The 72,089-nt window shown below is 42.8% G+C and overlaps 2 long non-coding RNA genes across 2 annotated transcripts; both read left to right on the top strand.

Annotated features, from left to right (window-relative positions):
- The first annotated feature begins 33,238 nt into the window (after window positions 1-33,238).
- On the top strand, window positions 33,239-51,162 carry LOC309368147. The gene is made up of 3 exons (XR_014167572.1): window positions 33,239-33,361; window positions 38,851-38,930; window positions 50,547-51,162. It is a non-coding gene; the product is annotated as an uncharacterized lncRNA (long non-coding RNA).
- A 2,794-nt stretch (window positions 51,163-53,956) lies between these two features.
- On the top strand, window positions 53,957-67,175 carry LOC309368148. The gene is made up of 3 exons (XR_014167573.1): window positions 53,957-53,991; window positions 54,173-54,271; window positions 67,099-67,175. It is a non-coding gene; the product is annotated as an uncharacterized lncRNA (long non-coding RNA).
- Window positions 67,176-72,089: the final 4,914 nt, after the last annotated feature.

Genomic DNA, 72,089 nt, shown 5'->3' with positions numbered 1-72,089 from the left:
CCTAGGCTCTGTGGTTTAACCCACAGCACCACCCGCGTCCCATGGCTAGCACATACCCCAAGCTGCCTCTTCTAAGGGTCATTGTCAGGGACTGGCTGCATGAGAAGGAGTGATGGAAGCTGCCTGACCAAGAGCCCCCAGAGAGGAAGAGAATTTGGATCTTGGATCCTGGTGGTGGAAAACCAGCCACACACCAGAGGAGAGGAGGAGCTGGGAATTACTGAAGGCAAGGAGCTTGAGAGATAGTGAAGAGGTAGAAGCAGTCAGATGCCCCAGCACAGGGCAGGGGCAGAGATTGCAATTCTCCCACAGTGCCACTCTGACAGTGAGGTGTTCATTGCATGTTGCCAAGCAGAGAGGAAGCGAGCCAGCCCAGACAACTGCTTCATTAAGGCAGGAGCAACCTTTAGGAGACTCCGTGTGTTCATTGTTCTGCTTTCCTTAATAAAGAAACTAACTCTAAGTCAGCCAAGTGTTTCTCCCTCTTTCTCTGACCTGCAAATGACCTGCTCGCCCTGTCGGCTCCCTGATAGCCTGTCTGAGCAACATTCATGGAGGCACATGCCAGTGATCAGAGGGGGCAGAATGGAACAGCAATTAATGCAAAATTTATCTTTTGTACACCAGGCTAATTTTTTCACACTCACAGCCCTCTCTATCTACACATGCAGGAAGCATGATTAGATTTTTTTTTAATTGGTTGTACAAAATCAGTTTATACATACAGATACAATCCAAAATACATATGCATATTTATAGAGATTTCTACAAATCACTGGACTTCCCACCTTCCCCTCCATGGGTCCTATTGTTGTTGTTTAGTCGTTTAGTCGTGTCCGACTCTTTGTGACCCCATGGACCAGAGCATGCCAGGCACTTCTGTCTTCCACTGCCTCCCACAGTTTAGTCAAACTCATGCTGGTAGCTTCGAGAACACTGTCCAACCATCTCATCCTCTGTCGTCCCCTTCTCCTTGTGCCCTCAATCTTACCCAACACCAGAATTTTTTCCAGAGAGTCTTCTCTTCTCATGAGGTAGCCAAAGTATTTGAGCCTCAGCTTCAGGATCTGTCCTTCCAGTGAGCACTCAGGGTTAATTTCCTTCAGAATGGATAGGTTTGATCTTTTGGCAGTCCATGGGACTCTCAAGAAACATTATAAAGAAAGTGTGTGCTCCTCCATTCATAATCCCTGTTAAGTCCTTTGTGTGCTTGCTTCCTTCCTTCTTGAAGCCTAGATTTGCTTTTCGTAAACTTGTGCTGCAAAATGATTGATTCCCTGCTCATATTCAGTGGTCATTCTCAAAGGCAAGTGGGGTGGAATCCATGTTCATCAAAGTACCGTAACTATTCTCTCAACAGCAAGGCAAGGACAGTAAATTGGTTTGGTAAAAGCACTTTGAATTGGTATTCTGTGTCCCCCAGTAGATCTGTGACACCTGTCTTTCATAATGTTACCAGCAATTTATGTGGTTTTTTCATGCTTACAGACTCAGTTGGATGTTGCAAACTTTTGGTTAAGAACATAATCCCTGGCTTTCTTAGTAATCTGTTAAAAAGCAAAAGCTGGAGGATACCATCTCCTGGTGTGTCTGAAAATGTGAACAACATGCAAATTTTGGGAATGCATTTATTCTAAGTGGGAGGAAGCTCTGTCTAAAAATTCTAGCTGAAAGAGTACGGAATGCTATAGATTTATGCATGTTGAAAATTGAGGACTGCTGCATTTTCTTTTATATTTTTTTTATAAATAAGGATGTGCAGAATTTCACAGATGAAATTCTGTGAAAAGTAAGTGACATTGCATGTTCAGGGCATTTATGTAAAAAAAAAAGGAAATAAGCAATTTTGTCTTGGGAGGGATATTTCGATAGGAACATTTCATTTGATAGTTCAGGTGCTTGCATTAGTGCAAGCAGGGTGAATGATTTTGAGAGATTGGTTTTGAACTCATGTCAGGGTTCAAAGTTGGATAAGGAATATCCATAGGGGGTGACTCCCATGTTAAATGAATGTATATTCACAGCCTTAAAGCAGTTGAAAATTTCAGGTTTTGGAAGCTGAATGAAGGGTTTTTTAGTGCAAATTTCCAACATTTGTAGAACCTGACAACCTGGCACTATTCTCCTTCTTGGTTTTGTGAGAAAGAAGTTTTCTCTCACCTTTCATTCATCCATGTATGTATGTAGGTATGGTGTGTGTTATGTACTGAAGTTCTCACCCTGGGCCAGCAGGGGGATACTGTAGATAGTTATGCAAATAAGGGATCGAAAGTGACGTTCAGTGATTGGATAGTTTTAGAAAATTGTTACAGTTTCATTGTACTGGAGCGCTATATAATCAGGCTGACTGAACCCTTCAGTTCAGTTCTGTTCTGGCCTGTGAATAAACAAGAGCTGTTTGAAGAATCGCTGTGTCGTCTGATATGTTCACCCACAATTTAACAGTGTGTCTATGTATATATATTTATTTGTAGGATTTACTTCTACACCTTGAAAAATTCCCACGGGTGCCCATACATAATAACATTAGGCAAGGTTCAAAGTTTCTTGAAGAGCTCTGGGGTCAACTTGAAATTGGACACATCTTTTCAAAGAGGGAGAAATTCACATGTTGATATCATCACCCCTCAAACTTGGTCAGCACCACCTCTTTAAAAGCTTCTTCCTGATAGGAAAACAAAGTTGACGGAAGTCTTATATTATGTGCGGGGGCCTTCTGCTCTTTATCTTCTGGCAGTTCCCTTGCTGTGAGAAGCCAAGTTACAGGGAACCAGGCAGAGGGCCTTCTTGGTAGTGGCGCCCATCCTGCGGAACCCCTTCCCATCAGATGTCAAGGAAAAAACTATCTGATTTTTAGAAGTCATCTGAAGGCAGCCCTGTTTAGGGAAGCTTTTAATGTTTAACAGACTATTGTATTTTAATATTTTGTTGGAAGACACCCAGAGTGGCTTGGAAAACCCAGCCAGATGGGAGGGGTATAAATAAATTATTATTATTATTATTATTATTATTATTATTATTATTATTATTATCTGTGCCAAGGATCAAGAACTTGATGCCCTTCACATCTAGACTCTAACTACCTCTGAGGACCACAGCTTCCTCAATCCTGATCTGTAGTTATCTCTCTCATTGCCATTAGGAGTTGAAGGGGAAATAGCTTGTTTTGACGACATCAAGTTCTTCCAGGTTTCTTTGCTTATCCGTAAGGAACTTCCAAATATGGAACAGGTAAAAAGTGACAACAACCCACACAGCATTTTGAGTGTTAAGTGTAATATGTGTCTCTCCTGACATAGTTGGGGTCCCCCCCCCCCCCCGCCGGAATGAGCTGACATTTAACAAACATTAAATAAAATATTATGTTAGGATACAGGATGCTTTTTCTTATTTTATTCTATTTTAAAATGCTCTCATGTGTCATCCTAAGTGAAAACCATGATTTGTTATTCCAGTTTATATCACTATCTCTATATTTCTCTTGGTTTAATTGCCTGATAAAGCATGCCATTGCCTGTGATCTCTGAACTAGAACACCAATATCTGATGGCAGTTGAGCAATATCAGTCTATCACTTAATTTGTACTCATCCCTCCCTGCCTTGACCTAGTTCAGTCAGCATTTCTGAAGACCTTTTACATAAATGGCATTAATGCTCTTTCACACTGAATCATGCCACATTGCACAAGAATCCATCAACATGTTTTTTTCCCCTAACTCCCGTCGAGAACTAGCACAAATTACCCCTGAATATTTTCTATTTCATCATTATGCACAGATGAAAACAAAGCCAACCTCGCCAGCCACACAAAAAAACTTTAGAAGTAAACAGTTTGTTACCGAAAGACAGAGAAATGGTTCCTGCATGCAGGTACATTTATATCTACTTTATATATTGAGGGAAAACATTGTCCGTTTGTTCTCTGTGTGCCTTGTGAGATATCAATGGCAAACTCGGCCCAAGAGTGCCGGAGGAGGGGGCAACAGTTTGGGTCAATGCTTGGACACCTGCCACCATTTTGAATCAGGGTGGAGGTGCAAAATGTGATTTTTGGCATAACTTTGCACATTTTTTGGTTTGATGGGTCCAAATTGTGTCATCAGTACCTACAGAGCAGGTTAAGGAGAAAATCTTCATTTGTCTACTACACATTGGTTTATATAGCAGGACTGGGAGAGAGAGAGTTAACAGATTCACAGTCTCTGGACAGCATTTCTGCCCCATCCCCAAGGACAAGGAGAGCTCAGAAAGTGGCAGAAACAAAAAGCACAGTACAAAATCAGATTACAAAACGTAGAGATTACAAGTGACATAGATTAATAGGGACAGAAGGGGGTGGGATCCTGAACTGGGAGCACTGCCGTTTCTAGGAGATGTTTTCTTTGTTCTCTCACTGTGATTATTAAAGCTTCTAACTGGTAAGAAGACTCTTTTTTCTTTGTTCTGCTTATCTACTGCCAGGGGGAGGAAGCTGATTCCCTCAAGCCTGACAGCCAGCCAGAAGAGTGGGAGCTGATCTTTCCCATCCGATAAACAGTCCACTAGGAAAGGAGGGTGTTTGTCAGTTGTGTCATGATCTTGTTCACCTGATAGCTTAGTTTATATATACCGACCGTCAGCAGGAGATTGCGTCATCGTGGGATAGCAATGTCCAATATGTTTATGTCTCTGTACAGGCAAGGAATGAGACAGAGAGTAAGAAGAATTCATGCTGTGACTCATTGCATTTTACGGTTCCATTCATGTTTATTTCCTCATGTGTTTTAATGTATATGGTTCGCAAAGTTTACCTTGAAGGCTCGCCACATTAGAAGCAACTTGATATTTGGATCTGGGTCATCCACCAAATTAGACGGAGATGAAATATGCTGTGGTCATTTTACGAAAGTCTGTGGTGGTTTTTTGAATGAAGCTTACTCATTCTTCCATGCCTAATGAGCCACAGCCTCATTAAAAAGAAATCACAATAAGCTCCCAAAGCATGGAACGGCTAATGTACAAGCAGACTAGGGAAGGCCCACATTTGTAGCTGGTTGGCAGACAAATCAAGCTGAGGAGGAATGAACTTAAAATTTAGATTTGGATATTTAGTCACTGAACTATTTGAGCAATGGAACTTCCCTCTCCGCTCCCACACTATCTGCTAAACAGCTGATCAGCTAGATTTCATTTTTCTTAAATGCATTTCCAACACATTGCCCTTGTGAGAATGATTTTTATAGGAATTATTGGGTCAGAAACTCTACCTGTTATTATAAGCAAATAAACATATTAATGGGATGTGCAACAAATGTTGCCACATAGAGTGTTTCTGCTCAGGGCTCCAGCAAGCCAATCAGACATGACCTTTTCCAGGGCACTCCATTACATTCTCCTTCACCCAAATCTGCAATTTCCCTCCGTAACTGCCGGTCAACTGAGAAAGCTACCATACGTGGAAACATCACCGGCTACTGCTGGTGGCAGTAGTAACTATGAGTTAAGATATCATATGTCATAGGCAGAATGCTTCTAAGTACTAGTTGCATTCATATCCATCTTGAGGACTTTCCGTAGGCTTGTGGTTGGTCACTGTGAGAACAGGATGTTGGACTAGATGGGCCAATGTTACGATCCATCAGGGCTCATCAAATATTCCACAGACTTATAGAGCTAGGCTGGATGGGAATGACAAAATTGAAACATGCCACTTTCTCTCTGAGTAATTACTTCTTCTAATAGTATGTAAATAGGATGTTTTGATTTCTTCAAGTGTATAGAACAAAGAGCAAAGGAAAAAAGAGAGGCAAATATGGAACTGAATGCAAAAGTGATCACAAGCAAAGGCAACTGTTAACTATGAGAGGTATATGTTTGGCTATATTGATGCACTTAAAAATAAATAAATCAAAGCTAAAACCTTAAAACGTTCAATGGTGCAAGGCTGTTTCCTTCAATGGGAGCTGGACAACAAATTTGGAAATTTGTTTGTTTGAAGTGGCACACACACACACACACACACACACACACACACGTTTTTGCATACAGCAGGATCAGGCAAAATATTAATAGTAATGAATGAATTTCCATTTCAAAAGAGAGGAACTCATTACAGTGTCAGATGCTGAGATTATCTGAGGCTGCAGCTTTGTTTAAGCAGAAGCTGCCTTCTAGACCAGTGTTTCCCAACCTTTTTTGGGCAAAGGCACACTTGTTTCATGAAAAAAATCTCGAGGCACACCACCATTAGAAAATGTTTAAAAAATTAACTCTGTGCCTATATTGACTATATATAAAGTAACTCTCTTTAATAGGAATCAAATAAACACAAAGAAAGTATTTTATACTTACTTTATTATGAAATAGTAAGTAAACAGAAATATGAAAAATTATAAAATACTTTATTCAGTGCGCAACCTGGGCCTGTTTGGCTGAACACAAAGCTGATATTCTGGCTGGAATCGAAGAAAGACACACACGTAGCTCTTCGTCAACAGCTCTCAGTCTCTCTCTGTATTTAGTTTTTATAGCAAATGAAGGAAGAGTAAGCAGGCTGGGGTGGGTTAAGTAAGGGCTGAAAGTGCCTAGATGAAGTGGGGGAAGCTAGAGAGGAGGTACATTCTGACGTTTGAGGATAGACTAGGTTCTTTATGTGAATGATAGGTGAGTTATTTGACAGATTGAACTGAGAGCAAGGTGTGGCTTGTGTAGCTGGGGTGGACATGAATGTTTGGGGTGCAAACCCCAGGCCGGCCAGGTCCGAGGGGGGGCAGGGAGAGATGGGCCTGCCTGCCTCTGCCTGCGCTGTGGTGTGTTTTGCCCCGACCGATGGACAGACTGACCTGCCAGCTGTCTCCGCAGTAGCAGCGCGGACTGGAGCTCCGTCATTCTTCCCGCCGGTGCCTGGGGAGGGGAGTGTGGGGCGGCCGCTGTGGAAGCGACAGCGTGCTCCTCCTCCTCCTCCTCCTCTTGCCGGGCTAGAGCCAGCCGGCTAGCGCTCGCCCCTCCTTGCTCGAGCCGACCCCGCCGCCGGGGGCCTTCCCGTCCTCTCAGCGGTGCCGCCTCGCGTCCCTCGTCCGGGGGTTGGGAGGGGGCTGGGGGGAGGAAGGGGGCGAGGGGGAGCAGCCGCCGCCGCTCCTGAGGAGATTCTGAGGCGGTGGCGGGCGACGCGTGGCGGAAGAGGAGGGGTCCCGCCAGCCCCGCGTTTCTTTCTCTCTCCCTCACGGAAACCTTCCCCTCAGCTTCTGCTGCTTTTTCTCTTCTTTCCCTCTTCCTTTTTTTTTTTTTAAATGAAAAATCTTTCCTTTCTCTCTTTTCCAGCCCCCCCTCCCCTCTTCACGGAATTTCACTGCACTCGGGCGTCGCGGCGCGCAGGCGCACTGCTCGCTCCTCTTTCCGCGCAGGCGCCTTCTCTCGCTCTTTCGCCTCCTTTTCTTTCTCTCTCGATGGTCCGCCTACAAAGGAGCGAGGGAGGCGCCCACCATGTTTGGATTTGCATCCAGCAGGAGATGCCGCCGCCGCCCCGCCTCTCGCCGCCCGACTCGCCCGCCTCCCTCCCACGGCACACCAGGCAACATCTCGCGGCACACTAGTGTGCCGCGGAACACCAGTTGGGAAACACTGTTCTAGACAGATCAGAGGCTAGAAAGCAGATGTCTTCAGTTAAATGCTTTCTGACTGGATAAGCATTTTCAAATGTGATGGCTTGCAAACTCTGCACTTGTCAGCTGAACATGGAAGGTGGGAATTTAAGGTCTCCTGTTAGAGCAGTCACTTTCTGGGGAACCTGCAGGGTTCCTTAGAAACTTACCAGAAGCTCCTTAAATTAGCAGAGGGGTAATTGTAGATAAGCTTCTCTGAAAGGCAGCTTGCCTACCCGTTCTGAACTTCTACTACAATGCTGAGGACTATTATATGTGCACCAGCCTTCCCCAAGAAGATGTCCTCTAGATGTTTTGGCCTACATGCCCAAACATGGCTTCTGTGGCTTTTCTTATACTCGCGTCTTGAGGCCCCAAGCCAGCCCCTATGAAATAACTACACACGGACACAGAATTAAGGTTGATGGGTAACATTAAGGCCACAACTTTATCGATTGCAAATTAAATGTGGTCCTGAATGTGGTAACTGTGCCCCTGAAGGACCAGGTGCGCAGCCTGGGAGTCATTCTGGACTCACAGCTGTCCATGGAGGCACAGGTCAATTCTGTGTCCAAGGAGGCTGTCTACCAGCTCCACCTGGTACGCAGGCTAAGACTCTACCTGCCCGCGGACTGTCTCGCCAGAGTGGTGCATACTCTAGTTATCTCCCACTTGGACTACTGCAATGCGCTCTATGTGGTGCTACCTTTGAAGGTGACCCAGAAACTACAATTAATCCAGAATGTGGCAGCTAGACTGGGACTGGCCGCTGGGACCACATAACACCGGTCCTGAGAGATCTGCATTGGCTCTCAGTACGTTTCCAAGCACAATTCAAAGTGTTGGTGCTGACCTTTAAAGCCCTAAACAGCCTCGGTCCTGTATACCTGAAGGAGCGTCTCCACCCCCATCGTTCAGCCCAGACACTGAGATCCAGCTCCGTGGGCCTTCTGGCGGTTCCCTCATTGCAAGAAGTGAGGTTACAGGGAACTAGACAGAGGGCCTTCTCGGTAGTGGCGCCTGCCCTGTGGAACACCCTCCCTTCAGATGTGAAGGAAATAAGCAGCTATCCTATCTTTAAAAGACATCTGAAGGGAGCCCTGTTCAGGGAAGTTTTTAATATTTATTGCTGTACTGTTTTTAACATTTGATTGGGAGCCGCCCAGAGTGTCTGGGGAAACTCAGCCAGATGGGCGAGGTATAAATAATAGATTATTATTATTATTATTATTATTATTATTATTATTATTATTTTGACTTGAAAGATAAGAAGAAGGAGAGAAGGAACCATTGAAACTGTGATTTCTAGGCTCATCTGGAGTTTAAAAAAATTCAAAAAAGGAATTACAGAACTCCACATAATATGAAGCATCGGGAAGTGCCCTTTGTGTGCTTGCACCTAAAGAGATGACAAATAGCACTTTCTGTTCGCCCCCACCCCCATGAAACTGTTAGAATTCTGCCCGGTCAGAGGGATGTGCCAGTCTTCCAGGCACCGGCAGATATTCCTTGTGACCTCCCGGCTGCGCCACTCTGCTGATAAGCAGCCGAGGTCTCGGCGATTCTTCCCAGACTGTGAGAAAAACACACCGTTCTTCTCTCTCCCCTTTGGCTCCCCCAGGGAGGGGAAAGAAGCAGACAGAAATCTATTTACATCTTTTATTCCTGTCTTTTACTTCAGTACAGAGAAAACATGTCTGCACTCATCAGCAGTTAGAATAAACTCCTCCCATGTACTTCCAGTACAGGTCATATGACAAACCCACTGAGCTAACATCCGGTGCTCAGTACAGAATGGACTGCCCCTTTGTTCCCATGGCAACAGTCACAAACTTCCTGTTTGGCTTTCCAGCCACAAGCAGCAGACTTGGCTGCTATAGCCTTTGCTTGCTGCTGCATTGCTGCTTTAGAATAACATACTCCCCCTAAAGTATCAATGCGTGCAGCGAGCAAAGCGTCATCCAGAGAAGAAAACAAACAGTTGTTATACTTATAACATTCCCCTGTTGTTTCAGTTCCACCCTTGGAACTACCCGCCACTGGTTTTACCAATGTACCTCTCTGGTTGTGTGACTTCCAAGGAATGAGTGCTTCTGCATTACCTTGGTTAACAACTCTCTGTTGTGCCTTTGTCTCTGACTCAGACACAGCTTCAATCTGACCTTGGTCGTTTACAACAGCAACACATAAGTTAGCAAACTCTTGTGAATACCTCTTGGGTGGTACACCATTCGTTGCTCTCTCAGACCTACGTAAGAGGTGCTGCTCTCCTTTGCTTTCTGGTTCAGCCTGTGAACTCTCTGGAGAACCAATACTAAGCTTAATCAGTGGTTCATCCTCCTCTTCTGAGGGTCTAGTCATTATCTGAGATTTCCTCTCAATGACCGTGACAACTGAGCTGTCTGAGCTATCGCTGTCATCATCAGTACTACTGAACTCAATAAGATCAAACTCATCATCATCATCATCAGAATCATCATCTCCTGTGGGAATTGTGTGAACAATCACTCTCTCTCGTTCAGGAGCACTCTCTAGAAATTTTGTGAGAATCACCTTTCCAGATTCAGACAAAATTACTCTGTAGAGACCCTTTTCATAACCCACAAAAATGCCTCTGGCATTCTTTACCCCACCTGGAGCTTCTGTTCTTACATGAGACCCAAAAACCTTGAAATGGGCAACAGAAGGTTTTCTGTGGAACAGTTTCTCAAAAGGAGAACTTCCCAACTCTTTTGAAAACTTTCTCAACCACGTGTAACAGAATGACATTAGCGATTCAGCCCAGTACTCATGTGGCAGATGTGAACTAAGCAATTGCGCTTCCATTCCCTTTTGCAATTCTTTGTTCACCCTAACACAAACACATCTGTTCCAAGCTTCTTCGGAACTAGCAATTTTGTGTCTTATCCCTTTCTTCTTCAGGAACCTCTGGAAAACCTGTAAGAGAAAAATTGGCTTCTCATCTGTGCAAAGACAACCTATGTCAGCATCATGCATATTTTTAACCTTGTCACAAAACTCTTTAAACCTTTCTAAGGCTTCTTTCAGTCTCTCCAAAAGATAAATCCAGACAAAACCTGTAAAAGAATCAACACATATTAGGTAATACTTTGCATTGCCTCTAGATGGTGCTAAAGGACCAATCACATCAGCATACACCCGCTGAAATGCCTTGTTGACCCTCGAGGTGACCTGCTTGGCGTTTTTCTCAGCTACACCTGCAAAAGAGATCATGTTAGAATCACAAGAATTACATTCCATGTAATCACTTTGATCAAAAGTCAACAAATACAGTCCATCTTTCTCTTTGGCAGAAAGATACAACTCTCCATCTTTGTAGATCTCGCAGTTCTGATCATCATAGGACAGTTTTAGTCCCTTCTTGGCAATCTGCGAAACGCTGGGCAGATTAAACTTCAACTCTGGAACCAAATAAACATTGTTTATAGTCAAGTTCAGACTTTCAAGATACACAGTTCCAATCCTGGTGGCTTCCAGCTCTTGACCGTTGGCTTGTTGTACAGCGAAGCTTTGCTTCTTAAACGTAGAAAATAGTCCTCTGTGTCGACACATATGCTGCGTACATCCGGTGTCTAGGACAAAGAAGTTTCCCGCTTCTAGTGTGGCCTTTAGCGACATCAAAACCTTTGCAGTCTTTGCCTTTGGCTTGGTGTGACCTTTGTCTGACGCCTCAGACTTTGTGGAGCTCGCCTTGGCTCCTCTGTTCTGACGTGGCTTCTTACAGTTCCGCTGAAGATGCCCAGTCCGGTCACAATCGTAGCATCGGACAACGTTCAAAGCTACAGCATTTTCTCCGGTAGCTACAGCAGTGGGGGTGTCAGAACTCCGTTCTTGTCTCCCCCTGTCCTTGACTTCCAGGGCGGCAAGTCTTTCATGTTCATTAAGAACCACGGCAAAGACCCTGTCCGACGTGAGATCATTCGCTGGGAGAGACCCCAGCTGACTGGCAACCGTTTTGTAAGTCCGATTCAGACTGTTGATCACCATGAAGCAAAACACTTCCTCCTGCAGACGGAAGTTACGTTCCACCATCTGTTGACGCAGAAATTTCATTTCCGTCAGGTGCGCTTGAACATCTCCATCAGGCGCAAGCCTCAGGTTGGTCAGCTTCTCAAAATACAGCAACGCTGAAGAACCTGCATCTCTCTGATGTGTCCTTCTCAGCGTGTCCCAAACATCTTTCGCGTGGTCTAAAGCCTGTATATGAATCAGCTGCGAATCTGACACGCACAGAATTATAGCCGTTCTGGCCTTCACATTCTGTGACTCCCAAGCACGCGTTGGTGCTGCTGGAATGGGGTTCTCAATCACCCCAAACAGTCTCTGATTCTGCAGCAGGGCCTTCATCTTAATAGACCAAGATGCATAATTGTCACTGGTCAAAAGGGGCGGAGAAGGCAAACCTCCCCCCTTTTCGGCATCCATTTTGAGTCCTTGCATTGACTCTCAAACACAAGCCTCTAAAATCCAATAGCTGGCTTGTTTACACTCTTGCCACCTGGCAGCTCTCAACGCTGGCTGCGTTGGAAATTTCCAAGAGCTCTTCAGACTGTGTAGTCAAAACATTCCATTTTAACTTTCACTTCTCCTCTCTGAGGCTTAGCCTTCACTGAAGGGCGTCGCTTAGCAACAGTGCATTCCATCCCCTTGGACAAGAAACCACAAGAATGTCTGGAATGCGGTTTCTCTTCTAACTCGGAGCTGTTTTCCCAAACACTGCTCCCCGTAAAGCAGAGAATAACTCAATCTGCGTTCACTCTTTTAAGCCCGAAAATCTCATACCTGGGCTCCGTAGCTTGACTTTCAGCTTCCTCTGGTCAGCTTCTGGCTGCAGAGAATCAGCTTTCTCACCTCAGGCCTCCATGGAGTGATGAAAACAGCAGTTCTGCCACTCTTTGATGCAGAGTCCCATGGATCGATGAAACCAGCAAGTCTGCTACCACTGTTAGAATTCTCTGCCCTGTCAGAGGGATGTGCCAGTCTTCCAGGCACCGGCAGATATTCCTTGTGACCTCCCGGCTGCGCCACTCTGCTGATAAGCAGCCGAGGTCTCGGCGATTCTTCCCAGACTGTGAGAAAAACACACCGTTCTTCTCCCTCCCCTTTGGCTCCCCCAGGGAGGGGAAAGAAGCAGACAGAAATCTATTTACATCTTTTATTCCTGTCTTTTACTTCAGTACAGAGAAAACATGTCTGCACTCATCAGCAGTTAGAATAAACTCCTCCCATGTACTTCCAGTACAGGTCATATGACAAACCCACTGAGCTAACATCCGGTGCTCAGTACAGAATGGACTGCCCCTTTGTTCCCATGGCAACAGTCACAAACTTCCTGTTTGGCTTTCCAGCCACAAGCAGCAGACTTGGCTGCTATAGCCTTTGCTTGCTGCTGCATTGCTGCTTTAGAATAACAGAAACACCAGTGCAGCTGCACTGTTGATGCCTGAACATCAAGCGCTGAGGAGGACATAATGGAGGACAGCACAGAATTTATTGGCTGTGTCTCTAGCACCATCTGGGAGAGATCAACAGGCAAAAACTAATGATGAGATTGAATTCTGCATTGATTCCCAGCATGCACCAGGAAGGAATTGCAAAAAGAAAAAGAAAAAGAGGACTTATCAATCTTTTCTCATAGCCACATAACCCAAGTGGGATTTTGTGACATCTTTTTCATCCGTATGTGTTCTACAAAGCTTCCTAGAACAGGCGTGATGGCATCTCCTCCTTCTCATATCTACACATTTCTTCTCTCTGCCATACCCATAGGCCTCATGTTCCTGGTTTTGTTGTTGTTTGCAACTCAGGGTTAAGATCCAAGGCTCTTCAGCCACCAGCTATCTTCTTCACCCATTTCAGGTGCTGTAACTTTCTCACCATTGTTTCCTTTGTCAATTCAGATTTTGAAAATGGGTAAAGAATGCAAAAGAAGAAGAAGGCTATATTAGGAGAAAGTTGCACTAAAATGCTCATGAATTTTCACGAGGGCTTAAAGAAAATCATAAACAGATGTGGAAATGTGGACAATTGAATTTAGTATTGGAAAAATGAGAGACAGAGGTAAATAGAATGATTTGTTCATTCCTACTAGGCACCTCTATTCGCTGTGCTTCACTCCTAACTTATAAAACAATGTCCTTTTGTTTGCTTTGTTCTTGAGTCTCAGGGCCTGAGCCCTATGAGAGTTATGTCAGTTAAAGTGGCCTCAAAACAATACAAGTTTGTACATTGGCAGGACCAAAACAGAGTTAAGCTTGAGCCCCAAATGTATTCAGATCTTCAGTGCAGGAAAATATCTTTCCAGGAAGTGCTACATTTGCATTACCTTAGAATATGCATAATTGGAATCTGTAACTTCACTGGACTTCAGTGTGCTTGAGGGAGAATACAAATGAATGTTTGTATGAAGAAGAATACAAATTTCTAATTGTGTGTTTCCCTCCCCCCCCATTAAAATATGAAAAATGCAGTAGCAGTTAGGACATTTGTATAAGTGTTGAATGAGCATTTACACAGAGCTTTTACAGTTTTTCTTTTAAAAAAAATAAAATAGCATTTTAAATCATTTAATGCTTTTTCTAAACAAGAAAACACTACTGCCATAAATTAATGATTCACATTAATCTCCATAATTTATTAGATTTTTGGAAGTTACTACAAGGGGCATTTTGTTCTGTAACCATGTTTCTGTGGATTATTAATGAGCATGTTAAACGAAAACCAGGAAAATTAATTATATCCTAAAACTATTAATGGTTTAAATATGTGTCTTGAAATCTGCCATTTTGTCAGGTTTTCCACTTGAAAAAAATATATTTGTGGAATGAGTTTTTTCTCTCTCTTAACCTTTTCATACATGGTGTGTGAGTGCATTATCATATTTATAAAGTGTTTGTGTATTTATTGAGTTCAGTTAAGACATGCCTTGCTCATTTGAACAGATCAAACTGCCAAGTGAATGGAACACAATGTGATGACAGAACACTAGCTTAGCTAGCTTTGAAAATGGATACCATGAATTCGCAGGGGATAAGTCTATCCTCGGCTCGCAGCCATGATAAATAAATGAAACATCCATTAACCGGGTGATGGGGACCAACAAAAAACAATGGCTGTGCTCCCATGCCTCCTTGTGAACTTAGAGAGAGATATTTCTCAGGATTGATACTGGAAACAAAATGCTGGACTAATGGGCATTGTGGTAACATTGTGGTACCAATGTTTTAAAGTTATTCTGTACTGTGGTGATCCACGACTGAAGTTATGCCTACCTTGATACAGTGGTACCTCTGGCTGTGAAGAGGATCCGTTCCGGAGGCCTGTTTGCAACATGAAAAGAGCACTTCTGTGCATGCACATGACATCATTCTGCGCTTCTGCGCACGCATGAGCGGCGAAACCTGGAAGTAACCCTTTCTGGTACTTCCGGGTCACCGTGGGATGTAACCTGAAAGAACGTAACATGAAGCGGACGTAACATGAGATATGACTGTACATCCAACTCGGTTCACTTAGCTACAATGTACACTCAAAGTTGCGTTTTAAAAAGTCAAGGCAGTTGAGAACTTAGTTGCCAAATATCATGAGGTCAAGTGTGATAGTTGGTTTCCAAGATGGCGGCGCGTGCAAACACTGCGGCTGAGAGCTCCCAGGAGGGGAGACAGGGTTTGTTAGGACAAATTATTTATAGTTGATAGGAAATGCTGTTGTACAGAGACAGAAGTAGCAGCAGATACAGATGTAGAAACTGTGCTGTGTGGGAGCAGCTACGGGCGTGCGAGATTCCAGAAATCATAAATTATCGGGGTTGGAGGAGGAGGAGAGAGCGGAAGCAGAAGAGAGGCTGCAGAGGACAAGGTCAAATGAAAGAGAGAATAAAGATAAGGAAGATAAGGAAACAACGATGCAAACTACCTCTTCCAAGTATCTTTTACGCTAAAGCCACTTCCGGCTTGCCCCAGGAGGTGGGGTTGCGGGCTTCACACCCACCCCACATGAGCGGGAGCTGGTCCCAGCCCCCGCGAGACCAAGGGAATCCCGGCTGGGGCGCTCCCCCCCCAGCCAGCCAATCAGCTGGCTGGCTGGGGGGCGTGGTTTGCCCTATTTAGAGCTGGCGCGGAGGGGGCTCGCCCTCTTTTCGCCGGCTCCCCCTCACGTTTTCCCACCCTCCCTCCCTTTAGGTAGACTAGGTAGGTCTTTGACTTTGCTATGGACTTCGGTCTGTCGCCGCAAGGGGCATGGTAGGAATTTTTCCCAATCGGCAATTTGCGGCCTTTTGGTTTTTCACCTACCTCGTAGCAACTCGTCACAACTTCTCGGCATTTGGCGGTAGGCATTGGTAAGAAGGGGTTAAGAGGATGTGGGGGGGAGGAACGCCATCACCTCCCCCCAGCGAGTGAAGGGTGGTCCGTTAAAGGACTCCGGGGGGCGTGGCCCTGTCCGAAGCCAATGGAGGTGTGGGCCAAAGGCACGCCCCAAAGCGGTGACCCAGGGGAGCTCCTAGTCGACGTGCCTTGGCAGGAGACTCCCCCGATCTAAGGTTAACCCTTCCCCGTGTCTCCAGCAAATGGGCTGGAGCCGGATAGTCGTTAGGACCAATGCCTAAGCCAATGCCTCTCATTCCTGAATTCAATAAAGTTGTGGCCTAATTCGCCCAATTAACTTCAATTTATGTTGTCTCGTGTCTTTATTTATCCTGGTGGGGGGCGGGAACTCGCCACGCAATGTGAGATCATTGGCAAATAAACTTGACGAATGGAGGCTTCGTGTTGGAGTGGAGGAAGACCTCCAGGATTGTTGTGTGCTGATACTCACAGAGACATGGTTAAATTCAGCTATTCCAGACACAGCTGTTGAATTACAAGGTTTTACAACGTACCGGTGGGACAGGACGCAGGATTCTGGCAAGAAACAAGGTGTGTGTGTGTATTTTTGTAAATCAAAACTGGTGCACGGACTCTGTCAAGTTGGATACCTACTGTTCTCCAGATGTGGAATTTCTGACAATTAAATGCAGACCTTTCTATCTTCCCCGGGAATTTACAACAGTGGTGTTAACAGTGGTGTACATAGCACCAACTGCAAATGCATGCAGGGCCATGAGCAGTATGCATGAAAACATCCGCGCTAAATTGAGCAGATACCCGGAGGCTGTGTACATTATTGCGGGGGACATCAATCACACAGATGTGAGGGCAGTACTCCCAAATTTCCATCAGCACATTGAGTGTGCAATAAGGGGAGAAAATATTCTTGACAAGGTGTATACGAACATTAGACGGGCATATAAGGGCAAGACCTTGGCGCACCTCGGTGGTTCAGATCATGTGTCCCTGCTTCTGACACCAGTATACACACCCCTCAGGAAACAAGGCCAGATACAAACACGGATAGTTACGGTGTGGCCTGATTTGCGCAAAAGCGGCGGCCGCCGCCTACACATGTGCAGAAGTGGGTTGCCACCAAATGCACCTGTGCACAACGGCGCTTCTACCAGCAACCCGTTTCGCCATAAGGACGGGCCTCTGGAACAGATTGTGGTTGTGAGTAGAGGTTCCACTGTACTTCATTGGATGCATGAAATGTAATTATAAATAGGTAGGCTTATATCCATCTGGTTGGGGGATGGATGGAGAGGTGTGAGGTCAGAGGGAAACAAAGTGCAGAAAAGTGAGACAGTGAAAATTATGGGAAAGCAAATCAGTCCCAGTGACTATTAAAAAGATGGCATTGGTCATAATGCCAGCATCCTGGCTTTAGCAAGCTAAAAGGAAAGGGAAAGGGATGCAGGTGGCACTGCGGTCTAAACCACTAAGCCTCTTGGGATTGCCAATTGGAAGGTTGGCAGTTCAAATCTGTACTACAGTGGTGAGCTCCCATTGCTCTGTCCCAGCTTTAGCCAACCTAAAAGTTCAAAAGCACACCAGTGCAAGTAGATAAATAGGTACCACTGTGGCAGGAAGGTAAATGGTGTTTCCATCATGGTGTTCCGTTACGCCAGAAGCAGTTTAGTCATGCTGGCCACATGACCTGGAAAGCTGTCTGTGGACAAACGGCGACTCCCTTGGCCTGAAAGCGAGATGAGCACCGCAAACCCATAGTCACCTTTGACTGGACGTAACCATCCAGGGGTCCTTTACCTTTTATTAGCAAGCTAAGCAAAATACATTGTGAGAGAAAAGCCTGTAATTTTTATTCAAGCTGCAGGCGATAGAACTGAAAATCCCCTTCTCCTTCTAGTTTAGAATCAGGTATCCCATTAGCAGAATGTTTTGATCAGAGGAGACATAGTACTTTCCTACCTTTTCGCTTAAAACATTTTTGGCTGGGTCCATAAATACACTTGGCTTGTGTCTGCCGGCAGTCGCCTGGCAGAGATAATGGGCACAACCAGAGGGGACGCAGCTTTGCCATCTGCTGCAACTAAAGCAGTGTGCCTCTGCTTTGCCACAATCTCCCACAACACCTGGGAGGGGGTAACAGCAGGTCTTGCGCTCATGCGTTCCACACCACTGACACACACCTGGTATCCCTGAAGCAACGCTGCCAAGTTTCTGGCGACTCACTCCAAAGGCTCCCCGGATAACAGTCTTCTCTAATCAGTGCCTCGGAGACACACATCCCAAAACAATTAGCGTGAATATCGGAACACAGAAATACAGACTCAGGCGCAGTGCTCTACGTTTCATGGCATCGCTTAACAAGCAGACATCTGTGTCTTTGCAATAGCTTAACACGAGCATCTGAACAGGTGACAATGAGGACAACCCACCAGTTCTAGGCCCATGAGTTTGCCTCTCCAGGAGCCAACCAGCCCGTTCTGCGTTTGGCTAGCGTTACAGAAAAAGGACGATGGAGAAAGTGGTCCTGGCAGTGATTTGGCTGCTAAATGAACCTGTAAGCAACACATCTGCTCTAACTATTCGTGAACAGTCCATGAGATCCCCTTGAAAATATTACGGCCTTCTAAGCAATCAAGGATTGAGGCGAAACAGGGGCCCAGCTGTCATTTTATTCATGGAGCCACTGGTATGTGGTACACAGGTAATCTAAGGTCAGCCATGTGGGGACATCATTATTAATGTAATAAAAATACAGCTGCTCCAATTAAACTTTATTGGGAGCCAGTTGTTCATGAAAACATAATGGATTTTTCAAAGCTCCCTTTCATTACGCTCCCTGCGAGATAAACTGTTCAAATTCATTTGGAAAATGGGAGGTATTGATTAGATTCAGTGATTAACTGAACGTTGACAAGAACATTTATCATATTAAGATATTTCTCAGTAACAAGGACTTGATGGATCTTTATTCTGTGGTGTTAAAGGTGATGCATTATGTGATAGGCATTTTTCTCACGTAAAGACAAATGCAAAGTCAAGCTGGCTTCAGTTATTCCGAGAGCCCATTCGCTTCCATGGACTGTGGCTTCTTATTAATCAGCATGTTTCCAATTTTTTCTCTTGTAAAGGCTCTTTAAGCTGAAAACTGGTTAATTAAATAAGGGCAAAGTATCATCTCATGCAGATGGGTGTTTAATCTATTATTATTTGTACCTATTAAAGATTAATTTTGAAGGCCTGCATCCCAAACAATAGCTTAAGTGATTCAATCCAGCATTATGAACTACCGTATTTTTCGCACCATAGGACGCACTTTTTCCCCTCCAAAAATGAAGGGGAAATGTGTGTGCGTCCTATGGTGCGAATGCAGGCTTTCGCTGAAGCCTGGAGAGTGAGAGGGGTCGGTGCGCACCGACCCCTCACGCTCTCCAGGCTTCGCGGACCTCTTCGCAAGGAGCGGGAGCACTCCGGCTCCTTGCGGAGAGTTGCCAGCATGCCGAAGCCTGCGCGCGCTGAGCTCAGCGCGCCCAGGCTTCACGGACCTCTCCGCAAGGAGCCGGAGCGCTCCGGCTCCTTGCGGAGAGTTGCCAGCATGCCGAAGCCTGCGCGCGCTGAGCTCAGCGCACCCAGGCTTCGCGGACCTCTCCGCAAGGAGCCGGAGCGCTCCGGCTCCTTGCGGGGAGTTGCCAGCATGCCGAAGCCCATATGGCTCTATCACTTACCACTCTACAGAAAATCTAAGCTTGCCCATGCAGCAGAAATCTGTGCCTATTCCTGATTGTGTGCTAAGTGCAGATGTGTGATACATTTTTTTTTAAAAAAATTAAATACATTCATACATTATACTTTTAATTGTATTTTTTTTTTAAAAAAAATATTCAGGCTAAATTCAGACAGTACTTAATCCCGTTTTCCTGACTGTACCTGGTTATTTCCATGTTTTTTTTGCGATCTTTCACATCCAGGGGATTTTTTTTAATAGGAACTTGGAGGAACTGATTAATTAAATAATAATAATTATTATTTTGTCGGTGTGGGGCTGGAACAGATATACACCTATTGCTTAAGCCAAAGATCCACCTATCTCTGTAATCAATAAAGTTGAGGCCATTTTTAATGCAGATCATTGTTTGCTTAAGTTTATTAATCACATCTTACATTTAGCCACTGCCCAGGGTTGCCACTGCAACTGGGCCAGCAATAAACAAACAAATAAACTAACTCTGGGGTGAGTTCCCCCACCTTTTTTTCCAGGAAAAAAAAGCACTGCATGTGACATAAAAGCCACTTCTGGTACACTAGCAGAATCCAACAGAAGTTTAGTTCAGATTTCCATCATAATGGCTTCCGGGATGGGTGGGGTGAATCAATTTACAAGCCTGTTAAGATGGAAAAACATTTGGGTTTTGTTCTGCAATTACCTTGCCATTTTCATGGATTACTCCATGTGATGAAATTTGGAGCAGTAAGGTGGCATACATTTGTTTCCTGTTGTTTTCAGGTGTGAATCAGGGGAAACAGAAGCACACATATGCACAAAGGGTGCTGTCATGTTCTATCATCTATCTATCTATCTATCTATCTATCTATCTATCTATCTATCTATCTATCATCTATCTATTATGGTACTGGAGGAGACTCTTGAGAGTCCCTTGGACTGGAAGAAGATCAAACCTATCCATTCTTAAGGAAATCAGCCCTGAGTGCTCACTGGAAGGACAGATCCTGAAGCTGAGGCTCCAATACTTTGGCCACCTCATGAGAAGAAAAGACTGCCTGGAAAAGACCCTGGCGTTGGGAAAGATGGAGGGCACAAGGAGAAGGGGACGACAGAGGACGAGATGGTTGGACAGTGTTCTCAAAGGTACCAGCATGAGTTTGACCAAACTGCGGGAGGCAGTGAAAGACAGAAGTGCCTGGCGTGCTCTGGTCCATGGGGTCACAAAGAGTTGGACACAACTAAATGACTAAACAACAACAAATCTATCTATCATCTATCTAGCTATCTAGCTATCTACCTACCATGTTGGCTGGGGACACAGGTGGCGCTGTGGGTTAAAGCCTCAGCGCCTAGGACTTGCCGATCGAAAGGTTGGCGGTTCGAATCCCTGCTGCGGGGTGCGCTCCTGCTGCTCGGTCCCAGCGCCTGCCAACCTAGCAGTTTGAAAGCACCTCTGGGTGCAAGTAGATAAATAGGGACCGCTTTCTAGCGGGAAGGTAAACAGCGTTTCCGTGTGCAGCTCTGGCTCGCCAGAGCAGCGATGTCACGCTGGCCACGTGACCCGGAAGTGTCTCCGGACAGCGCTGGCCCCTGGCCTCTTGAGTGAGATGGGCGCACAACCCCAGAGTCTGGCAAGACTGGCCCATACGGGCAGGGGTACCTTTACCTTTACCTTTACCTTTCCCCCCAATTCCGATCCAGAAAAGTTAAAGTGGGGCTTATATTCATCACCTTATGGTATCACTGCTGAAACAATTGCCCAGGACAATGGTGTGTTGCCCACCCACGACTCCCAAGCCTTCCCCAAGCTGTCAAAGAAGGGGGAGAAGCCACTGGCAAAGCGGTGCGGCTCCCCCCAGGAAGCAGCCTGGGAGCGTGGAGCAACAGCGTGCAGCCTGCCTGCCACTCCCAAGCCTCCCCCAGTCCCAGCTTGGAGAGGTAGTAGTGCCGGGAGGTGGGCCGCAGCCACAAATAAGCCTTGAATTTTAAAGGCGTGGCTTATTTGTGGGTGTGTCTTATATTCGGGCCAATACGGTATCTATTTAAGCACCCTATACCTGAAGGTCTCAAGGCGGTTCAATGGTGTCTTCTGTTGTGTCACACCATGTCCACTGGTGTGAATGAAATTTAATGCAGCATAGCAGTACATTGACGAAAAAGCCACAGTTCCTCAATGCAACAAGTACTGGAGTGTAACAAGTACTGGGATGCAGGTGGCACTGTGGGTTAAACCACAGAGCCTAGGAGTTGCCAATCAGAAGGTCGGCGGTTCGAATCCCCGCAATGGGGTGAGCTCCCGTTGCTCGGTTCCTGCTCCTGCCAACCTAGCAGTTCGAAAGCATGTCAAAACACAAGTAGATAAATAGGTACCACTCCAGCGGGAAGGTAAACGGCATTTCCGTGTGCTGCTCTGGTTTGCCAGAAGCGGCTTATTCATGCTGGCCACATGACCCGGAAGCTGAACGCCAGCTCCCTTGACCAATAAAGTGAGATGAGCATCACAACCCCAGAGTCGGCCACGACTCAACCTAATGGTCGGGGTCCCTTTACCTTTACCTTTTTACTGCAGTGTAAAAGGAATGTTCAAAACACAGACAGATTAATGGAAACAGGAAAGTGAATGCAATAATCCCTAGATCTGAATGCACCCAATAGGAAGCAAAATCTGTGAAGTGACCTTAGGAATTTATTCACCATAACATTTCATCTTCATTTCATCAATAAAGCTACAATTCTAATACCACTTTCCTGGGAGTAAGCTTTGCTGAATTCAGTAGAAGTAACATCAAAGTCGGGACGCAGGTGGCGCTGTGGGTTAAAGCCTCAGCGCCTAGGAGTTGCCGATTGAAAGGTCGGCGGTTCGAATCCCTGCGGCGGGGTGCGCTCCCGCTGCTCGGTCCCAGCGCCTGCCAACCTAGCAGTTCGAAAGCACCTCTGGGTGCAAGTAGATAAATAGAGACCGCTTACCAGCGGGAAGGTAAACGGCGTTTCCGTGTGCGGCTCTGGCTCGCCAGAGCAGCGATGTCACGCTGGCCACGTGACCCGGAAGTGTCTTTGGACAGCGCTGGCCTCTGGCCTCTTAAGTGAGATGGGCGCACAACCCCAGAGTCTGTCAAGACTGGCCCGTACGGGCAGGGGTACCTTTACCTTTACCTTTAACATCAAAGTAGAGTGGGTTAGAATTCTGCTGAATGAAAAGCCACCACTCTATATATCTGATTGTTGACCTGTTGCCTGGTCAAAATATTCTTATGACATAATTAGGGACTGATGGATATTGCATTCAGGAGTCATGTGTATCAATGGATGGGGATTATTTGTTGTTGTTGCTGTTGCTGCTGCTACTGCTGCTTGTATATCCTATTTAAGCATTTTTGTTATTTCTGTTTCTATTGCAGAAATTGCTTTGAGACACTTAAATGCAAAAATGTGACTAAGAAATCAATTGAAACAACAATCACAAATGCTTATTTACCTTATTATTTAGCAGAGGTTTCATTTTTTCATTATATAATACAGACACTGACTCAATTACACCACAAATCAGGTCTGCCACAAAAGAAAAACATATTTTTACTGAAGAAAGCATTTATTCTGCATGTAGCAAATTTTCAGGAAGAGCGTGGCACATATTCCCATAGAGATACCGTATATAGTTCCCCACCCAACATTTTTTTGGAGCAATGGTCTTTGAGGACAAGTTCACGTTTGTAGGTTTACCATCTGATGATTGCACCATCACTGATGATTTACATCTATGGATGGAGCATTGCACTGATGTCACTGGCAGAATTTTCATATCACACCATATGCAATGAATGGCATATTTTTTAAAAAACAAAAACCAGAGGTCATTCTGCATGCCTTCCCATGCAACCAAAGTCAGATTATCTGTTTGTAGGAATTTATAGAACACCCAGTCAGGTGGGCGGGATATAAACAATAAAATTATTATTATTATTTTAATTATTATTACTGTAAAGATGGCCCATTTACATGTGCAAGTGCCTCTAGATTTGAAATGGGTTAGAAGAACCGTGTTTATTGGTTTTAGATCATCCTGGTACACCCTCAACCATCATTAGTCTTTAGGTAGATTTTGTGGTAAAGTTAAACCATGGTTGCAGCAGACTATGAAAATGAAGGAATATTTGTACATGTAAGGGAAAGATTATGGGTTCAATAGGGCTGTTCACAGCTCATCCCCAATGCAGGCCAACCTGGGAAGTAGGAAGTTCAATCCTGCTGGGGTCTGCTTCCCAAGCACATTGTCTATGTGTGTTCCTTTGTTGGAAACAGATGTACAGATACAAACCTGCATCTTCTCACCTGATGGTCCCATATCACTCCCAACCCAGGACAATCCAGGGCTGTCTCCATCTTGACCATAGCTGTCAAGTGTCCCTTATTTGAAGGGACAGTCCCTTATTCCAGTGCCATGTCCCGCTGCTGTCCCTTATTTATGGGTGTCCCTTAAATGTCCCTTAAATGAGGTCCCTTAAATTTCAAAGGAAGCAGCTCCTCTCGCTTCCTCCCTGCCGGCCAGGGAGGAGGGAGGCTCCAACTGTGTTGCTTGGCTGTGTTGCTCACCCAATAAGAAGTCTAAGAACGACTGGGGGGTGGAGCTTGCATGCCTTCTGTGTGGCTAGTTAATGTAAGCTGAGGGGTTTTTTGAATGCTGGACACCATTTTGTGGCACGTGCTGCTGCAAACTTTGCAGTGCAAAGCCAGGCCGGGGAGCCATCTTAAGTTGAGGCTGCATAGGCCTTGTGGTGCATGTGATTCAGATTCTCTTCAGTTGAACCTCTGGTTACAAAGTTGGTTGGACAGTGTTCTCGAAGCTACCAGCATGAGTTTGACCAGACTGCAGGAGAACAGGAAGGCTGGAGTGCCTGGAACAGGTGAGGCTGCAGGTCCCTTATTTTCAAGGCGGCTGATCCCTTATTTTCAAATCTGTAAGTTGACAGCTATGATCTTGACTCAGCCAAAACCCAGATCCATCACAAATCAGGCCAGTTCGGTTTAGGATTTAGTATTCAGCAAAATCCAATGTAGAGACTCGTTGTGTCTGTTGCTAGCACACTTTCCTCTTGCTTTTGATGTTCAAAACAGACTTGGCCATTGGGAAAGATGTAGCCACAGAACCGAGCCCCTGAGTTACACCACTCCAAACAGGAAGGCAAAGAGGAAGAATGGTAGAAAGTGACCTTTCTAGGAAGAGGTCTTTCCAGTACTTAATCCTGATGACTGACTGGGTGAGAGCTGAGCTATAAAGCTCACCCACCGCCCTGTTTTGCCAAGATATGAGCAGCAGAGTGTAATCAGTCCTAAAAATAAATTAACATCACTGTCAAATGCCATTGTAAACCTATTGTTTTGTGTCCCGTAGTCAGGATGAATTTGTACTGTGGGTTATATTCAGAGGTTTATTAAAGAAGGACGTTTTAGTCATTTTGATTTAATCTTTGCCGGGACTTATGTTACATATTTTGGCTTGCCTGGAGAAGCTGTCAGGAGACATAATTTATGGGAAGACCTAGAGGGCAAGCTATGCAACGAGCCACCCCCTCCCCTGTCTTTTGCCCTTTTATCTCCAGACAAGGACTTTTCCTTCACACAAGAAGATCAAGTTAGACTAAGGAAGTCATGGGCTTCATTCCCTGCTTTTATTATTTTGGATTGTTCCAAGTCTTCAATAACTACCCCCCAAATCAACATCGTGCCTCTCATTCTAATGAAATAACATTAGAATTCCCTTTCATCTGTGCACTTCATTAGAAATCTTTGCAATTAAAATCCCTTTCTCAAAAGCTACATTTGCATATAACATGCCCTCATTTAGTGGAATGGTTTGAAAAACACTTTTAAAAATTGTTTAGATAAATGACAGTCCTATACCTTGTTTACACATAGGTACGCACCTTGTATGGTTCATCTCCTCTTCATTTTCAAAGACATGTTGTGTTATGAAAGCTCTCTGTGTGGTTCTAAGAGCTGTGGTGGTCCATAGTTTTCACTTGGGGAGGGGCCCAAATGTGGGAATTAGATTCTAGTTCACATTTACAGAGCTATACGGAAGGAAGAGACCAGGTTGTTTAACTCTTTAATTAGCTGCCTTTCCCTCCTATAAAAATTGGGGACGCTGGTGGCACTGTGGTCTAAACCACTGAACCTCTTGGGCTTACTGATCGGAAGGTCGCTGGTTCGAATTTGCACCACAGTGGTGAGCTCCCATTGCTCTGTCCCGGCCTCGGCCAACCTACAAGTTCAAGAGCATACCAATGTGAGTAGATAAATAGGTACCACTGCGGCAGGAAGGTAAACAGCGTTTCCATGCGCTCTGGCACTTATTTATTCACAGTGTTCCATCACCCCAGAAGCAGTTTTGTCATACTGGCCACATGACACAGAAAGTTGTCTGCGGACAAATGCCGGTTCTCTCAACCTGAAAAGTGAGATGAGTGCTGCAGCCCATAGTCGCCTTTGATTGGTCTTAACTGTCCAGGGGTCATTTACATTTTTACCTATAAAAACTATGCAAGACACTCACTATTAAAGTTTAAATAACCAGATAACATTTACTCAGTGTGTTTGCACTTGTTAGATAAAATAAACAAGACAGGCAGGGGTTACCGGTACTTTAGTTACTAATGCGTATTCAATAGATTTGTACCTAAGACAAAAACTGTTACAGACTGAATAACTCTTAGGCAAATAGCAGCACAACTGCTCAGCACTTTGGATGCTTTCATATTTTAAAGGTTTAACAGCCTATATTTTCATGCTTCGCTTTGCTGCATATTTTGTGGTTTTAATTCTCTGCTGGGATTCTATCACCCAAAAGTACTTGCACAAAACCTGGATCTGTCTCTAGGAAATGCTCCTTTCTCGCCACCAATATTTCAAAGCCCTGCTAAATCATTTGTGAAGCTTGCAGCTGACGATGGGAGGATCTGCCAGTTTTGGTTCTCTTGATTCCTCATTTTCCCATTCTTAAATTCAGTTCTCCACATTTTGCTGCAAACTGCATTTTAAAAAAATAAAAATAAAAAACCCCACCATCTGCATTTTAGGGCAAATTTCTCCTAATAGACACATTTTCCTATGTATTTTAGACTAATGTATACTCATATATATATTTTTGCAAGCAATTTCGCCAAATATAATGGATTTTTGTATGCTATTTTCACTACCTTCATTTTTATAATCACTTATAGAAACTTCCTAGTTCACAGCCAGGGATCAGGAGGAAATTCATTTCAGTTTGCATTTTCAGTTTGCATGATTAAGTTGCTGTGTAAACTTAATCATTTCCCACTTTCCAAAACAATACACAAACAGAAACACAATGTGGCCCTTATCCAAATTGCCCAGATGCCTTTCTTCAAAAAGGAAAAGGTGTCAGGTCTTCCTACATCATGTCTATTATATTTGATCCTTCACATTTGCATGGAAATTGTTTGATTTTTAAATATATATATATTTATTAAAATTGAAATTGTTTTAATATTTGAGAATGGGAATTGTTTGATTTGAAGCAGATACTTCTTAGTTCACAACCCGATTTTAACAGTGAAACTATGCCAACTCCGTTATGATTTCCTTTTGCCCACCAATGATTCAATTTGGCATCAACATTTTTTTTTTTTTAACACTGTGATATCTGTTATAAAGTGCTGCACTTGGGACTAATTTGAAATTGCAGTTTGTTTCTATGTGCAGATTGCCTGCTGCATGGAATCAAAGTTACAAAAGTGCCTATTCGTGTCTGTTTCCCTTGGGTACACTTAAGATGCTTAAAGATGTCTCACATTTCCTTAAGTTTGATTTGACCTCCAGTTTCATCCTCCGAGAGGTGTTATGTCAGGAATGTGTTTACACTCTACATCAAACACAGAATGAGTTGCATTATTGTACCAGTTCAAATCACTTGTCATGTTCTATTCTTGTCACTGGTCATATTTTGTTACAGTGGGTTTTAGGGACAGTCATAGCCTTTTGGTGGTATAAAGTGCAGAAGAACATGTGAGACATACTGCAGTTTACTTTTTTAAAAATTTCAGACTTATGTATCAACTTTCAACCATATTTTACCACGTAATGCTCACATTTTTTGGTGCCGATTTTGTCAATTTGCATTTCTTAGTGCAGAAAGTTTTGATCTGATGTGTGGAGATCTTTCCTATTCTGATGAATACAAGAGGATTCTAGAAGCTACTAGAAGCTTCTGTGTGTGAGAGAAGCAGGCAGAAGGGTCATGATTGTTTGGGTTATACCTTCTGGGAAGCTGGTCTGAACTAGTTTTCTTATCTCTTCCAATTAAGATCATGCTGACTATAAATATAGGCCAGGAGGAGCCTGGGTTTTACTTTCTTTTACTATCTCTCTTCCTTCGGGTGTGGTGTTCCATACATAGTATGCTTAGTGTTAAGTTTTAGGCTTGTTATAAGTTTGTAAATTTTTGTAAGTGCTGCAACTGCAGCTTTTAATGTTTAATAGGTTATTATATTTTAGTGTTTTGTTGGAAGCCACCCAGAGTGGCTTGGGGGACCCAGCCAGATGGGCGGGGTATAAATAAATTATTATTATTATTATTATTATTATTATTATTATTATTATTATTATTATTATTATTATTATTATTTCTTATGGACCGTGCCAAGCCTGAATGTACTTGGATTTGTGACCATTATGCTCATTTGCCTTCAGCGCAAGTAAAGTTCTGTTGGATGAAGTACTATTGCCTCTGGTCTATTTTTGGGAACTCTGCTACATGTTTAAGGTTTTCCTCCACACGTATGACAGATTTTTCCTTTCCAAAAAGGGGGATACAACTATTATGCAGTGAATTACGGAGTGGAGGGGAGGAAGGGGTCACAGGCAGGTGGTGGAGGTGGTTGCTTGTCTGCTACTTCCCCTTTTTGGCTGAGTCCTGGAGCAGAAGCCCAATTGGCAGCAGCAGCAATGACAGCCTTGCCTTGCCTCTCCTCCTCCAGCTACTTCTGCTCAAGAGGGCAGGTGTGAGCAGGGCTTCTCAGCTGGGTCCAAGCCAATGAGGGCCTGGACTCCCGCCCTCACCACCTCAAGAGCCATCAGGAGCCCACGTGCCGACCCCCAGCTCACCTCAGCATTACCCTTGACACTGTTATGCAGGGAATACTCTGGGGCCAATTTTAGGGTCTGAAAAAATGGGGATATGACCATTATGCAGTGGTGACCAGTATGCAGTTGTCAGGGACTGTTGCTGAGGAGGGCTGCACTGAGGTGGAATGGTGGGAGCCTCTCCCTCCCCCTGCTCCTGTTCCTGAATCTTCCCAGGAGCAGGAGGACAGTATAGATTTGGAACAGTGGTTTGCAGAGGGGCATAGTTCAGAAGGCAGAAGCTGGGAAATACTTGATGGGGAACAGCTAGCAGAAGAAACACTGGAAGAGAGAGTTAACAGATTCATAGTCTCTGGATAGTATCCACACACACCCCTTCTTCAGTCCCAGAGAGCTCAGAAAGTGTCAGAACAGCAAGCACAGAGGCTACAAATTCAGATTACAAAATGTAGGAGTGACGTAGATTAAAAGGGACGGAGGTGAGGAGTGACCCTTAATTGGGAGCACCGCCATTCTAGGAGACGTGTTCTTTGTTATCTCACTATGATTATTAAAGAAAATAACTGGTAAGAATCCCTTTCATTTGATCTGCTTATTTACGGCCATGGGGAAGGAAGCCGATTCCCTGAAGCCGAACAGAGGTGAAATATGGTGAGATACAATCATAAAAACCATAATGTGTGTTTCCAAAGGCTTATTTGTGATCTTGCGCACATGTGGTTTATAAATTTAACGAATCACCATCATCTTAACTCATTTTACCAAAACCAAGGAGTTTGCCCCTTGCACTCTCTGAAACGGTGACCCGAAAGTAGATGGTTCTCCCTGGTGTCACCCCTTTATAAATGCTCCCTTGTGATTGGAAGCCTCAGTCCTTCCAGATATTATTGGACAACAAGTCCCATCACCCCTGGGTGGATGGAAGTTGGGCTTCAGCAACATTTGTAGGCCAGTGTTAGCTGCGCCTGCCCTATGAAAACCAAATGAACATAATGCATGCAGTGCCCCTAAATAGCAACTTGAAGAGGCACTAACCACAAACACCTCTTTCTGCTGCCTACTTTCCATTAGTCTGCATCAGCTAAATTTAGGCTTCACTAATATCTCCCCTCCCTCACAGAACCGTTTATTGGATTTCTCCTGGCAGTACTGCCTGTGTAAATCACACATATTGCTGACTCGAAACTGAGTGTATGCCGATTGAATCCTCTAGTTCACAGAAGGACTGTACATTCCGCACACTACCGGGATTTAGCCTATGGTTCCATCTACTGATTAATGCTACCCGTACAAATATAAGTGAGGAAATTGTCAACCGTGGCTTGTGAATTTTATTGTGAAACCTACTGGTATCATTCATTTTTAGAGTTTTAATCATGCCTTTGTCATTGATGGATTGATCATATCAGATTTCAGCTGCAGGTAATCTCCGTGATTGCCTGGCTATGATGTTATGTCGCTGATAAAATTCTCCAAGAGATGGTTTGGCCTTGCTGAATGCATGCAGCTTGGTGCTTGAATTTGTTCCAGAATGGTGCACAACAAACTGCAAATTTCATGCCTTCATAGCAAGTGACCTCTTATACACATGGAATTAGACTAATGATAGCCACACATGTGCTTCTTTGAACATTGACATTTTGGTCCTTAGAGATTAGAAAGAAGCTTTCCATCTCATTTCTACAGCCCAAATGTGTCCTTCCTCAGCTCTCAGTGTGGCCTTGGTGACTCTCTGCTGCCGGCACAGTCTCCCAAGTCACTCCCATTCTTGCTTTAGCACAAGCTGTTGTGTTTTTAACCATGCTTCTTCATTTTGTATATGTCCCAAACTTCTGTCATTTTATTTGGTGCCTTAATCGATGATTAATTCCTGTATTCAAATATTTCTGGCTACAATTAAAGTGGAATGCAAAATGTCATTGAATTTATTATCTCCCCATGTGACATTCACATATTATTCTTATTTTTCTCTTTGTCAAAAACATTTAATTGCCCGTCAATTTTCATGGGATGCATTGTTGAGTTGTGATCTTTCATGCACTGGAGCTACCAAGCAGATTCTTTTTAGAACTTATTATCATAAGTACAATGAGGAACATCTCACCTATCATACGAACGCACAGAGAATAATTTTTAGGAGAAGAGAAGGTATACAGCATGTGATTGTGAAACGTGATCATGTCTTTCATCTGACAGTCTTCTCCAGTCAGATGGCTTTTGGAGCACCTTTAAAAGCCTGCAACACCACCAGGCATGGAACATGGGATGAGCTAAGAGGGTTCTTGCAAATCATGTTCAAGAGAAAATGAAAATGGAAAGGAGAAGTTTCAGCCATAGATGTGTAAATCTCAGGTCTAAGCTCCATTTACTTGATGGAAGAAGTTAACTTCAAATAATTATTTGTTTTCAAGAGTTGATCCCATGTTAAAATGCCTATGTTTTCAATATTTGCAGCTCCAAATTTTATGTGGAAGAGGCAGAATATGTTAGGATTTTTGCTCCGTGTTTGCAGTCATGGGATTGTTTACTATCACATGATGGTGTATGTTTTCATTCCACAGCGTAGGAAGTGACGGAGACAGGATATTTGTATTACTGTGTTCCGTGAAGTGGGACTATTGTCTTTTGTTGTTTTTTTTCTTTGCTGTCTGATGAGAAAGAGGAAGGAGCTAAGACAGAGAGCTCCGAGTGTATTATATGTAAATAAAGTAGATTAGCCAAAATGCTGTGCTATTGAGTCTGTTACACATACTGCAAATACTCTGCAGGATCCCTAAGCATGCTAATGTCTTTTGGTATCAGTCACTGTGATGTTCAGGGAGAAGAAAGCTTTTTGAAGCTGCTGAATGACTGACCAGGAGGGAGAGAACATGCCAGTCGGGTCCTACATGCAAGTAGGACAATCCTAATAGAATACTGTGTAAATTTGCCAGAATTGTGTAGAACCTGGAGTCAGCCCTGTTCAATCTAAGGAACAAGTTGGGTGCACAGGTAGGGAGTGCAGAACCTTCCATTCTGCACTGCTTTTCAGCCCCATTGCCCAAATATTTTTTCTCCTAGCCAGACACATTATTGCTAATGAGCCAGTCTTAGTAATAAACAACCCTGAGAAACATAATGTGTCCATCTGTGTCTGATCCAGTGTGTGGTTTGCAATTGTGCCCTAAATTACCTTTTTGCTTCTCGGATGTGAGGGCGATCTGGCTGCGACATCTGTCACCCCATTGATCGCCAGGGTTGATTCGGCTGATCTGGCTGGCTAGGCGGGTGTCCCCTTCCTCCCTCACCGCTCCATGTGCGTCCCTCCCGAAGCTGCGCGCTCGGTGGAAGAGGACGACCATCCCAGATAGAAGGAGTGTACCGTTCTTCGGTCAAGGGTATACGATAGCTGCGCTCCCCTGCTAGAACCTCCAAACAAGCTCAAGGTCCATTTGTAGGAGAACGTAGGGTAGTAAAGCTTCCAAGACTCCAGACACATCCAAGTAAGGCGCTGCATGTGGCAGTTTGCCATTCTTAAAAAAAAAAAAATTACCTTTTTGCTTCTCAGCATCAAAAGGCTCTCTGCCCACCACATACTTTTGATGTGAATATAGACTTATGTGAATGTGGCTGCCATTGTGCCTAGTTTAGCTTTTGGTTTCCAGAGCTGCTGGGTGGCGCTTTGGTCTAAACCACTGAGGCTCTTGGGCTTGTTGATCAGAAGGTTGGCGGTTCGCATCCCTGCGACGGGGTGAGCTCCTGTTGCTCTGTCCCAGCTTCTGCCAACCTAGCAGTTTGAAATCTTATCAGTGCAAGTAGATAAATAGGTACCGCTGTGGCAGGAAGGTAAACGGCATTTCCATGCTCTCTGACTTCCATCACGGTGTCCTGTTGCACCAGAAGCAGTTTAGTCATGCTGGCCACAAGACCCGGAAAGCTGTCTGTGGACAAATGCCATCTCCCCCAGCCTGAAAGTGAGATAAGCGTCACAACCCCATAGTCACCTTTGACTGGATTTAACCACCCAGGGGTCCTTTACCTTTAACTTTTACTCTTTTCAGGTGGGATTCAATGAGGGCACATTCAGGTCACACAACTAAAGCTGATTTGGAACTCTTGTGAAACACAACTGGCTACCCCCACCTGCAAATTGGACTATCTGTGAAAAGGACAATGATGGAGAAACACTGGAAAGTGTGATACAACCTTTGCTTGATGCAACACGGAATAATCAAGGCAAGTCAGGAGGAATGATCAATAAACTGGTTGTAATTAGGCCGTTTCCAGGTAACCTAACTAGATAATCTCCTGTGAGAAATTTAAGAGTCGCACATGTTAAAGGTTATCTGAATTTTCCATAATCAAATCTTTGTCTGGTCAATAAATTTCTGCCCCTTTAAATAAAAACCAAGTAGAACTCTGAGAAAGAAAAAACTTCTGAGGCAGTTAAGGAGGAGTTTTGGGTGGCAAAATTGTTTTTAAAGGCTTCTGTTAAACCACAGGAGTAGTTCTGAAAGAAAAGAGAAATTAATTTGTTCATATCATCCTTGACTCAAGTGTAACACATATACAGAAGGTAATAACCATTTCTAATTATTCAACAATAAGCTCAGGAATGAAGGATTTGTGTAGTGTAAATTCCTACCTTAAAACAGCTCGGAGACTGACTTAAGAGAGAAACTGAAGAAGCCTGGTTGTCATGCAGGAAATTTAAATTTTTACATGAAAAATGAATGTGTATTTAGATGTCTATTGATATGTTAATGCTCTTGACAGCCCTTCAGTCTCTTAATTGGAGATTATGAAGACTTGCTGCAAATGCATATTTACAACCAAGATAGTGTTTTATTCAAGGATCAGGTTAATTTTAGAGTATGTTTTTCACTTTGAATAATCCTTGCTCCTTTACAGATTTTTCTTTTTAAATAAAAATCTTTTCCTCTTCAGAGACCAAAGCAAAATTCCCAGGCAAGTAGAATCCTATTTATATTGTGGGATATTTATTCTTCCAAGGGATGTTAGTGATGTTAGAAGAGGGGCAGTGCAACCGGTTTGGGGACAGATCATGCTCCTTCTGGGATAGTTTGTCTACCTTTGGTCCCCATCCTGCACTCAGCTTTCATCTGTGGGACCCTAGAAGCTGTCATACCCCAGGAAATGGATTTGACTGGCCAGCTAAACCAGGTGAGGGTAGCCAATGGGCCTTAAACCCTCAGTGAGTTAGGGACTTGTCTATCCCCTGCAAAGGCAGACTTTGGTGGATTGAGTTCACAAGACCAATGGTCTTGGAGGTGGTTTCTGCACATGCTGTTGAGTGAAATGAGAAGTAGATGGGGCTTGTTAACCTGGGATGGTAACCCTTATGGCTATAGTAATTTGTGATACCATGATGAAATCTAGCTGTCTGCAAACAAATGCCAGCTCCCTTGGCCTGAAAGCAGACATGAGCATCACACCCCATAGTTGAATTTGAGCTCACTCCGTCACAAGGATTCAAACCACTGACCTTCCGATTGGCAAGCGCCACCCGTGTCCTGTTGCTCTGTCCCAGCTCCTGCCAACCTAGCAGTTCGAAAGCATGCCAGTGCAAGTAGATAAATAGGTACTGCTGTGGAGGGAAGGTAAACGGTGTTTCTTTGTGCTCTGGTTTCCTTCACAGTGTTCTGTTGTGCCAGAAGCTGTTTAGTCATGCTGGCCACATGACCAGGAAAGCTGGCTGTGGACAAATGCTGGCTCCCTTGCCTGAAAGTGAGATAAGTGCTGCAACCCCAAAGTCACTTTTGACTGGACTTAACCGTCCAGGGGTCCTTTACCTTACCTTTTACCTTACTCATTTGTGAGCAAGGCATCAGGAGTAAACCCTAAGGAATAATCCATATCTGCTGTCTTGTGGAATGTCTTGAGGAGAAGAATAGGCCAATGAATAAATTCTAATAATAATAATAATATTTATACCCCGCCCATCTGGCTGAGACTGGATAAATTTGTGGAGAATAATACCTTTTACTAGCTGTTTGTCATGAAAATGTAATGGTTCGTTCATGTCTAGGGATAGTATGCCTCCTCAGGTCAATTTTTGTGGATTCAAACCGGTGGTGGGATTTCAGAAGGCCCCTGTCTTGCCACTTTGGCAAAGAAGATGCTCTGCTAGATGTAATCTTGGTGAGATCCACTAGGGCTTTTTCGGCCTTTTGCAGGTTCATTTGCAGATTGTTTCTTGGTGCGCAACAACTCTTTTATAAAGGGTAACCAGTTTGTTTACAATTTTCAGGCATGAAAGATGAAAATTGTCTAGGGATTTTTTTTTAAATGACTGAAATTGCATTTACAGTATAGATAAACAATACCTGAAGGAACAGATAAATATCATTTTTTTCGGAAGAATATAGGAAACTCAAACTATTGCTTGTGACCAATCATCTGTGTAGGCCTAAGTGATATTACTGTAAAGAGCACTTAACATATGAACCCATCTTGACTGTACCAATATCTTTAAAGGTAAAGAAAATCAAGTAAAGAAAATCCTCCTATGTTTTAAGACATACTGTCACACAAAGTTGAGTTCTATCACGGAGCTGCAGCCTTGAGGATAGCAGCACACTTAAGTACAAAACATACCTTGGGTATATGAATTACTCAGAAATGGAAAGCTCAAAATATTACTTCAGAGTAGTGACTGGATAAATGTACCTTGGGAATTATCCCTGTTGCCAACATAACCTGGAAGAAGATTCAGGAGACAGATAAAAGGCGGAAAGGTCATATTTATTAAACATAACAAACAGAAGATCTGCAAAACAATAGACAAATGATATGTGTGGACCATTCAGATTGAATTAATGTGTATGAGGGATGCACCCTCCACTCTCCTGGTCATATAAACAGTTGTATCCCATGGCTCCCCAACCAAGGATTGGGTCAATGTTCTCCCTCCATGCTAAGTTCTCCAGCTACCATGTCTTACAATCAAGGGTGGTGGCATTGTAGTCACATGGTGACATCACACAGCAAAGATTTATAGAAACCAATGAGTAGAGGGAATACTTTTCTCCAAACCAATTCTTGATGTGTTTAGAATATAGCATTTTTCCCCTTAGACGAAAAACTCCAATTTTTTTTTCCGATGAAAATTGGGACATCCCATTCTATAATGATATTTTTACTATTTATACCTTACAAATCTTACTGGGTTGCTCCAGCCACTCTGGGCAGCTGCTAAAATATATAAAAACATAATAAAACATTTAAAAACTTCCCTATACAGAATTGCCTTCAGATGGCTTGGGGGGGGGGGTCAGATAACTCCATACCCTCCAACATTTCTCCAATGAAAATAGGGACATCCTAAGGAAAAGCGGGGCATTCCAGAATCAAATCTGAAACTGGGACAGCTTCTTTGAATCAGGGATGTCCCTGGAAAATAGGGACACTTGGAGGGTCTGAAAGCAGCTTCACTATAAACTAGAAGCCAGAAGAGAAAAAACGATTTCATTCATTCATTCATTCTGTTACAAAATAAGTCTTTCTTTCTTTCTCTTTCTTTCTTTCTTTCTTTCTTTCTTATTCTGTACAAGTGAGGTATCACTTCTTACTGAGTGATGGGGCAAAAGAACACAGCCCCCAATTTTTCTTTATCTTTCCTGACCAAATTTCCCTTTTCCTTGTGAAGAAATGGAACTTTGAAAAGTGTGCCTTTCAAATGGATATGAAGAAATCCTGACTCTAATATTATGGGGTGGGCCAGGTGGCTGGGGAGGGCTGGTTGGTGAACTCACACCAACTTGGGTATACCTTATTGGCTCTAACATTGCTTATGGGTCCCTGAGGCAAAAAGAGTTCTACTGTCAAGTGAAAGCAACAATGTGAGCCTGACTCTTGGCTTATCTATGAAAGCTAACCAGTCATCAGCCCTTTTGTCACAAATGTGTGTCCCCATAGTGTAGCAGAAAGAGCAGTCTCAGGAAGTGAACTAGAGACTGAATCTGTAGATGAGGGAGAAGGGTTAGTTTCCAGGCGAAGCAGCCCACGGCCCCTCCTACCCAGTGAAGAAGAAGAACTGTTTAGTTTTCAAGAAGAGAAGGACTTCGACGTCAGCCAAAGAGTGGCTAGGAAACTATCAGATAAGACTGGGACAGAAAGCTCTTGGAATGAGACAGGCCACGTTTTTAGTCCCCGTAGTAGGAGATGGGGAAAACTCTGAGCCTTGCGGAAAGGCAGGGGTCGGAAGAAAGGGTTCTGGCATCATTCCTGTTGGAACTGGAATTCTGATTCAGACTAGGGCAACTAGTGTAAATGAAAGGAAGAGGGAAGCCCCGCTCTGGATGTGTTTTCTTGTAACTATCATGGAACTAACAAAGTCTCTCACTGCTCATCAGGATGGCTACTTGCCAAGGATCATTGTACCTTTATCCTCCCAGATATGTTTCTCATACTTTGCCGTGTGCCATTCTATTATTTTCTACCAAATAAATGCAAAATATACAAATTCATATTAAATCTTGCAAGCATTGGGTTAAATGCTAGGCTGAAGTCTTATATAATGAATTGAAGAAAATGTTTAAAATGACATATGTAAAAAAAAACCAGAAGCATTTTTGTTAGGGATTGTAGGACAAGACCTGCCAAGGAAAATAAGGAACTTATTTATGTATGCTACAACAGCGGCAAGAGTCTTGATAGTACAAGGATGGAAGAATGAGGAAACCCCAACAAAAGAACAGTGGCAAGAAAAATTGATGAGTTATGCAGAGTTGGCTAAATTGACGTACAAACTGCGAGACAAGGACAACTGTGACTTCAAGGAGGAATGAGAACTTTACACAAATTACTTAAAAACACAACAAAATGAACTAGACTCCTTGGCAGGTTTTAAATAAACATACACAGATTTATTGTTGATAACATGATGGATAGATATGTAAGGATATATACAATTTTATAATATGCAGAGAAAATATGTGCAGCGAAATCAGGGAGAGAAACTGAAGGAAGTCCTTGGTGGGGGTGGGAGGGTGGGGGGAATTTTAAAAAGGGGGGAATTATGTAGGTGATTATATGGTTTGATAATTTGTTATGTGGAAATTGAGCAATAAAAATATTTTTTTTAAAAAAATGCTAGGCTGAGGTCTGTTTGGGCCTTATCCTGAGGCAGCATAGTTTGGATAGCTCAGTTGGTTAGAGCATGGTGCTGATAACGCCATGTTGCACGTTCAGTCCCCATATAGGGCAGCTGCATGTTCATGCTTTGCAGGGGTTTGGACAAGTTGATTCTCAGGCTCCCTTCCAACTCTATGATTCCATGATTCTATGATCAAGGAAAAAGCTGATGACATCACACTGTCTCTTCATGATACAATTCTCTTATATGATGCAGACCCTCCAAGTTTCCCATTTGAAGGCAATCCTGTATATAGAAATGTTTTTATATGTTTTTATATACATTGGAAGCTGCCCAGAGTGGCTGGGGCAACCCACTAAGATGGGGGGGCATATAAATAGTAAAATTATCATTATGGAATGGGACGGCCCTATTTTCACTGGAGAATTGTTGGAGGGTAAAACTACAGGGCTTTATCATGCCTTTGGCCCTGTTGTGGCTCACAGCCATCCCCTAGCGGTTTGCATGAAGGTTCAGTTCCATTTAGAACAGGCTTCCCCAACCTCGGCCCTCCAGATGTTTTGAGACTACAATTCCCATCATCCCTGACCACTGGTCCTGCTAGCTAGGGATCATGGGAGTTGTAGGCCAAAAACATCTGGAGGGCCGAGGTTGAAGAAGCCTGATTTAGAAGAATGCATGCATGCACCCCAATTCATTCTCCAGCCTTTCATTGGGAATGAAATGGATTTAGCTATGAATAAATGTATACTGATTCTAAATTCAGTTTGAAAGCAAATGTAGGCAGACTGTGTCTGCTTCCTGTGTATGACTCAGATGCCTCCCTTTTATTGTATTTATTTTCCAGTAAACTTTCAGGGAAGGCAATGCTATATATATGTCTCCTTTCTTTCTAATTGCATACTGGCTAGAGACAACACTGGTATTTTTTTTCTATGTGTGCCTAGAATTTCCAGAGAAAAGAAGTCTCAACTCGGATGTCGCTGAAGCTCATCACAAGAGTCACTGGAACTGATTCTAGTCTCAGGTAAATGACTGCAAACCCAAAGTCATGGGGGGGGGGAGGAGAGAGAGACACACACAGAGCAGCTTAAATGGATTACTTACAGTGCAATCCTGTTCATGTCTACTAAGAACTAAACGCCATAGAAATCAATGGTGCTTATTCTCAAAAACACATTTTATTTATTAAATTTATACGCTACCCTTCAACTGAAGATTGCAGGGTACTTTACGATATAAACACACAAAAATACATACCATAATAACAAACAAAAAGTACCGCTCCCCAATTTAAAGGGCCTGGGGAAAGTGGGACCTAAAGATATATAAGGAAGGCACCAGGTGAGCAATATGCTCCAGCATTTCACTGATGAAAATAGGGACGTCCTTTAAAAAATAAAAAGATTTATGCATCTGCTCTAATCTTGCTCCTTTCTAAAATTTATTTATTGCTGTGTATTTCTTTTCTTTTTGTAAATGTACCAAAGAATAAAATAAATGAGGGATTAAGAGGTTTTCTCAGGATGGTGGAGAGTATGTGTGTCCCATTGGTGAAGCGGTGGCGGCACTTGGCCTTCTCCTGATGTTATATGTTCTGGTGGGAGGGACACAAAAAATGGGAGGGTCAGTTGGACATAACATTATGTTTGCTGACTGGGAACAGTTGTGGACCACAGGTATGAAATTTACGGCATGTAATGCCTTAAGAGAGAATAGTATGAAAATGATTTACAGGTGGTACATGACCCCAGTCAAGCTAGCAAAAATCTATCATCTGACCGATAATAAATGTTGGAAATGTAAAGAAACTGAAGGTACATTCTTTCACCTTTGGTGGACGTGATTAAGGCTTTCTGGGAAATGATCTATAATGAAATGAAAAAGGTATTTAAATATACCTTCCTGAAGAAACCAGAGGCCTTCCTCCTGGGCATGGTCAGCCAATTGGTGCCAAAGAAGGACAGAACTTTTTTTATGTATGCAACAACAGCAGCAAGAATACTTATCGCGTAGTATTGGAAGACACAAGATCTACCCACTCTGGAAGAATGGCAGACGAAGGTGATAGACTATATGGGATTGGCAGAAATGACCAGCAGAATCTGAGACCAGGGAAAAGAGCTGGCAGAAGAAGATTGGAAGAAGTTTAAAGATTATCTTCAGAAATATTGTAAAATTAAGGAATGCTAGCATGATGCTGGATTGAAATTAAGTAGTTTCCAGCTGTAATATAAGAAAGGGAAGCATGAGGAGGTCTGGAAAACAAGTTAAAAGAAAATAAGTAAATGGAAATTTTATGTGTTTTTATTTTTTCTGTTTTTGTATTTTTTGCGTATTTTGTATTTTTGCTGTTTTTCTTTTTCTTTTTAATGTATTTCTTTTGAAAAAGTTTAATAAATATTTATTTAAAAAAATGGGAGGGTCAGTTTGGGCGGGGGAGTGAGCCATGTCCCTATTTTCATCTGAGGAATGTTGCAGGGTATGAATTCAGGGAAGACAAGGTTTTCAATTGGGATGTTCTACATCCACTGTTTGAGGCAGTAGTGTCAGGCTTCGGGGGAATCAGATCCCTCTCCTGGTGACAGTAAATAATCAGATCAAACAAATGGAGCATTCTTACCAGTTAGTTTCTTTAGTAATCACAACAAGAGACAAAGGAATGCATATCTCTCTAGAAATGTTCACCCGCTCCGTCCCCATTAATCTGTTAGAATTCCTGCTCCATGACTGCAGTCATGGGATTGTTGTCTTTCACATGATGGTGTATGTTTTGACTCCACAGAGTGGGAAGTCACAGAGACAGGATGTTTGTGTTACTGTGTTCCGTGAAGTGGGACTATTGTCCTTTGTTTTTTATCTTTGCTGCCTGATGCTAGAGAGAGAGGGAGCCATGTTGCAGTGCTCCGTGTGTTTATATGTAAAGAAAGTAGATTAGCCAAAATGCAGAGTTGCTGAGGTCTGTTACGCAAGGTGCAAAGACTGCAGATCCCTAAGTGTGCCTGTTGGCATTGGTCACTGTCATGCTTGGGCTGAATAAAGCTTTTGAAGCTCCCGGACGATTGACCAGGAAGGAGAGAACATACCAGTTGGGCATTTGTCTCTGCCAAGGTCCTACCTGAGTGTAGGACAAGCTCCTAACATAATCTACATCACTGCTACGTTAGGTAATCTGAGCTTGTTGTCATTGTGCTTTCTGTTCTATCACTTTCCAAGCCCCTCTAGTCATAGGTAAGGGGGAGGGGCAGGAATGCTGTCCAAGGACACTGAATCTGCCAGTTGTCTCTCTCCTGGTGTTTCCTCTTCTAGCTGTTCCTCACCCAGTATTTCCCAGCTTTTCCCCTCTGGACTATGCCCCTCTGCAAACCACTGTTCTAAATCAATACTGTCCTCCTGCCCTTGGAAAGGTTCAGAAAAAGGGGGGGCGGCTCCCATCATTCCTCCTCAATCCAGCTCCTGACAGGTAAACTCACTGGGAATCTTAGGTGAAGAAAGTTCAGGCTTTCAGGTTTTCAGGCTTCCCACGGGCATTGGTGGACCAAACACTGTGCGAGCAGAGTATTGACTTAGATGGACCTTTGGCCTCCTCCATCAGGGTTTTTCTTATGCTTTTACCTCCATCTTAAAGTATCAAAATACACCTTTAAATATGCATTTTGAGAAAAGATGCACATTTTTAAAAACAAATCTCAAAAAATATTTTGAGAAGGTTTTTCAAAGGATTATTAGAAAGATGGAACCAGATGGAGTTGTGGGTAATAATATGTGAAAGTTGCAAGGACCAGAAATCAATAAGTCATCCAAGCTTAATTTTAATCCTGTGTATCCAAATATAAGACACAGGGTTGTAGTCAGCTCACTTTTACACAGAGTATACCCATTGAAATCAATGGGCCCAAGTTAGTCATGACTACTCTGAGTAAATGTGGATTGAAAACAACTCATGTTTTATATTTATACTCTCTCACACAAATATATATAATTCCATGGCATAGCATATCCATTTGGAAAAAGCATTTATTTGGAATAAATCAGTCATGTTGACCTAGATGGGTCAGTGTTGGGAATCAGAAGCACAAGGGACCCAGCTAGTCAGAATACATTTTAAATAAATTATATTAAGATGAAAACCATTTTCCCCGATTATAGTTATTCCCTCCTTATTCTTATGCAGATTCAAATCCACATTTGCAAGCTCCTAATATGTGAAGTGTCTACTCACAAGACAGGGCCAAATCCCCAAGGCAGCAATAAAGCATTTGTTTGGAATTTTAAACAGCTGCCCAAAATATGAATAGAAGTATTTTTCAGTGAAAGTATGCAGTGAAAGTTCCAAAGAGTCTGTTAACTAGAATTCAACATGTTTCAGCTTCCTGCAACACTTCAACACAAATTGATATAATTGTAACCGCTGAAGGATACCTGCCTTCTAAGATCTTCAAACGTTCTTCAGCAAATGATCTCTTTGGGATTCTGTAATGATCTTATATTAAACCTGGATGGAATCAGTCAAAACATTATGGGATTCCTATTCTAAAATACCTTCCTAATTTGTTTTTCAAGCACTAATAAAATGCTCTTTTATTCTCTTGGCATTTATTCACAGTATTTTGGAATGATAAATTACATGACAACATAAGGCCATTTGCAGTTTTCTCTTTTGCAATTTGTGCAATTTTTCACCTTTGTGAAATAAAATTATATATTAAAAAAATAGATAAGTGGGCCAACACAACATCTAAACTATCATGCTGTTATATTGTACTTCCTAACTGCTCTTTGGTTCATCAAAAGGAACCTATAATCATAACATCAAAAAGGTTCATTCTTGTCCAGGCTTTGATCCTGGTTAATGTGAATTTTTTTCTGGCCAGTCCTAATAAAGACTGAGTTTTTTAAAAAAAAATATATTGTGGCTGCAGTTCTGCACTGCAGTGCTTTTATTATTTGTGTGAAAAATTTAACTCCATGTTTTATGTTTCTATATAGTGTGTCTTTGTAAAAAACAACAACGATGCAGCATAATAAATTAATATCTATACATTGATAAAATAAGAATAGAAAATAATTGTTTAGACATGCTGATCTATTTTTCTTCACTTGAAAATATTATTTTCTTCACTAATAACAGCCAAATACTAGCCATGCTTACTTGAAAGTCAGTGCCAATGTGGTTTGGCTTTGTAAAAGTGTGCTGGATGGCTATCTAAGTAAATTACATGTACATTGAATTACAGTCCAATTCTGTTCAGGTTTAGAAATGACATCTGACTGATTTCAGTGCAGCTCACGTCCCCAAGTAGGTTGATATAGAATTGTAGCCTTAATCCCATTCACTCCAATTTTGTGATTTCTGAAGAGACTGGGGAATTCTAGTGGAGATTCTGCTATGGGCGCCTGGTAATTCAGTTGTGTGTATGGATAAATTCCCTTGAAATGAATGAAGGCTCCAGTATTCACAGAAGCGAAGCATCAGAGGGACATGGGATTGATGATTATGGACATCAATTAACTTTAATGGTATCAATTATGCATTATCAGAAATTGTCATGAAAGTGACTGCAATGACAATCTAAAACTTGTTGATTTAGATTCCTTGCTCAGCTAGCCACTAAACTTATAGATTAACCTAGATTAACCATTCTACCACTCATTGTACTTGTTGTACTCAATCCTTGGCATGTCCGGTTGGGCAGGGATTGCAGATAATGCTGAGTTGAATGGACAAATCATCTGACTTGGTCTAAGACAGCTTCCTGTCTCCTGGTTATAAAACGCAACTGCTGTTTTTAAGAGACATGAGAGCAATAGCAAACTCTTGGTGGTAATAATAATAATAATAATAATAATAATAATAATAATAATAATAATAATAATTTATTTGTACCCCGCCCATCTGGCTGGGTTTCCCCAGCCACTCTGGGCGGCTTCCATAGAAACCAAAAACACACTAAAATATCACAGATTAAAAACTTCCCTGAACAGGGCTGCCTTAAGATGTCTTCTGAATGTCAGGTAGTTACTTATCGCTTTGACATCTGGTGGGAGGGCGTTCCACAGGGCAGGCGCCACTACCGAGAAGGCCCTCTGCCTGGTACCCTGTAGCTTTGCTTCTCGCAATGAGGGAACCGCCAGAAGGCCCTCGGCGCTGAACCTCAGCGTCCGGGCAGAATGATGGGGGTGGAGACGCTCCTTCAGGTAACTGGGCCAAGGCCGTTTAGGGCTTTAAAGGTCAACACCAGCACTTTGAATTGTGCTCGGAAACGTACAGTCACCAGTCTAGCTGCCGCATTCTGGATTAGTTGTAGTTTCCGAGTCACCTTCAAAGGTAGCCCCACGTAGAGCGCATTGTAGTAGTCCAAGCGGGAGATAACCAGAGCTTGCACCACTCTGGCGAGACAGTCCGCGGGCAGGTAGGGTCTTAGCCTGCAGGCCAGATGGAGTTGGTAGACAGCTTCCCTGGATACAGAATTGACCTGCGCCTCCATGGACAGCTGTGAGTCCAAAATGACTCCCAGGCTGCGCACCTGGTCCTTCAGGGGTACAGTTACCCTATTCAGGACCAGGGAGTCCTCCACACCAGCCTGTCCCCCCAAAACAGTACTTCTGTCTTGTCAGGATTCAACCTCAATCCATTAGCCGCCATCCATCCTCCAACTGCCTCCAGGCACAATAGAAAGTCTAGCTGTTTTAAGCAGGGATACATACATATCAGGTTCTCATGTGGAGCAAATTTTATCTGTATACTGCAGGCTTCTTTCATGTCAATCTCTGGCTTAAGGCTATGACTTCAGGGGTGGCGGCAGAGTGCAACTACCTTATCTGGTATAAGATCTGAATTTCTCCCATCTGACTGCACCCCGCCCCCACAAGCAACAATTTTGCTTATAATAAAATGAAAACATGTCACACTATAAGCTCTGGTATATGAGCATTGTGGTAAATAGTTTCTGAACTGGGGGCCAGAATTCCACGCACATCATTTGCAGCCTTGCAAAATTTGAGACAATAGCTTCCAAAAGTATTGGAGCTACCAGCTAAGAAGGACAAAAGAAAATCTTTCTTTTTCCTAATACAAGGCGGGAGGGGAGAGAGAGAGAGAGAGAGAGCGCACAGATTCAGGAATGATGAGCTAAATGAGTGCCTGACCTGACAGATGAGGTGGAAGTGAATTACAGCTGAGATCATTATGTTTCCAGTGTTTCTGAATCTAAATCAGATCTGCAAGTTGATCTTCATGTAGAAAGGGCCAACTTTATTTTATAGCTGCAGGTAGCTCATTCTTCTTCTTCTTCTTCTTCTTCTTCTTCTTCTTCTTCTTCTTCTTCTTCTTCTTCTTCTTCTATCACTCATAGCCGAGGAAGATTGTCTTCCATAAACATGGTTTTAACAATGACAAGACAGGGTTGAGCATATTCTTAGATTGAAGATAATTCAAGGTTTGCATTTACAACTTTCATCCAAATGCTTTCATCCAAATGCAAATATAAAGTCTATCTTTAAATCACCCAAAGTTTGGAGGAGCACTTTAAGAATGAGTTAAGGGGTAGCAGGCCAGTGACTTACCTGTGACACAATCACCTTCCTCTGCACACTCATCTTCAATATTGTACTGGCAACATTTGACTAGGAAAGAGCTTTGGGATCCTGAAGGAGAGATATATAGATTTTTGTAAACCACTACTGGTAAAGTTTATTACCTGATCTTCAACCCATGGTCTCAGGGCAGGTAACAACAATCAAAGCACAGTATTAAAAGCAGTTTAAAAGAACTTAAAATCACAGAAGGTGGGTCCCAATGAAAAACATCTCAAGCATCCAAAGCCAGGATAAAAAGGTGTGTCTTCTGCATTCATCAAAAGCTGTATAATGAAGGTGCCAGACATACATCTGTGACAAGGGAGTTCCACAACTTAGGGGCTGCCCCAGAGAATGCTCTCTCCAGGGCCACAGCCTCCTGAGGGTGGTGGAACAACCAGGAGGGTCACTTATGCCAATCTTAGCAACTGTAGGGAAGGTGGTGCTCTTTCTTTCTTTTTCTTTTTTTTAAAAATAGAAACAATTAAAAACCAAATCAAACCTTCCATAACTTATCTTTCATTTACTTGTTTCTTTGACCTCCTCGCACCTCCCTTTTTTGTATTCTAGTTCAGTTAGCTAGTTCAGCAAATCCTTTCATCTTTATTTTTGTCCTATTAAATTATCTTAATATAATGTGACTTAACATTCTCACCAATTGACAATCTATTTTTACTTGATCCTTTATAACATATCTGCTAAAACCACATAACTTCATTCCAACATCCTTCTAACATTCCTTAATTTTACAATGTTTCTGTAAATAAACTTTAAATTTCTTCCAATCTTCTTCCACGACTCTTCTCCCTGGTCTCGGATTCTGCCAGTCATTTCCGCCAGTTCCATGTAGTCCATCACCTTCATCTGCCATTCTTCCCTGGTGGGTAGATCTTGTGTCTTCCAATACTTTGCAATAAGTATTCTTGCTGTTGTTGTGGCATACATAAAGAAAGTTCTATCCTTCTTTGACACCAATTGGCTGACCATGCCCAGGAGAAAGGCCTCTGGTTTCTTCAGAAAGGTATATTTAAATACCTTTTTCATTTCATTATAGATCATCTCCCAGAAAGTCTTAATCCTTGGGCATGTCCACCAAAGGTGAAAGAATGTACCTTCAGTCTCTTTACATTTCCAACATTTATTATCAGGCAAATGATATATTTTTGCAAGCTTGACTGGTGTCATGTACCACCTGTAAATCATTTTCATTATATTCTCTCTTAGGGCATTACATGCCGTAAACTTCATACCAGTGGTCCATAACTGTTCCCAGTCAGCCATCATAATATTATGTCCAACAGGTGGTGTTCTTTCAAGTATTTGAGGGCTGATTTATTAAGGGTCTTAAACACTCATGTAAGCAGAAACAAGTTGGCAGCCACTGTTTTAAAATGGGTTATACGAAATGTAAATGCAACTCCAGCCTGCAATCAATTAGCCTTTGGGACGAATTGAAATGCCCAAGTCATCTTCAAGGGCAGCCCCATGTAGAGCACATTGTAATAATGCAATCTGGAAGCTACCAGAGCATGGAGTACAGTGGCACAATCATGTCTGCCAAAAAGAGGGCATAGCTGGCAAACTATCAAAAACTGAGGATGGCACTCCTAGCTACCAAGGTCACCTGACAGTGTTGAATCCAGCAGTACCTCCAAGCAGTGGACCTCCTCCTTCAAAGGGAATGCAATCCTTCCCAGGGCAGGCCATCTCTCCACCTCCCAGCCACCTAGGCCCCATAACACCTCAGGATTTAGCTTCAGTTGAATGGCCCACATCCAACCCATCACTGCCTCTAAGAACTGGTCTGCCTCTTTTAATTCACTTGGAATTGACAAATAGAGCTGGGTGTCAACACGTCGGCTAGATGAGGACCAGCCCAAGACATTTTGCTGCCTGAGGTATACAAGTTTGTACACACACATAGCTCTGCCCATATCCCTGATTAGCCTTCTGCATCTGTTGTTTAATAGTAGGACCGGCCCCAACTAGGATGTAAATCTTAGAGTGAAACTCATTTCAAACACATTTCACAATATTTCCTGCCAGGATAAATACTTACATGGGTGGTGGTGTGCATGGAAGAAGAGAATCATTGTTTTTGTGTGTTAATTCACACAAGTTGAAATGCATCCTGCCCCACCCTGTTCAGAGATGAGTTTCTCAAAACCATAGGGAGCATGCTAAAATCTCCAAAGCTATAGTGTAGATGTAGAAAACAGTGGTGGCCCTTAGGGCCTCAATGCTATGCCGTGTCAAAACTCAGCACCATCCTGCCTCTTGTCTTCCAGTGCCACTGAAAAAGTTGCACTCTTCTAGATCTGCCTCTGCGGGGAACCTGTGACCCTTGAGATGTTGTTGGACTTCTCATCAACCCCAACCAAGGATGATGGGAACTGTAGTCTATCAACATCTGGAGGGCCATAGGCTCTCAATCCTTCCCCTTGTGCATGCACTCCTGTTAACAAAACTCTTTAAAGGTTCTTACAAATTCCTCCCTAAATACCAAACAGAAACAGCAGTTTACTAGGGATAGCTCCCCAAAACAGGGGCAGTTGGAGTGTATAATAATTTGGTTGTGTTCCATTACGACTGGAAGGATTTGATCATTTATATGGGGGTCCAAGGTTCATAAATAAGAGCTACCAGGAAACTACTTGGGATGTTTGGCTGTATAAATCAGTTTTCTCTATATCATGTTATTTGTTGCACATTGTACGGTGTTATACTGCAAGGCCAATATTGCTAGCTGCTTCTACGTCCCTGTATACATAAATCAAGAGGCAGTGTGTGAACAGTACATATTAAATACAATATTGATTCTACTTGCCTTCCCAAGAATGGACGAGGGAAGCAATTGGGTCACAGCTATGCTGGAATTGTTTTGACCTGACTTGGCACTGCTTGAAGAAACTCATAATGCAAGCAAGAGGGAAAGCAAGGGAGGAAATGAGAATATGGGCTGGAGAATTAATGGTCTGAAGAGAGAGAGAAAGAGGAAACAAGAGGGGTTGAAACACAGCCATCCATACAGCAGGGTACTTCATGGATCCACGTTAATGTTCTCCTGAGATTACTTTGTTTTATTAATGAAGAGACGGGCCGAACAAAAAAGAGAGGAAGATGTGCCATAAAACAAAGTCCAGAACACAATGAGGGCATACAGAAGAGAATACACAGAATTACCAACCGATATGAAAAGAAACCAGCAAACTCTCTTTTTAACCTCTAGGCGTGATGCCAGATTTTTGCAGCTAAAAGACAGCAGTGACTTGATTGCCAGAATGTCTGAGTAAATATGAACAGCATCCTGCTATGTTTGCATACGTGCTTCAAGGGTGCATCCAAGCATGTGTGCCAGGTTGTTAAGTTGGTCCCACACTGCCATGTTTTGCATGTTTCTGCACAGGAGATCACACAGCGCTCAGGGAATGTTTGTCCAGAGCTGCCCTTCTACGCAGGCTCTTCTGAGTCAAAGGGAGGAGCACAGTGGGTGAGGGCAGAGCAACATAGCAATGTCAGTTGTGAGGACCGGTTTTGTACCTGGTGTGGCGATCACACAGGGACCCCGGACATTTCACTGTCTATTGATCCCTGTGCCACCACTTTATTTCTCGCTGCCACCACCCAGGCCCTACCTAGTACAATACTGAGTCCAGTCAGGGTTAAATTGGAACATAAACTTCTGTTTATTTATTGCAGTTTAACAAGCGTGTGGTTTCATAAACGGTATCGGTCCATTACAATCATGGGGTGCCTATCCAGACCTATAACTTCCGCTACCTGCTCTCACTCACTAAACCACGTCTCAGATATTTATTTGTCTTCCTAGCTCCTAACTTTTCCTGATCCAGTTATTTCACTACACTAACTCAACCTACCCACAGACTCTATCCCAACTCACTCCCACTCCAACCAACCACCCAACTCCCAATCAACTCCCCCCTTTGCCCCTCCCAGAGCTGGTTTTATAGTCCCTCTGACTCCATCCCCTGGGTTCTGATTGGGCAACCTGTTTAACTATTTCATCTCCAGCACTCTCATATGTTAACGTCACACCTAGCTCCTTTTGTGGCCCTGCCTCCTTTGTGCTCCGAGCTCCCACTGCCTGCTCCAGGTCCCAGATTTTTTCACATCAAAAAGTTGAGCGCAATCGAAATCTGCAATCTGGGTTTACAGGCTTTTGCAATGAGTATTGAGATAGTGTATGCAAAGGTGTTTGAATACCTGACCTGCCTTTGCTAAACTCATTTAGTGATCCATGCGACGGTCATCTCCAGGCTTGACTACTGTAATTCGCTCTACACGGGGCTGCCCTTGAAGCTATCCCAGAAACTCCAGCGGGTGCAGAATGCTGCAGCGAGACTCCTCACGGGGACTCTGCCATGGGAGCATATTCACCCAGTGCTTTTCAAGCTGCGCTGGCTCCCGGTGGAGTACAGGATCAGATTTAAGGTGCTGCTTTTGACCTTTAAAGCCCTTCATGGCCTAGGACACTCATACCTACGGGACCGCCTCTCCTGGTATGCCCCACAGAGAGCCTCAAGGTCCATAAATAGCAACACCCTTGTGGTCCCGGGCCCTAAGGAAGTTAGATTGGCTTCAACCAGAGCCAGGGCCTTTTCAACTCTGGCTCCGGTCTGGTGGAACGCTCTGCCTCACGAGACCAGGGCCCTGCAGGATCTGATTTCTTTCCGCAGGGCCTGTAAGACAGAGTTGTTCCGCCTGGCCTTTGGCTTGGAGCCAATTTGATTCCCTCCCTCTCTTTCTTTTTTCATTTCCTTCTCCTTCTGCGATGAGGCTACATTTTAATATTTTAATGTTTCAATATTTTAATGTTGTATTTTTTTTAATCTTGTTTTTAAGTTGTAATCATTTAACTTGTTTTTATTATTGCTTGTAAGCCGCTCTGAGCCCGGCCTTGGCTGGGGAGAGCGGGGTATAAATAAAAATTATTATTATTATTATTATTATTATTATTATTATTATTATTATTATTATTAAAAATCATCCTCATCATTTATAAATATACTGATCTCTCCATCTGTTTCTTATTTTGTTTCTGTAGCTCTCTCTGTTTAAATTCCTGGCCACTTTCCCCATCAGTCTCTCCTCTTTCACCTAAGTACCTCTTTCTCTCTCTCCCAACTTCCCTTCCCCAAATTTTGCTTGTTACCAGTCTTCCTTTTCACACTCTCCAGTATTTCAGCAGCTCTAGAGATGGGCATGCTTTGTAATTGTTTTTCACTCTCCTAATCATTGACAAATGTCATTTTTATTCTCTCCTGGTTAACTAAGGCTGCAATCCAGCAAAGATTTACCTGGGAATAAATTTAGCTGATCTCACCGGGATTGACTTCTGAGTAAATGTGTGTAGTAGGATCGATGCTTTATTTATTTAAAGTGCAATCACTAGTACAGATTATATCACCTCTCTTGAATCCCTTCCCACATACTCCCTCCTCTTCTCTATGCTCTGTGCAAGCTCAGTCACTATCAAATCTACCTTGCTCCTGTCAATCACAATCGCACCTTTACACCCTCTGCCATGCTGGGCCCTGGTGTTTAAAATAGCCTTGTCTCTTTGTTTGCTAAATGGCTTCTCTTTCCCTTGTTCAAATTTTACTTCTGCCATAAACTCAATATAGGTAAACCCTATCTTAATATAGATAAACCCTTTGGCACTATGGAGACCATAATATTTATATATCTGTGTTGAGGTTTACTGAGATAATTGCAGTAATTCAGGTCATTTGTCACAGAGCAAGCCAGTTAGTAAATCACACTGTTCAAATCTGGAGTTAACTCTTTATTAGCGAAGCATGATCTTCCCACACTTGGCTGAGTTTGAGTCCTAATGAGCACAGCAGCTCCTGCCCTGTAGGTCCTACTACATGAAATCAGTTGCTCACACTAAAAGTCCCCAACTCTCCACAGCCATCTATGTCTCCTCTTCAGGGCTTATTGCAAGGAATCAGAGACTGCGCCTTCATGAAGCCTGTCTTTGCTCTTCTCATTTCATACCTCTCCTGGTCCTAGAAGTCAATGGAGCAGGGGAGGTTGTCACAGCAGGAGGGGAAGGAACTCATGACTCTTCACTAGCCTGACTCATCTCTGCCTCTTGACCTCCCTCTTCCCATTAAGCTGCTTCAGCTTCAGCTTCTGATTCTTGACTTCTCTCTTCCACAAACTTCCCCCACTCACTGAGCCCTGTTACTCCTACAGCTTCTGACACCTCCTCTTCCTAGTCTTTCCCCTCTTCTCCCTGTGACTACTCATCATTGACCCATCACCATTCTCCAGGTTCTGAGCCGTCTTTCCTTGGTAGTTCCCCAGCCAGTTCCTCTGTGTTCAACCAGTCCATGACAGCATGCGCTTGGGTAGCTCAGCTGATTAGAGTGTGGTGCTGAGAATGCCAGAGTTGCAGGTGAAATCCCCACATGGGACAGCTGCATATTCCTGCACTGCAGGGGGGAGAGGGTCCCTTCCAACTCTACAATTCTATGATTCTATTATCGTTGCTATGTCTAGGTTCTTTTATTTCAGGACTACAGCTCCCATCATCACTGACCATGTTGCCTGGTGCTGATTTCTCTCTCTTTAATACTTTCCCACACTTCATGTGTTTAAATCACTTGACACTTCAGCTGGAAAAAAAACCTGAATGTATTCAGGGCCACAGGAAGGTGGTATGGTGTGGGGGACAGGAAAACTGAAATCCCCAGCAATTTTCAGGGTATTCAAGATTTGCAGGTATTCAGGAATTCACTGGCTTCAGAGGAAATCCTCTACTTGTGGTCAAAAGCTGGTGGCTACCATTTTGCTCTCAAAGGCCCCCCAAGTGATGCTCTGTGATGATGCAGGATTGCTTTTAAGGAGGTTTCTAGGAAGAAAAATTGTGGCCCATACTATTTTCCACTATATTTTCACCAGAAGTCCATCTTAGCATATAGTGTCACTCTGATGGCTCTGATGGTCTAGTGGTTGCCAAGAGAGGAGCTCCCATGGTGGCAATCGGTTGGGTTCAGTGTAGTGCTGTGGTTAACATTCTGTCAGTGCAATCATTTCTTTTTGTGCTATTAAACTCCCCCCCCCATCTGTTTTGTAGTTCCCCCACCCAGCTTTCTGGAGCAAATTGGGGAATGATACAGGTTACATGTTGTGGAGTGAACAGGGGAAGTCCTCTTGTGCAAGCAGAAATAATTGTGTGAGCACAATTATTTAGTCAAATACTGTCTAGTGAGGTTGCCTCTGAATGTCACCTCCCTCAAAATCAGAAAATGGGGTGGCAAAATTGATTAGCATTTTGCCTTGTTGTCAGACTGCTCCCACTGGTGACCCCTTATCTGCATATTCCCACCCCTTCATTTGCACATCTACAGTCTGGGCACCTTTAAGTGGTACAGTGCAGGAATGTGATCCTAGCGTGACAGAACTCAAAGAAATGACTATATAAATCTGATATTTTAGTTCAAAATGGGTGTGAGGAATCTCTGGCCCTCTAAATGTTGTTGGATTCCAGTTACCATCAACCCTAGCTGGTGGTCAAGGGGGATAGGAAAGCCCTCTAGAAGTCATTAGATTACAAGTTGTGTAGGGCATATTTGCCTTTGACCGGAGTTAACCATCCAGGGGTCCTTTACCTTTTTACCTTATACCACTGCTGACAGAGGAATGAAAGTTTTAAGAGTATATAATGCAATTACTGCAAGGTTTGCCAGAGGCAGTATAGCATACAATAGTTTGTTACCTGCTCTCCTTCTGACTTCCATGGCAGTCAACAGAATTCAAGTTCATTGCAATCCTTCAATGGATATTGACTACCTAATACGTTAATATTAGTGAGGCTGAAAGAGTCATATGGTGCTGAAGAGTTGACATATTCCCCAGCGATACTGAGATAATATACTGTATCTTTCAGTAAGTTGCCATAAATATCATTTGGTTCGGGGGCAGAAGAAGAGATTGATTAAGCCAGCCAGGAGAAAAGAAGAAATCAATCAATTTGGAATTAATTATGTCAAAGCTTTAAGTGCTGTTTTTTCACCAAAAAAACATATGGAGAATGGACAGGTGAGCTAATGATTATGAAGCACTCCAAATAGAGTTGTGAACAATTACTTGAGTAGACATTGAACTTGGGAATCCATTTAGATATGATTGATTCCACCGTTGCAATTGAACTGATGAATTGATTCTATAGTTGTTTTGGTCCTTGAGGTTCACTAAAGATTAAATACTAGATATATAACAGCTGAAGGTAAGTATCTGCTCTTTTCTTCGATAACTCACTTTTAAAATGGCATCAAATTCCCATCAGCCACAGCAGTGTAAAATGCATTGATTTGTAAAGTGCATGCAATAGGTAAAGCCCATCTGCTCTCTAGTGGTAGGAGCACTGCAAATACCTTGCCTGGTTCTTCTTCTTCATGATCTGTAACATTAATGCATGGTTTGCTTCTGTTATTTCACATCATGGGATTGTATCTGGACTGGGCCAACCTGTGATTCTGGTAAGTTGTTTTTTTTCTTTAATAGCAACATAAATATGAAAACATGAGACAAAATAGAACTTTGTCAGTTGAGCACATTTTCTCTGTTAGCCGATACATGGCAGAAGTCTTTTCAATGACATAACAGAGAAAAAGAAGAGTTAGTTGGCCAGCTGCGAAAATATAGCTTTTATTTTCTCAGATATAATCTTTGTGAATCTGTATCATGGCAGCATAAGGGGAAAGAAGGGAAGAATTGGTATAAGAAAGGGCATCATGCAAGGTGTGGCTACAGAGGAAGGTAGGTAGCCCTGTTTGGATGGAGTCTGTCCTTATTCACTGTGAGTGATTACTTAATCATAAGTTTATCATCAGGACTCCAACCTCCAGCCCTGATCTGGACCAGGACACAGACAAGTCAGGCTTGAGTTGCAGGACTATGGACAGCTCCTGTTTGACGCTTTGTTCTAACATGGTCTGGCGCAAAGCTGTTCCTTCCAGGCTCTACCATCTTCTTGAACAGCCTTAAAGGGATAGCCCTACAGCCTGCAGCCTGCATGGGTAAGCATTCAGTCAGAAGCATAATGTTTCTAGTTTGGATGGGGCCAGTCACTTAGTGGAATCCAGCACAGGGTGTGTGTGCTTACTCTGGGGATCATAGAGACTTCTGGCTGAGGGCAGCTAATGCTTGTTGCAGTGGCCAGGATGAGGAAGTAGCCCTTCTGTGACTTGTGCCACTAGGCCTCCCAATCTGGCTGGCCCCACTGCCTCTGGGTCAGAATTCTTATTGCAACTTGAGGTTGGGGTTGTGGCAAAGTTCCTTATGAAAGAATGTTTCTTGTTGCAAAGTCTAGAGCTATATTATTGCTCCTTTGACATGAAACTCTCTGCATCCCATGCTTTTCTTGCTCTCCATCTTGAATAGCAGTGATCCGTACAGGGATACCCATTTAACTTATGGGTGGCGATCTCATCTAGCATATTTGCAAAATTTTGCCATGTGGAAAATTACCCAATTTTGTCATTTTGAAAGTCAGATTGGGTTGTTGGGGCTGCGTCCTTGTACTGGAAACTTGGGTTCGTTTTAGATGACAAAAATTATTGAACTGCAGCTTGGGGACTGAGCTGTGGCACACATGAGGGATCATTAAAATGGGAAACTGGCAGAGCTGCTGCATTTCTTATCTCCAAGACCTCACTGGGAGGAAAACAACATACCTCAGATTATTTTAGAGGGAGGAAACACACACCTTAACATTGCTTTCTGGCATTTTACAGTACAAATTTTGCAATGGAAGAATGGAATATCTTGAGATGTTGTGCCATCTCATTGTCTGGAGGTTTACGGTGGGGAAATAACTTTTGATGGGCATGTATGCTTCAAGAATAGAGAATGCTGCCTTTTGGCAGAGGGTTAAAGGAGATGATCAAACATTCTCTTCCAGCTCTAAAGTGGCATTTAGAGAGACATGTTTGTGCTAAAACCACCTCCCTGCATTCATTTGGGGAGTCTGCTGATTAAGTCTTCTTGCTTCACCATCTCATGGTGAATTAGATACCAGTCAACTGCCAATGATGGGTTATAGGAGGCTAAAAGTCCCATGAAAAAGCTCTGGCATGCATGAAGAAGGTCACACAACCCTTTGGATTCCATCTAGTCTGGCCAGTGCACAGTGGAGACTGGGTCATTTGGACAAATGGGGCACTTCCACCAACCTCCATCTGTCCTCAATGTTGCCCTTGCCCAGGGAACACCAGAGAGACAAAACTCATGAGTGTCTGCTTGTCAGTGACTGCCTCCTCCTCCTGTTGGTCTCCATGCCAACCCAAAGGGCACCAGCCATCGCTCACATTGAGCAAGGGTATTGTGAGGCTGGAAAGAGCCAAAGTTCTTGGGCTGCCACAAGCCCCACAGCAATACATTTAATGTCTGAACTGCAACACATTTAATATGTGTTTTTAAGAGTTGGAGAAGGAGGACCAAGAGGTTGCATGACCATGACATCCTAGAAGCAGTGTGAAAGTGGTCAGGTTAGTGCCTCTCCCTACGACTTATTTTTTAGATTAATTTTATTTATTTTTATTTATTTATTGAATTTATATACCACCCTATACACAGGGGTATCAGGGCAGTTCACAGAATAAAATCAAGATATAAAACCACAAAATACATAATAAAAATAAAAACAACCACCCAATAGCCCCCCTCCCAAAAAACCCATATTTTAAAAGGGCATAGGATATCAATCAGATCAACTAAAGGCCTGGTTAAAAAGGAACGTTTTTGCTTGGTGCCTAAAGGTGTATTATGAAGGCGCCAAGCCAACTTTCCTGGGGAGAGTATTCCACAGATGGGGAGCCACTGCAGAGATGGCTCATTCTGGTATTGTCACCCTCTGGACCTTGAGGAGGAGGCACAGGAAGGAGGGCCTCAGAAGATGATCTCAGGGTCTGGGTAGCTTCATATGGAAAGAGGCAGTCCTTGATGTATTGCGGTCCTGAGCCGTTTAAGGCTTTATAGGTCAAAACCAGCACTTTGAATTGGAAACAAATTGGTAATCAGTGCAGTCGGACCAGGATCAGTGTAATATCAAAGTGTCTTGCTCCCTGGTCCCCGAATTCTGCGCTAGCTGAAGTTTCTGAACCGTCATCAGAGGTAGCCCTATGTGTCGCTATGTGATAAAAAATATATCAGAGCCATTTATAGCAATAAAACACAAAATGGTATGATAGAAAACAGATAAAAGTTAAAAACAGACATCAAATAATAATTATGGAAGCAGTGCTTTTTTCCAGGGGTACACAAGGGCACGGAGTACCGTCACCTTTTTTCTTCTAGAAGAAAAGCACACTGTGGAAGGATATATTTTTAATTGCTTGCATATGCCTGACATAATAGAAACATTTTCCACAGGCATTGCTAACAACATGCATTCAGCAGGCGGTTTATAATGCTTGCTGCAGTTTTTCAGCAAGAAACAACACAAAACGGCTGATTATGTTTGCATCTCGGCTATAAAACAATGTCATAAAGTCTTGGCACGGCCGTTACTTATGAAACGTTTCTACAAAAATGTAGCAAACCCCAAGTTATAAATGTGTAATTAATATTAGCTGGAGATCAATAACTTGAACCCAAGAGTGCAGAGAGAAAATGGAATATCTTATGGCATTTCTAATAGACCCAACACCCCTTATAATTTGTAGGAATGAAATGAAGGTTATATGGACTGCATACACCACAGTGGTCAACAATTGTGTGTTTATTGTACTAAAACAGATTGTGCAGGATGGCAATGACTATCAGACCCCTTTAAAAAGTTGCATCCTTTAGTTAAACATACTTAGGGCTAAATCACCCAATCAGGTCCAGTGGTCTACCAGCTGCAACTGTTTGCCAGCCCAGTAACATGCACCAAGATGCTAATTTTGCTGCTAATTGTACTTGCAATTGTGGATTAACTTTCATGTTCTTTATTTCTTTTGGCTCAGCAGGGGCTGTGCTGCTGTGCTATGGTCACATGACTTCAGTGGGGAAGCAGATTTTGGCTAAACATTAGAAAAAACTTTCCAACAGTAAGAACTGTTGCAGATAGGCTTGCTAGATGGTAGACTATCTTTTGATAGATGCATTTAATGGCCATCTGTCAGAAAGTTGCATTGAATAATAATAATAATAGTAATAATAGTAATAATAGTAATAATAGTAATAGTAATAGTAATAATAATAATAATAATAATAATAATAATAATAATAATAATATCTTTATTGTCATTGCCCCCTCTCGGGGACAACGAAATTACTTGGCTGCTCCATCCACCCAGGTAGGGCACTCCACACAAAATCAAAACAACTATAAAAACCCTAATTAAAACAATACAGTATAATACAGCAAGGAAGATTAGATGACTTTCAAAGTCCAGGCTTCCCATTCAGGGCCGAGATCACTCTGGAGAAGAAGCTTAAGACGGCTCGTTCTTGTCTTCATCATCCTGTATCTCCGTCCCGACGGCAGGAGCTCGAAGAGACAGTGACCAGGATGTGATGGATCTTTTACTATGTCCAGTGCTTTCCTATGGCACCTTGTGGCATATATCTGCTCTAAGGTGGAGAGTGGGCTGCCAACAATGCTCTCTGCTGCCTTAACAACTCTGCACAACCCCATCCTGTCCTGGGTAGTACAGCTTCCGTACCACACACATAAGCCATAAGTGAGCACGCTCTCAATGGCACAGTGATAGAAGGCAAACAGTAGTTTCTGCGGAAGATGGTTTTTCCTTAGAATTCTCAAAAAATACAGTCTCTGCTGCACCTTCTTCACAAGCCCCCTTGTGTTGACACTCCAGGACAGATCCTCTTGTAATTCAATGCCCCAAAATCTGAACGTTGTTACCCTCTCCACACAGACCCCATCAATCAAAAGTGAAGATCCTGCACTGAGCTGGGGGTTGGGCAAGCAGACCTAGAGACACACATCCGCACTACAGATTTAACGTCGTATCATACCAGACATGGATTCCTTCAAAAAATCCTGGGAACTTTTGTTTGTTAATTGTGCTGAGCTACTCCTAGACTCACACCCTAGAGCTACAATTCCAGAGTCCATAAGGAAGATAAAATGATTGTTACACCACATGAAATTGTAGCTCAGTGAGGGAATACAACTGTCAGCACCCTTACCAAACAACGTCTCCCAGGATTCTCTGGGGGAAGTCATGACTGTTAAAATGATATTAAAGTGGTATAACAGTGATTTAAGTGTATGGTGCATATATCCAAAGATACGGCCTTCTGCTGTGTATACATATGTTTCTCTCTGTAAAAAAAATCTGAACTCATGCACACACCCCAGCAGTTTTTAACATTCACTTTTTACATCGAATACATAAATTGTAATGTGCCTAAAAATGTGTGAAATATCCATGAAGGTATGGAAGCTCTCTCTGGTGACTCATTTGTGGGATAAATTGCAGCCTCATACTAGAGCAGGCTTCCCCAACCTGTGGCCCTCCAGATGTTTTGGCCTACAACTCCCATGATCCCTGGCTAACAGGACCAGTGGTCAGGGATGATGGGAATTGTAGTCCAAAACATCTGGAGGGCCGAAGGTTGGGGATGCCTGTACTATAGCATTATTAACTTTAGTTAATGTGTGAAGGGGTTAAGACCATTGAGTAAGTAGAGTAAATAGTTTCCCAGGACTTAGCTAGGTCACAGCCCCTCACCTCCAGTGACAAACAGTTAGGAAAATTCTTTGTCTGATGTTGGTCCTCTTCCACCATGTGAAACCCGACCAGATAGGACGTGTGAGCTTGATCACTCCAAGCGTAGACCATATGTTCAGAAACCTTCCCCCATATTTTGTAACCCAAGATTTCTCTCTGTGTTTTCTTGCTGCTGTATGCAAAAACCCATGAACCTGACCTTTGGGAAGTTTGTAAGTAAAAACCATTTTACCTTACGAAACTGTGTAGTCTATTCTATGCTAAGGGAATTGAAAGCGGAAGCACTGTAAGCAACTTAACATGGGATAATTAAAAAGGTCTAAGAGCTTCTATTCCCACACTTTACTTTGCTGCATGCTTTGTGTTTTAAAACCTCTGATGGGACTCTCTCATACCAGAGAGTATTCTGTCCCATGTTTAGATCTAGGGATCCAGCGAATTCTTCTTTACACCGGTCATAACCAGCATCATCCACATGCTGCTCTGAGAGTGCAGCCATACAATCATGAACTTGAAAAGGTGAACCAACCCACTAGGACAAAGCAAGAGAAATGTGTTGAGTTCATCTCAGAGTAGCCATAAGGACAGTAAAGCTGCAAATATGGATATGGGCAGTGCTATTTAAATGGCATTAAGCCACAGTGTTTTCAAACCCATGCACTTCTATAACTTCATCAGAACTGTTTTTAGGATTTATTTTATGTTCTTCTTGACAGAAGGCAATGAGCCAATTCAACCTTTGGCCAACAGCTACATTTCATTGAGATATAACCAGCTCTTGGTGGCAAGCAGATTCACTTACTTTCGCAACTGTTGAGACTTCGCAATATTATGCATGCTCTTAGTGCTAAATTTTCTCTTAAGGAAAACTCTCTTCTCCCCCCTCCCCTTCTCCCCTGCCATCATGGGCCTTTAGACATTTTGATATCTTAAAACGGCTGTGTGATTCCAAAAGACAGCTTTTCTGTTTTAATTAGAGTGCTTCTTATTGAATATGGATTGCCAAGTCTGTATCACATGCTGGGCCTGTGGGCCTGTTAATGACTTGGTTGTGAGATGTTTACAAGATTACAAGTGCTATTGCCCACAGTGAGCGGGGTGGTAAGCGTTACTTAAAACTAGGGGATAATTTTTGGACAGCAGAAGAAAATACATCTTGACACATTCCGATAGACTGGATTGGTGCTGCTGTTTTCTACTGCTCTCCACCCCATGCAAACCAGAATGCTTTGTGGGATTACTTAACTGCAGACTTGCAACACTTACATTATGGAAAGCTTATATCTGCATCTTATATCTGCAACTTAAACTTATTTCACTGTAATTCCCTTCGCCCAGGGAAGTGTATTCTTTGGAGGGAAGCCGGGGAACCATAAGAGGGAGTGTTCAGAACCCTCATCAAAATACAGTTTCCAGTATTCTTTTGAGGAAGTGATGGTAATTAAAGGATTTTTTAAAAAACAACAACACCTGATTGCCATCTCTTGAGTTTAAGTGTCCATTGACTGATGGTATTTGGCCTACTTATTGATTGAAACAAGCAAATTCACAACAGAAACAGTTGCTAGAGCTATCTTTTCTGCTGCAAAGAGCTGTAAATGGATTTTTATCAAATTAATCATTTCTGTTCCTAACATATAAGTACCATATATTTATCTCCATGCCTGTTAGAAATTGTGTGATTTTTGTCTTTTAGGTTGTTTTTACTGGAGCTGTGACTGTATAATATTTTTTTTCTATTGCAGGGTGATATTTTGTCCTCTTCCTTCAAAATATTTAAGAAATTATCAGTGCATGATCTCCGAAATGTATCAACACATTTGCTACATGGAGAACAAAAGGGAAAGTGTGTAGCTGTTTGTTGGAAGATGGTTACCTGCAAAACCTATTAATTGCTTCAATGGGACACTATTTGCTTCTTCCTGTTTCATTTTGATAACCTTTTTGTATGAACCTTTTTTAAAAAAGGGGCTTTTTAATTCATGTCCAACAGAATTAAGGCTCACTTTAAAAATGGAAGGAAGAAAGACCTGTTTGACTCCTCTCCTCTCTGTTATTAACCTGTCTGTCTGAGTAACCATTCACTCAGCTTCAGGCACCTATCTCCCTTTGTTGCTAGTGTTCAGCTAATTTGCTTTATCTCCTCTGTGATGTGAGCACTTAATTAAGTAGCCTAATTAACTTTTAAATTGCTCTGACTCTCAGCAGAATGATGGGCCATCATGAGGTTTTCCCCCCGCAATGCTCCCCTAATCGACCTGGCAGCTGTTTTGGTTTGTTACTTGTGTCAATGTGTAAGTGTTTTGTCATAGTGGGGAGTAGAACAAGGTAAAGAATGTCCTAGAGACCTTAAACCAGGCTCACCTATATCAGTATTATCTGCTCAGACTCCTAGCTGCTCTCCAAGGTATTCACACTGGGTCTGTCATATTACCTGCTCTTAGTGATGTGCATATTTGTCAATTTTTGTTTCTCTCAGTTTCTCATTTTTTCACTGTTCTTAAGGTCAGTTCTTTACATTTCCACCTCAGTTTTTTAAAGTCCTCATGAAAATTTATCAGCTTTTAAATTTCAATTTACCCCCACAATATGCAATTCCCCCTGCACCCTTTTTTTAATGAAATATGCTCATTTTTGCAATGTATGCTATTTCACTTTAACCTGATATATGCATTTCTGTACCCAACTATATGCATTACTTGGCTGAAAAACTGCATTTCAAAATTAAGAGAAATGTGAATTTCAAGAGATAGCTGTGTTTCAGTCTGTATATTGTTATAGGAAGTGCTAATTAAGTAGGTCTGCCCTTGAATGCAAGCAATCAATGTTTTCCCACATCTGTGCATGCTGCCTGGTTTCTTTACATTATTTTTTAACTAAGGGATGGAGAACTTGTGGCCCTTCAATAGGATTCAACTCCATCCAGCATGACCAAGGATCAATGATGATGAGAACTAGAGTCCAACAGCATCTGGAGAACCACAATCACCATTGCTTTTTAACTAGACTTCACAGGGGCAAACCCTGAGATCTTCTGCAAACACATACTCTCCAACATTTCTCCAATGAAAATAGGGGTGTCCTTGTTGTTGTTGTTTAGTCGTTTAGTCATGTCCGACTCTTCGTGACCCCATGGACCAGAGCACGCCAGGCACTCCTGTCTTCCACTGCCTCCCACAGTTTGGTCAGACTCATGTTTGTAGCCTCGAGAACACCATCCAACCATCTCATCCTCTGTCGTCCCCTTCTCCTTGTGCCCTCAATCTTTCCCAACATCAGGGTCTTTTCCAGGGAGTCTTCTCTTCTCATGAGATGGCCAGAGTATTGGAGCCTCAGCTTCACGATCTGTCCTTCCAGTGAGCACTCAGGGCTGATTTCCTTCAGAATGGATAGGTTTGATCTTCTTGCAGTCCATGGGACTCTCAAGAGTCTCCTCCAGCACCATAAAGCATCAATTCTTCGGCGATCAGCCTTCTTTATGGTCCAGCTCTCATTTCCATACATCACTACTGGGAAAACCATGGCTTTAACTATACGGACCTTTGTCGGCAAGGTGATGTCTCTGCTTTTTAAGATACTGTCTAAGTTTGCCATCACCTTTCTCCCAAGGAGCAGGCGTCTTTTAATTTCATGACTGCTGTCACCATCTGCAGTAATCATGGAGCCCAAGAAAGTAAAATCTCTCATTACCTCCATTTCTTCCCCTTCTATTTGCCAGGAGGTGATGGGACCAGTGGCCATGAGCTTCGTTTTTTTGATGTTGAGCTTCAGACCATATTTTGCGCTCTCCTCTTTCACCCGCATTAAAAGGTTTTTTAATTCCTCTTCACTTTCTGCCATCAAGGTTTTATCATCTGCATATCTGAGGTTGTTGATATTTCTTCCGGCGATCTTAATTCCAGCTTTGGATTCATCCAGCCCAGCCTTTCTCATGATGAATTCTGCATATAAGATTTGAACCAATCAGTTGTTCCATATCCAGTTCTAACTGTAGCTTCTTGTCCCACATAGAGATTTCTCAGGAGACAGATGAGGTGATCAGGCACTCCCATTTCTTTAAGAACTTGCCATAGTTTGCTGTGGTCGACACAGTCAAAGGCTTTTGCATAGTCAATGAAGCAGAAGTAGATGTCTTTCTGGAACTCTCTAGCTTTCTCCATAATCTAGCGCATGTTTGCAATGCAGGATGTCCTATACTCCACAATAATAATAATAATAGTAATAATAGTAATAATTTTATCATTTATACCCCTCTCATCTGACTGGGTTGCACCAGCCACTCTGTGTGACTTCCAACATATTTTAAAAAATAACAAAACTATACAGGGCTGCCTTGAGACATCTTCTAAAGGTTGTATCTTATCCCCTTGGCTCGGGGGTCGCATAACTCCATACCCTCCTACATTTCTCCGATAAAAATAGGGACATCCTAAGGAAAAGCGGGATATTTTGGGATCAAATCAGAAACCGGGTTGGCTTCTATGAATCCAAGATCACCTCTGGAAAATAAGGACACTTGGAGCATCTGCAAACATGAACTGCTGCATGTAGCCCCTCCCTATCCCTGTCTGGGTTCAGCAAGTATTTTGTTTGTTTGTTTTGGAGCCAAGGACCAGAAAATTTCCTTACCCCACATTTTTTTTTTGGGGGGGGAGGGGGGTTAGCTGGTATGATGCTTCCAGAAGTTATTGGACTCCAGCTCTGACCATCCCTGACTGGCCATGTTGTCTTGGGCCAAGTGCCTTCTCATTAAGGCACTGCTTACTGAAATCCAATTAATTTCAATGTTTTCTCTGAGTTTCTTTTGAATGTCTTGCCTGCAATCAGCATGGAAGGTACATACCATTGTCTGCATAGGAATTTTCTGTTAATCTTATTCTGGCTGAAGCTGTTTTCAACTGCTTGTGTATTACCTCCTGTAATCAATGGAGAATTGCCCATGTCACTGGCCTTGACCTTTTAGGTTTGCTGCTGAGATTGCTAACAAGCAAAATTAGGTTGAAAGTAGGAGAAGAAAGGCCCCAGAATGGCATTTACGTTAGTCAATCTAGTTGCTAGGAGCAACTGCAACCTACTTATTTGACTGGCAACCACTTGTGTGGAATAGAATGTTCTTTTTGCAAACATGCAAATTGGACAGGAGAAAAAGGAGACCAATTGGTTGAACTGCATCGTTATACTACAAAAATTTGGAGTTCTGATGAAAAATGCAGATGAGTATTATAATTTGGCAGTAGGTACAGAGCTGTTTGTATGATTCTAGCTTATCTAAATAATGGGTGCAGTATTGTAAAAACAAAACAAAAAACCAGGCACTGAAAAATAGAAAACCAAATGACCGGTGAACTCACATGGACAAGCAAGCCCTGGAAATGTTTCTTCTAGCTGTCAAAATGCCCTGGAAATATTTGTTGAAGAATTTAACAAGGAAGGACCTTTGTAAAAGATTTAGGGATGCATTCAAAAGGTCTACTCTGAATAGATGTTAAATTTATGGGCCTAAATTAATCAGACTATTAATTTCTATGTGTCTACTCTGAGCAAAATTAGCTGAATACGACCCTTATATTTTTATTATTTTATAAAGTATCTAAAATATTTTATGTATATATAAATTATAATATATATATTTGAATGATAAGACAGACCCTGACTATAGGCTTACACTCTAATAAACATGAGGCAAAGAAATAATAATAACTGGCAGGGGGAGCAATAATCACGGGATTTATCTTTCACTGGCTAATGGATGAGATTAGGTTGATCTTCAGTTTTCTGTGATGTTCTTCCTCGGATGCAGCTCTAGGTCACCTGGTTGGTGGCAGAAGCCAAAGTGTGCCTCTTGTGTAATAACCAGCCTATTATAACCAACATGCTTAAGTCTAATTAATGCATGCAGGGGTTAATACCATAGAGTAAGCTACCTGCCAGAATAAGCTTTGTCCACTTCCCCTCACCTTGGGAGGAACTAGGCTATTGATTTCCAAATAAACATGGATAAGATTGGATGGCACATCCTTTTGCATTCCATATCTATCTATCATCTATCTATCTATCTATCATCTATCTATCTATCTATCTATCTATCTATCTATCATCTATCTATCTATCTATCTATCATCTATCTATCTATCTCTATCTATCTATCTATCATCTATCTATCTATCTATCATCTATCTATCTATCTATCTATCTATCTATCTATCTATCTATCTATCTATCATCTATCTATCTATCTATCTATCATCTATCTATCTATATCTATCTATCTATCTATCTATCTATCTATCTATCTATCTATCTATCTATCATCTATCTATCTATCATCTATCTATCTATCTATCTATCTATCTATCTATCTATCTATCATCTATCATCTATCTATCTATCTATCTATCTATCTATCTATCTATCTATCTATCATCTATCTATCTATCTATCTATCTATCTATCTATCTATCTATCTATCTATCATCTATCTATCTATCATCTATCTATCTATCTATCTATCTATCATCTATCTATCTATCTATCATCTATCTATCTATCATCTATCTATCTATCTATCTATCTATCTATCTATCTATCTATCTATCATCTCAGCTCTGCTCTGCTCTCGCTCTCTCTTTTTGCTACTCTGTTCCTATATAATTTTTTAGTTTGACAAAATAATAATAAATAAACAAGATTTTTTTAAAGTGAGTAGCATTTCTGATGCAAGGAGATCCCTGTTCCACTGTATCAAATATGCACTTTCCATGTTTCAGAGCTATGCCCTAATCCTGCCAAGAGTTTTCATCCCTTTTGTGATTTCCCTGTATCAAATGTGGGGATTGGTTCCCGTTCAAAAGGCTGCATGGCTTTCTCCCAATAAACCACTCAGGTCTATGTCTGTCAAAGTGCAGTGCCTTTGAGAGATCACAGACACTTTGTCCTGAGGAACAGGGAGAGCTTGTTTGTGCTAATTGCGCCCCAGTTTGATAAATGAGTAAAAGGACAGGAACAGTACAGCACTACTAGAGCATATTCTTTATAAAATGTGTGAATGAAGAAAAGAAGGAGAACAATGAAGAAATGAGCATATACAGACTTCCCACACAAACTCTGAAAAGAACAATGCAAATTGGTGAGCTGGGTTTCTTCCATGCACCAGAAATCTTCATCTCCAAAATTTCAAACCCTTAGGGGTAGAAAATGGCTGCTTGCCCTGCTCCAAGTAGGCAGTGTCTGAAGCCCGTCGTAGGCTGCCCTCCATTTCCCTGGTAACAAGGAGTCATGTCCACCAGCTGGCCATTGTAAAATCCCTAGTATAGCCTGCCAAGGCTTAAAGTTTGAATTGCCCAATCATGGGTTGCCAAGGGGGGCAGAGCCTGATTGGCGGACCTGGGCAAAGAAGTTCTCACTCTGGTCCTCCAACTGGGGACAAAAGCCGACTGCACCCAGCACATGCAGCGCAGTTGGCCGAAGAGCAAACCCTCCTTCCCTTCCTCTCTTCATGCTGTTTGCATTAATTTAACCTTCTTTTGCTTCCTGTGTACTCTGCTTTGACTTTGCTGTTGCTTCCCAATGGTTGCCATATTCAGAGCAGGGAAGGAATTTACCTGGAAATATATTAGGCCCGTTTGGAGGTTTTGCCTTCCTCATAGCAAAATGTCGCAACTTTGGGCAGGTAAGGCATTGGGTGGAATTTTAGTCATGTAGGTCTTGGGTGAAGTGGTGCATCACACTGACTGGTGAGCAGGTATGTACTTGGGGTACCCCATTAGAGGGCTCTAGGTAGAAGTCTCTGTCCAGAAGCCAAGTGTGGAGCAGACAGGTCATAGAGCTTCTAGTGGCAGTCTGGGGCTGGTGTCTCACCAGTCGGTACTTACCTGGGTTTTCTTCTTTTTTCCATTTCTGAAGATGGGGACAACATTTGCCTGCCTACAGTCTGCAAGGACCTCACCTATCTATAACGATCTCTGGCAAGCAAGCAGCCTAACTGACTCTCCGTCAGTTTCATGTGAGTTTAATTACAAGAAGAAGCACATCCAGAGCCTGGCCCTGCCGCCTGCTCTCGTTAACAGTAGTTGCTCAGTATGACTCATCACCCCTCCCCCGACAGGAAGAATGCCAAAATCCCACCTTCTCCTTACCTTCCGTTGTTCTCTGAGCTTCTCCTGTCTCCTAATTTTGGGGCTGAATGACTGGCCTGTATCCTCCCGACTCCCTGAAGACACAGCCTCAGCCTCTGGTTTGTCTGCTGGTTGCTTGGCAACACTCGGGCTGACTTCCAACTCTTCCTCTCCTTGGGAGCTAACTGCTTCTTCCCTGGGAAGGAGAGAGGCTGGGCTGTCCTCTCTAAACTCTAACAAACAGGTCTCAGATGCAGAGTAGGCCCTTTGCTCACATAGCTCAATTTCTGTGACTGACTCTTCCGCTGTGCTCTGGGGGCCAGGTTCCTGACACTGTCACTAAAAAAGAAACAATTTGAACATTAGAGAATGGAGCTATGATACTTTTAGTCAACATCAACGTATATTTAATAGCTACAGATGTATAGTAACAAAGAGAAGAAAACTAATCGAACATGTAATAAGATCTTTTTTAAAAAAGAATCCTATTTTGGATTGCAGTGAAAATGCCAAACAGGGTTATGGAGCATAGGTTTCAGTGGTCATTATCCTCCAATTTGGAAGATGGGTTTCTCCTTCAGGAGGCCAAATGATACACAGGTGCACAATAGATGAGGAGGAAGCTGTGTGCATAATCTATAAATCACAAACTAGAATGGCTGCCAATGAGAGTTCTAATAATTGCTACTTGTCTCTGACAAGGAACATCCTGCTTTTTGCCAAGTGCATTAGTGTCCTATGGCAGCAAGGGAATGGTTAGGGGGAATCACACACCTCTCCCTCCTGCCTGTTATTGTATTGTGTGCACCTGAATCAGATGAATGGCGGCGCAACCACAGAATACTGTTGAACATGAACATTTGATTGACTCGGGAAATAAAGGTGTTCTGCTGCTCCAATATCTGCGAAGGAAAGTTGTCAGTCAGGCTGGCTGAAATGTCACACAGGCATTGGGGCAGAAGTAGCTTTCTAGCGTGGGCTGAAGACTAAGAATGACAAATGATTAACTACAGTTGCGTGCAGTCAGTGGACTAGGGGGACTAGGCTAGTCCCCTAAATGTTTCTGGTAAATTAGATTATTACAGTATGAATGCCTGGTGCCGACTTCCCAAAGCCCACGAAGCTTCTGACCAACTTAGGGAGGAGGTGCGATGCTTATGCGTGTGGTGTCACGGCGTTGCAGTGTCAGTTGCCACCAATTGCCCTCGCAAACTGGCACCTCTGACCCTAACTGTTCCCTACAAAAGAATTAACCACACACCACTGATGAACTAGATGGATTTAGTACATCTGTATACCAATATAACTACTCATTCTACAAAACCCCATAGTCTTCTATCTCTCATCAGTTCTATCTATTGACTCGGAAACTACAGTTAATCCAGAACGCGGCAGCTAGACTAGTGACTGGGAGTGGCCACTGAGACGATATAACACCGGACCTGAAAGACCTACATTGGCTCCCAGTACGTTTCCAAGCACAATTCAAAGTGTTGGTGCTGACCTTTAAGCCCTAAAAGGCCTCAGCCCAGTATACCTGAAGGAGAGTCTCCACCCCCATCGTTCAGGCCAGACACTGAGGTCTAGCGCCGAGGGCCTTTTGGTGGTTCCCTCACTGCAAGAAGTGAGGTTACAGGGAACCAGGCAGAGGGCCTTCTCGGTAGTGGCACCCACCTTGTGGAATGCCCTCCCACCAGATGTTAAGGAAATAAACAACTATCTGACTTTCAGAAGACACCTGAAGGCAACCCTGTATAGGAAAGTTTTTAATGTTTGATATTTTATCGTGTTTTTAATATTCTGTTGGGAGCCGCCCAGAGTAGCTGGGGAGGCCCAGCCAGATGGGCGGAGTATAAGTAATAAATTATCATCATCATCATCATCTTGTCGATCTGAAAAGTACTAGCAAGGAGGTTTTGGGAGAAGCTGGAATGTTGGAGCAGCCTCAATGTCTTTCTTTGAGCAAAAGTTTTCTACTGGCAAAAATTGCAACCGGATGCTGCGGAGATGCTGGATGACCAAGCTGCAGTAACCACTAGTAGTCTCACCTGTTCTAGCATATAAGTAGAGCTGAATTACCTTTGATCTATAGTCTAAATGGATATGTTTATCTCACTTGCCAACCTATCTAGCAGGGCGCTATGGATGAATTACAGGGTGGAGCCAAAGTAACCTTTTTGCCAGCAGTATGAAGCTATTGATATAAATGGAAAAGCCCCACTCAAACGGCATACTTCATTCGAACACTGCCCTCTGAGACCAGAATAAATTGGGGTGCCAAAACATCAATAAGAGCTACATGCCCACGCTCAGCTTCAGCTTCCTTTTCCTCTTTGTGTTGCCATATTTCAAATAATTCGGAAGCTTATTGAGCTCAAATAAAAGTACTGGTGGTGGTGGAAAAGTGTATTTCAAGTTCTGCAGAAAATGTTATGTGAGGTTGTTCCTAAATAGGTTCAAACGGCAAAAGATTGTTCGATTTGAGGACATGAGGGGGGGGGGGGAATTGATTTGGGAGCCAGTCTTGTGAAAATGGCTTCAGAATTTAAATCTTCATATAAAATACTTTTCCCACCATTTGAACGAAATCTTGAAGAGCCAGGTTCTGAGCACTGGTTAATTCATGTTGTGTCAGAGAAGTTTATTGTCGTGGCTATAGTTAAATGGTGGAAAATCCATTTAGAAATGCAATGATATAAACACATTTTCCTTCTCCCCTGTTTCCACCTTTGAAAACAGAGAAGGAACCCAAAACGTAATGTATAAACTAACTGAAATACTATGACAAAACTAAAATCAATATTTCTTCATCCAGTCCACCTTTTCTCTCTCTCTTTCCTTTGGTCCAAACTAATCACAGTCTGTTGGATTTCCCCAAAGTCTACATCAATAAAATGTGTAACAATGTTTTAAAATATGACAGGTTTGTACAGTGGTACCTCGGGTTAAGTACTTAATTCGTTCTGGAGGTCTGTACTTAACCTGAAACTGTTCTTAACCTGAAGCACCACTTTAGCTAATGGGGCCTCCTTCTGCTGCCGCACCGCCAGAGCACAATTTCTGTTCTCATCCTGAAGCAAAGTTCTTAACCTGAAGCACTATTTCTGTGTTAGCAAAGTCTGTAACCTGAAGCATATGTAACCTGAAGCGTATGTAACCCGAGGTACCACTGTATTGTAGTTTGCTGGGTGATAATGAAAATATTTTTTTCTTCTTCTACCGGACATAAATGAGGTTTTACATCAAGTGAAGAATGCACAACTAATATTGGTTGCACTTATTAGCTCCTGAATTCCTCAGTTAGAGTTGAGCACTTTGTGCATTGCCATTCCAGATTTCATAGGAGACCTGAGCCAGAAAAAAAACCTTAGAAGATACCATGGCTCAGAAGCTCTTTCCCCCCCTTTTCTTTTCTGATATAGTTACAAGCTTGATGGATCAGGGGAATGCTGTGGATGTAATGTATCTTGATTTCAGCTATTCTTTTGACAAAATACCCCATGATACTTTTGTGGAGAAGCTGGTAAAATGTGGACTAGACAAGTTAATTGTTAGGTGGTTGACTGACCAAACCCAAAGAGTGATCTCTAATGGCTTCTCATCATCCTGAAAATAATTGACAAGTGGGGTATTGCAGGGTTCTGTCCTGGGTACTTTGTTGTTCAGTGTCTTTATAACTGACTTAGATGAAGAATTGAGGGAATGCTCATCAACTTTGCAGATGACACTAAACTGGGGCTAATGCCACAGAAGACAGAATTATGATGCAAAATGACCTTAACAGATTGGAGAACTGGGACGAAAAGAACAAAATGAATTTCAATAGGGACAAATTTAACGTTGTACACAGGCAGGAAAAAACAGCTGCACCAGTTTAAGATGGAGGACATCTGGATTACCAGTAGTACAAGTGAAAAGAATCTAGGGGTCCTAATAGATCACAAGTCAACAGTGTGATGCAGCGGGGGGACGGGACTAATGCTATTCTAGGTTGCATCAACAGAAGTAAGTGTGCAGATCAAGGTGGAGGCAGTGGAGGGAGTATGTGGTGAAGGCCTGACAGTTGTCCTGTAGTTATGTAAGTGGGGGTCTGCAAAACCATTTTAAGAAAGGTGTGGTGTCACATATGATGCTAGCTTAAATTAGACTTTGGGAATCAATCCTAACTATTTCTTAGCGGCCACTATATCTCATATGGGTGAAGAATAAACTTGAGAAGGAGGGAAGGGGAGAGAGAGAGAGAGAGAGAGAGAAAGAAAGAAAGAAAGAAAGAAAGAAAGAAAGAAAGAAAGAAAGAAAGAAAGAAAGAAAGAAAGAAAGAAAGTGGCCCAGGCAGGTTTGGTTTGCTGAATGGTGTCTCTTTGGGGAGTTTATTCTAAAGCTAATGTGGAATATTTTTTAAAGTCCTGAAGCTGCCTTCTATCTGTAGACAATACCAGGAAATGTCACAAGCAAATAACACTGCTCTCTCGAGCACACGGTGAAGAGACAAATGTTGGACTGTAGCTTGTGCAGTGAATGCCAACAATATCAAAGCTGAGGTAGGTGGCTCCAGGGAAGGTTCTGACTGGAATGGCAGCTCTGCCAGATGCTTGTGCACTCAAGAATAAAACATGATAATACATGTAAAAAATAGGAGCACAGGAAACTCTCATATATGGAAGCAGAGCATCAGTTCCTGAAGCCCAGTCAGCTACACTGACTGGTAGGTAGCATTTCTCCAGGGTTTATGGCGGGAGTTTTTTCCAGTCTGGCAATCCCATGTGCTCTGGCTCTGAG

This window comes from Podarcis melisellensis (assembly GCF_964234715.1).
Source record: "Podarcis melisellensis genome assembly, chromosome: 4".
NCBI lineage: Eukaryota > Metazoa > Chordata > Lepidosauria > Squamata > Lacertidae > Podarcis > Podarcis melisellensis.
The sequence above is the reverse complement of the archived record's forward strand: the minus strand, read 5'-3'. Positions and strand labels throughout refer to the sequence as shown.